Source organism: Periplaneta americana, chromosome 5, assembly GCF_040183065.1.
Source record: "Periplaneta americana isolate PAMFEO1 chromosome 5, P.americana_PAMFEO1_priV1, whole genome shotgun sequence".
NCBI classification, from domain to species: domain Eukaryota; kingdom Metazoa; phylum Arthropoda; class Insecta; order Blattodea; family Blattidae; genus Periplaneta; species Periplaneta americana.
This window is the reverse complement of record NC_091121.1, coordinates 146,076,499-146,148,587: the sequence shown is the minus strand read 5'-3', so window position 1 is coordinate 146,148,587 and position 72,089 is coordinate 146,076,499. Positions and strand designations below refer to the sequence as shown.

The 72,089-nt window shown below is 34.8% G+C and overlaps 1 protein-coding gene across 1 annotated transcript; it reads left to right on the top strand.

The window, feature by feature from the left end:
* Positions 1 to 19,772: 19,772 nt before the first annotated feature.
* On the top strand, positions 19,773 to 44,521 carry LOC138700206 (alpha-tocopherol transfer protein-like). The gene is made up of 6 exons (XM_069826648.1): positions 19,773 to 19,908; positions 24,761 to 24,917; positions 32,848 to 33,100; positions 34,577 to 34,687; positions 35,914 to 36,016; positions 43,348 to 44,521. The coding sequence occupies exons 1-6, from the start codon at positions 19,791 to 19,793 to the stop codon at positions 43,497 to 43,499; spliced, it is 894 nt and encodes a 297-aa protein (XP_069682749.1). The 5' UTR covers positions 19,773 to 19,790; the 3' UTR covers positions 43,500 to 44,521.
* Positions 44,522 to 72,089: the final 27,568 nt, after the last annotated feature.

Here is a 72,089-nt window from a genome sequence, read left to right as displayed (position 1 = left end):
CAATACAGCGAAATAAGAATTGTGTCAATAAAAGGGGTCGCAAAATAAGTCAATCAACTTAAATTTAAAATATGGAGATCGACGTTTAATAGTCTATCATTTTTTTCTTTCTCTAGCAAAATATTTACGCTAGCAGTAGTAGCCTAAGTAAGATTGGTACATTCATATCCGATTTGACCGACTTTGTGTTATTTTCGTAAACCATCTTAATTTCACTTGGAAAATTTTCAAATAAACAACAGAATTTTTGTTGAGAGTTAAACCACTGTTGTACTGACCCCTTCAATTTTAAAATGTTCCTGAATTTATTAAAGTATCTACATGATTCAACAATGTTATACAGAGTGTTTCAAAAATACGGGGCATAATTTCAGGTATGTATTTCCCACATGTAGACAATCAAAATAGTCCATTACAACATGTGTCCGGAAATGCTTCATTTCCGAGTTATGGCCTTCACAACACTGAAATTCATCGGAACGTTTTTCTTTCAGCAGGTCGTTGTCATTACAGAAGACGTTCAAAATGTCCACCTCCTGCTTGAATACAGACCTCACATCGATGTCTCATTAACCTGCGAACACGATCCCAAACTCCAGGAGTATTGCGTATGTCCTCAGAACATGCCACAATTCGATTCCGAAGGGTTTCCAAATCAGGCACCGGAGACGAATAAACCAATGATTTTAAATGGCCCCGCAAGTAGAAATCGAGAGAGTTCAGATGAGGTGAGCGTGGAGGCCAAGCAATTGGGCCACCTCTACCTATCCATCGATCAGGAAACCTTCGATCCAAGTACCGGCGAGCAGTACGACTGTAGTGTGCAGGAGCGCCATCATGCAAGAAGTGAATGTGTTGACGATTGATCAGTGGAGTGTCTTCTAAAACACGAGGTATGGTTCCGGTGAATTTCAATGTTGTGAAGGCCATAACTCGGAAATAAAGCATTTCCGGACACATGTTATAAAGAACTATTTTGATTGTATACATGTGGGAAATATATACCTGAAATTATGCCCCGTATTTTTGAAACACCCTGTATATTGCTTCAATTTTTGACCCTATGATTATAATTTTTGTCTATGTTCAAAAATAAAGTTAAAAACACACGTATCTCTTATTTGGAATCTCTTTCCGAAACATAATTATTTCCTAGTTTTACTTCTTTTTATAATATAAAATAATAGTAAAAACTGACTAAAATTTGTACTGTCAATTCTAAAAATGGACGAAATGCTGTATGTATTCCACTCATTCAGATTAAAAATGTCTATTCCCATCCTCATTTATAAGCAGTTACAAAAAAGTGTCTCTTATTTGGGTACTTTACCTTACTTCCACCTCGCTCTCTGACAACAGCGGTGCAATATTTCGCAACATGTACTAGCTTGAAATTAGTGGTTCACATTAAATTTAGATGAAAACAGCCCATGCTATAGAAATACGCTAGAGGGATAAATTGATTCTTTATGCGATTTTCTATTGATATGGACAAAAATCCCGATCCTGCTCGAATAAGAGGGCGTTAAAGACTTGGATAAAACATTTTTTTTTTTCTGAAAAAACTTTGAATTTTCCACCAATATAACATTATACTTTTTTGTTATATACAACATGAGCTATTCGGTCTAAAATCTGCAGATTTATTTCACTTCCACTCCGTATTACATCTCAGACATGTAACTGTGAGAGGTTGACTAGCAATTTCATTTCATAACGCATTCAGCGCCATCCGGTGCCCCATTAATGCCTTTATTGTCCAGGTGTTCAATTCGAAATGTTCTTCATTCTGTTCTACAGTTTCGGTCAGTTGAACGCATTTTAATTTGAAGCTCTCTCTTTGAGCATTAACACGTTTTATCCGTGCACTCGCAGCCGTGCGTGTGGCTTTTCAATGCGTAGTTATTAGTAAGTTTTTTACTTGCCACTTGTCGCGTTGTCGGTGACAGCTGTGCGGCTCAGCTCTGTTCATTATTAAAAACTAGTCTGATTAAAAACCTGTATTCAGGTCATTACATGAAAACTCACACACACACAATACATTTCGTTCTTACACGAGTAAAAAAAAACTATAAGCTTTACAGTGAAGACGTCATGAAGACATTTAATTTTTTTTTTCTATTTCTGTAGTATTTACTTCCTGATATAGTGAATCAGAGGGAGATGACTATCGGGAGAACATGCTTATTTCTTTATGCTCGACCATGCCGAAATGTAGTAATTATACACCTGGTAGCAGCCCTTTAATGGACCTCATTAAAGTACACCTATTCATTAAAGTTCAGGTGTTCCACCAATCAGAAAACTGCATTGTAGCAATATGAAAGTGCAAGTATCGATTATTCTCGGATATGCAATCGAAAGACAACTAGCGAAACGTCACGGAGGCTGGAAATCCAATACTGTCCCAGAAGGTTATGTTCTGTTACTATAATAATTAGCGTTAATTGTAAATAATATTCAAATTTATTCAATTTGTCATCTCGTTTTTCAATGTCTAAATCAATTTCAACGTTATATCAAGATTAATGTTCATTTCACTCTCTAGATTATATCAAGGTCAATGACATTTGTTTCTCGGAAAAAATCAATACTTTCGCGTCTGCGCACATCTCACAATTTACGAGATATTGCACAAGGTCAGTTCCGCTCCCCAGTCAGATAAGAATAACATGAATACTTATGAATAATTTCAAGTTAGAAATATGGTCCAGCATAAAAAGTCGTATGAAACTTGCCTATAATGGTAATTAAGACGCGAGTATGTTTATGAAACGAGCGCAAGCTACCATTATAGGCTCGTTGCATAATGTACTATTGTAGTTTCACATTCTTCCAAGAGAGAACACCACGCGCATGTCTTCATGATCACTGAGGCAGTTGAATGTCTGTAGAGTGGAAGCTAACTCATTATGCCACGTGTTCTTGTTGTGAAAAGAAGAAGAGCAAGAAGACAGCTCATTTTTCAGCTATAAAATAATTGCAAAGGTATGTTACAATTTTAATACATCCTTGAATTCGTAATAACTGCCAAACATTTGTAATGGATATTGTTGTAAAGGTTCTAAAGTTTGTATTGTTAACAACCAACGACTTTGTTCCGCCATCTTAGGTTGCGTCACAGCACTAGGTATCTTACCCCGATACTTAGAGAAGATGCTCAATTTTCTTCGGGGTAAGATGGAAAATTTTTGCAAGAGCTTTTTTTTTCCTTTCTTGCAGGGAATACGTAAACATTACGTAAGGTCCTCTGATAGAAGTCAGTGGATTGAGGACAGTCTTCAACTTGCGATGGAACATGGTAGAACAGGGGATATGAACTCTTTTAGAGCATCGCAACAAACGGGATTCTTTACCATATCTTTCAACGCCGCCTAAAAAGAATGATGACAAAAAATGTACTAGACTGAATTCATTGCGTACAAGAAGTGATTTCAAGGGATCTTGCACACGACAATAAAATATGTGCAATGACTGTGTTGCTAAGTAGTGATAAACGAGTGGGAGAGTGTCAATGAGTTTCAGATTAGGTCATTTTTGTTATATACATGTATCAAACCAAGTTCAGGTAAAATGCATTTATGAGCATCTGTATTAATAAGTATTTGCCATCTTACCCGACTATCGGGGGAAGATGCCTACAGTGCAGGTATGAAGAAAAATTGCATCTATAAACAAGGTAATTAATGTTTTCTGTTTTGTACCAAAAATATAATTTCAAAATACCTTCCAGTCTTTGATATTTCAATATGAAATTCAAAACTAAATGAATAGTATCTAAAATTTTCAATCAAAGAAAAAGTCAGGCATCTTCCCCCGATCCACTCTATAGGCCCTACATATGCTAAAATAAATCCAAACTTCATGAAACTTTGAATATACACAATGCAATACGCATTGGAAAGTTATCAAAGAAGAATTCTGATTTTAGTGCCTGGATCATTGCGGTGATTTCATGGAAATTTAAATTATATTACGGTATCAACTACTAGGTTATTTACCGTCGATGGTATTAGTGATAGCGAAATGGTATTTTGGCAAGATGAGGCCGAGGATTCGCCATAGATCAACTGACATTCGACTTACGGTTTGGGGAAAACCTCGCAAAAACCCAATCAAGGTAATCAGCTCAAGCGGGAATCGAACACGCACCCAAGCGCAACTTCGGTTCGGCAGGCAACCTCTTTAGCCGACTGAGCTACGCCAGTGGCGCTATGATTGTGGATAACTGGCGTAAAATGAAATTACTGACATGGGTTTCCGGCAATGACCAGATTTTTTGCTGCTACTGCCACTGTCGCCGTCGCCGCCGCTGCCATCGCCACTACCACCACTATTATTTTTATTGTTATTATTATTATTATTATTATTATTATTATTATTATTATTATTATTACCTAAGCAATAGAACTTGTCATATGCAGAGTGGAAGTGAATTAACCTTGCGCATTTAAAGGGATGTTAGGGTACACGTAAATGAATAGTAAACCTATATTATCTTTTGTGATTAAATGCGCGGTTAATTAGAAAATTAAATTTGAAGTTTCAACAGTACGGCAACATCGTCGCTAACACACTCTACTGGTGATACAGATGTAAGAGGTCAAAGAATTCAGTCTCCGTACGTAAGCTGCTACCTACGAAGATTTTGCCACTCGCTCTCTTCGTGCAATGGCTTGAATTTAGGGGTTTTTAGAATTAAAAATGGCACAAAAATCGTGCACGTCATTGAAATACGCCAGAAGAATAAATTATTCTATATTAGATTTCCTATCGATATGGACAAAGAACACGATCCAACTCGCAATAGTTACCGAATAAAAGATTGTTAAACATTTGGGGGAAAAAAAAAAAACTTATTTTGTCAAAAAACTACGAGTATGAACTTTCCACCATTATGATTATTAAGTTTTTTGTTACATACAACATGAGCTATTCGCTCTGGAAATCTGCAAGGCTATTTCATTTCCACCCTGTATATCAGCAATAAAAAGGATCATGTGAGTTAGTGTAAGGCTAATCTTCAATAGATTGTTGGAGAAGATAATGAAGCAACAATTATAAGCAGAAATAAGATACTTTATTTCTGAAGATCCGACTGGTTTTACGTTGGGAAGCTCGTATTTTTGCAGTACTGTAGATAATGGAAAATATGGTGGCCAAAGAGAAAGAACTCTAGTATTTGTGGATTTAGAGAAAGCTTACGATCTGTTTCCATATTAGAAAATTGTCATATTTGGAAAGACTGGGAGTTGACGAAGCAATATTATCGTTGACCCAGCGTCTATAAGTAAACATTCCAGCGTGTATAAATATGGATAAGGGAATACCCAAAGAGTTGGTCACAACCAAAGATTTACGACAAGTATGTAGCATGTCGCTTATTTTATTCAAAATATAGTTGGATTAGGCACTGGAAAATGTTGAATAGGTAATAAAGAATGAAGTGTGTAGAAATATGTGACGAACTAATGCACTTTTTGTCATTTCATGATGATCAAGTAGTAATTGAGGGGTCAGCGCAACAGTGGTCTAAGCCACTTTTTAAAAAGTAGAAAATGCAATTTAAAATTATATATATTTATAAGTGAAATTTTTAGGGGAAAAAATTACATTCTTCCTAACAAGCTATATAATGGTGGATTGGTCCATTCCACTCCGTAGGTAGATAGTTCACGTCAAAATCAACAGAAGGCTCAATATTTAATTTTTTGCAGTGATTAGGGTTAGATCACTGTTGCGCCGACCCCCTCAATTGGTCACGACTTCAAAAATGTTAAAAATATTATAAATATTATGAATAATTGAGGACGTAGCTGCAGTAAGGGCTCATAGTTTTTATTTATAGTCCTAGGTTTATTGCATTTATTTATTTAGAAATAAATTTAGGTTTATTTTATTTTATTTTATTTTTATTTTTCTTTTATTGCTGTAATTATTGTATAGCCTAATTGTAATGGTATTATTGTATATCATATATCACTGCCACCGGGAGTATAATACCCAATTATAGTGTTAATAAATACATACATACATACATACATACATACATACATACATACATACTCCAAAATGCTGTTCTGAGATATATAGAGTTGAAATTTTTAAAGCAGTGCACTAAATACACTAACCAATGAGTCTGAAACTGCTGGATAAGTAGTATTGTGTTTTTTACATTATATAACAGAAATGCTAAAATCATTTTAATGCAATGTTCTATACTTAAGAAATAATGTATAAAAGGAATGCATATCATGGGCCCCTTTCCTGGAGAACGTACTTTCAATTCAAAAATAAATATAAGCTGTGTGTATTCTTTACAAAACATTATTATTTATATTTTTATATAAAATACAGCAATATTATTAATAATATCCATTAACATTTTTAGAACTTGAGATATTTTCCACATAACATAGCAAATAACGAACATTTCGAAAAGTTAGAAATGTTTTCAAAAGAAAATAACGAATCATGAATATTTAGAACTTATGATATTTTTTCCACACAAAATAACAAATTTCGAACATTTTGAAAAGTTCAAAATGTTTTCAAAACAAAATAAGGAATAGAAGTTTATCAAACAACAATGGATACAACACTATGAAGAGCTATGGTACGATGAAAATTCTGTTCCTTTAGAAAATGGTGAAGATCTTATGTTTTGAAATGTTGATCCTATCACTCTAGAAGAGTTGGAATCATCACTGAAAGAAATGAAAAATCGGAAGGCTACAGGTAATGATGGAATAAACGCAGAACCTTTAAAATATGGTGGACCAGTCTTAAATCAAAGACTTTTAAATTTTCTAAATATGTGTTGGAATGCATGTCAAGCACCAAGGCCATGGTCACAAGATCGAGTAATATATATTTTTAAAACAGGTGCCAGGAACAAATGTGAAAATTATAGGGGGATTAGTCTTCTAAATACAGACTACAAATTATATGCAAGGATTTTACATAAACGATTAAGAAATATTTCAGATGTCTTATTGCTAGAAGAACAAAATGGATTTAGGAAGGGACGCTCTTGTACAGATGCTACTTTCACAGTTAAACAGTTGACAGAAAAGAGAAGAGAATACAATCTAGAAACTCATATGGCATTTATTGATTGTGAGAAGGCCTTTGATCGTGTAAATAGGGAAACACTTTAGGAAATTATGATTCGAAGAGGTTATCCTAACCATTTAATTAAAGTACTGAAAGATATATATATATATATATATATATATATATATATATATATATATATATATATAAAGGTACAACAATTAGTATCAATATTGGAAATGAAAAATATAGTGAAAAATTTTCAGTATATCAAGGTGTAAGACAAGGTTGTAGTTTGTCCCCTACGTTGTTTTTAATTTATATAAATGATTTAGTGAGAGAGTGGAATTTTAGAATTAATGGAGGAATTCATATAGCACGTAATTTTACATTTAAGATGATGCTGTTCGCTGATGACGAAATCGTTGTAAGTAGAACTGAAAGTGAACTACAGAGAGCAGTGTATGAACTATAGAAAGTGTGTGAGAAATATAATTTTAAAATGTCCATAAATAAAACCAAAACAATGGCTTTTCAAGGGAAATACAGCGTAAGGACAAAAATTGTTTTAAATGACACTCCTCTAGAACAAGTAACAAGTTTTTAAATACCTAGGTACTCAGCTCACGTATAAACATAAAAGTGAGCGCGAAAATAAAATCCCCATATTTCAGCAGCTATGTGGTACAATAAACAGAAATTTGAAAAATAAAACAAGAAAAGAAACACAAATTAAATTTTATAAAGTAATGAACTTGTTGAATAGTAAAAAATGTTTTTCAAACAAGGTAGGACATTAGTTTTGTTCATTCCACATCCATATTTTCCACAGGATTTCCCTGCTCAGAAGATTGGAAAAGAGACTCATAAAATGAGCGGCTTTCCTCTTTTACATATGGAAATAAGTCTCTGACATCCTTAACTTTACTTTTCTTCAGTGGAACTCCAGACGCTGATTGAAGATCCAGGCTTGAAGGGCAGTTTTTCATGTATGAACATGTTCCATAGATAAAGAGCCACTAACATATAGTAAAATAAACAGGTTTACTAGCATTGTTGTTCAAAATTTCTCAACAAAACTTTGTGGGTATAACAAAGAAATTATGGAGAATCGATTTATGCATTCTCCAGAAAAAGGGCCCATGGGCCGTTATTGCAGCTACATCCTCAATTATGAACAGTGAGGACTACGGCTAATCTGCAGAAACTTATTATATAACACTGGGAGAAAAGAGTCAAGAGCTTAATCTAGAATACAATTTTTTTAGAAATATAATTTTTATTTATTTAATCTGACAAGATGAAGGTCATATCTTGTTATCATATCTGCAGAGGAGTTTAAGTATATGCACTTCTGCATCTGGCATTTCAAATACAGTAATGCAGGCAAGAGTCTTATCGCGAGATAAACGGATTTTTTTTTTGGATTAGAGATTACTCCAAAGAAACTAAGAAAAGTACCATTAACATTGCTATAAAACGCACTGCCATATTATAGGCATATAACTGTAAGATGTGGGCTGTTCTAGAGAGAATATACATCGAATAAACGTTGTAGAAATAGATGCATTGCGTAGAAGCATACGAATAACCATCTCGAATAATGTATGTATATATGTATGTGTGTATGTATGTATGTATGTATGTATTCACACTGCAAATGGATATATACCCGGTGGCAGTGGTAACTAATTACAATGAATAATGACAATCAAAAATAAACCCAGCTAATAAAAAAATACAATTAATAATAAATTAATACTACTACTACTACTGCTACTATTACTAATAATAATAATAATAATAATAATAATAATAATAATAATAACAGGGACCATTCTAAATTAAATGAAGCACGATCACTGAAAATAACATTTAAAGTAAATTTAATTTGTATCTTAACCCTAAGTTCGAACTAAAACCCACGAGTATATGATATGTTCATACCTGCACAAGTACCTTTCAGCACTACACTCATTTCGCTGATAACTCACTCACTGCACTGGAGCTGCGACACATTTCACTGATTCTACCCTGATTTCACTAACACTTCAAAAACATTTCACTGTTCAAATACTTTGCACTGCTACTATAGACTATAAAACTTCACTGACATAACACACTTCTTCACTGATACAATCCTTCAAATAAAATATCAATTACACCCTTTAAAAAGTGTTTATAATATACTACCGTCTTTTTTGGTTATTGGTGAAGCCTTTAGTAAGTCTGCACGTAAAGCATTTCAGTCCCAGATAGTACGATTGAGAAAAGAAAACTTTCCAGTGTCCGTCCTCTGTCTCCTTTCCCTCAATTCATATGAGTGGTCGTTTCTTGAAGAGTAATTTGGCGGCTGCAACCTATTCTTTATTTCTCTCCAGGCAGCTCACCTCTGTATGTTTTAACATTGCGTATAATCGAATTCGCGTTCTCCTGTCCGTGAGTGTGTCTCATTTTAATAGTGAATTATTACGACAACGCTTGAGAGCCCGTTTTTTTAATATTGTCTAGTGTCTCGATATGTTTTAATCTGTAAGGATCCCAACATGCAACGCCACATTCCATTATTGGACGAACTAGTGTTTTATATGCAAGCTCTTTGGATTTATCAGAGCCTTTTCTTAGTACCCTCATCACAAAGTATAACGTTCTCCATGCTTTTCTCGCTGTGTCAGTAACGTGTTCCCCCAGCTGAGATCGCTGCTAAATGTTATTCCTAGGTTTACATTTGTTAACTTCCGGAATGGTTTCACCTCCTAACGTATATACGATGCGATTATTTTATTTATTTTTCTTGTAAAGCTGATGGCTTTGCACTTTAAAGAATTTATTTTCATGTATCTTTTACGTTGTTATTTAACGACGCTGCATCAACTACCGTGTTATTTAGAGTCGATAGAATTGGTAATAACGATTGTATTTGGCGAAATGAGGCTGAGGAATCGCCATAGCTCACCTGACATTCACCTTACGGTTGGGTAAATTCTCGGAAAAACCCAAAAATATAATGAGCCCGAGCAGGAATGGAAGTCCGCTCGAGCGCAACTCCGATCAGCAGGCAAATGGATCAGTAGAGACCGGAATCTTAGTCACTACTGTTCGAAGAGTTTGTGCAGTGACCCAAATGACTTGAAGATAATAGCGCGTGGTGTTGTACGATGAAAACAGACGATTCCCGCATCAAGGAAAACTTACAAACACATAAACAATTAATTTAAAGAGTAAAGTTGTGTTGTAGTTTACAAAAGAATAAACATAGTTTTGCTGTAAACATTTAACATAGTCTTTACTGTAAACATTTAACATAAAATATTGTTCACATTGGTTGGTTTTTAGCATTAAATCCACATCAACAAGCATTTTGTTTTTAATCCTGCCTCCATTTAAAATAATCTTAAAAGAATATTAGTAAGGTGAGCTACAGAGACGTTTACAAATTAATGGAAAGCATAATACGAGATTTACAATGTAAATGAATATGGTTGCCTTACATCAGCGGTGACCAAAGCGAAGAAGGAGAACATCCTGTAATCACAGACATTCAAACGAGTACAAGGAGTTTCCTCTACATTGCTGTGTGTTTCATTCACGTACTGAAAGAGAGCAGTGACGGTATCATGTCGCTCTACAAACTCTGTCTCTACAAGCAGTAAGAGGTGGTTTCGTAAAGCATGAGAAGGAGAACTTTTTTGTTGTTCTGTCGGACAAAAAGTAATATGTTTACTTTGCTCAACGGTTCAATTAGGAGTAAATAGAAACATTAATTGCCACGCTGAATAATGCATTATTATTATTATTATTATTATTATTATTATTATTGACCACTAAGTATGTGTTTCTATAATTCTTCTGTACGTGCATGAATATTGATATTTTTAGATCTTCTCTATAAAAGGATAAAATTATTAGGTTTTATCTAAATTTTAATCTTCCTAATCTTTAGATGAGAGTAACTATTTAGTAGTTATTCAGTTAATAATAATAATAATAATAATAATAATAATAATAATAATAATAATAATAATAATAATAATGTAGAAAAACTGATTCAATATTATGTACCAACGAACTGTTAAACGCCAGGAATTGACATGCCTTAAATCATAGCCAGGAAGAGAAAGATGACATAAATAAAAGTAAGGAAGTCGGCTACCTAATGGAGTTTGAAATATCTCGTGCTCTAAAGCCTTTTAATAGAAGAGAATTTCTCAAAAGAGTAATGATTAAAATAATTTATATAACTTGTCCATAAGAAGTTTTTAATTTTGCAAAGCACTAAATTCTCGACCAAGTATCGAGAGAAGAATTTAGAAAATTGCTGATTATATTCAAGAGGAAGGTTAGAAAAAGAAGCTACAAAAATCGTATATTATTCACTGGCTCTCGATGACAGCAGTGACATTACTGATACAGCAAAGCTTGAGATTTTTATCCGCGGAATTGATCATGATGCTAGTACAGGAACCACCACTGGTTGTAGTTTTCATGCCAAGTTCCTAAACTCCGTCTCCATACTTCATAGGCTGTCTGCACAGTCTAGTATATACAGTCACAAAGCTTGTGTTGTGAGGGTGCTAGGAACAATAGACTGAGCCGGTACTATTTCGATTTGTCTGCAATGAGGCGTTAGTAGCGATCCTAGTGGTTAGCAACTATCTATGAATGCACATTTACTATGTATTGAGTTTCGTGACTAGGCTGTGCTGCCTGTCGCATGTAATTACTGCAGTTCGAGCTTTGGTCACCGCTGCCTTTACATGTTTACTTGCATTCGAGGAAGCGATTCACATTATAATGATCAAACGTTACGCAGATTCCTTAACCCGCAAAATTATATACTTCATTTTAGTTTAAATCAATACACGCTATGACGTCTTTAAACTCAACAGTTTCGTTTTATAAAACACCGATTACATAAACAAGTTGAAACACAATATTTTCTGTAGACTAAACATTACGCTGACGAATCGTTTAAATAAGCAATATAGGGTTAGAATGAACTAGCTGTGCAGATTTTCAGAGCGAATTTCAAGCTTTTTCAGAAGGAAAATGTTTTTCCCAAATGTTTAACACCCTCTTATTCGGTAACTATTGCGAGTAGGATAGTGATTTTTTCCCATATCGATAGGAAATCTAATAAAGAATAAATTATCCCTTTGACGTAGTTCAATAGCGTCGATAGTTCTCGTGTACATTTAATTTTAAAAACCACTAATCTCAAGCCACTGCACAATGCAAGTAGACTGCAACGTCGAGTCAGAGAGCAGTTCGCCTACCGAGACAGATCAAATTAGTTGACTTCTTTACATCTGTATTACGAGAACAGTATGTTAGCGGAGATGTTGTCGGATTGCTGAAACTACAAACTTAATTTCCTGATTGGAAGTGCATTTAATCGGAATACGTAATATAGGTTTTCTATCCATTTAAGTGTACCCTATCATCCCTTTTAATCCGGAAGATTTTTTCACTTGCACTCTGTACACACAAAGCCAGTAAAGCCATAGGCTTAGAGTTTTAGTGTAAGAAACAAATTGATGGTCAGCTTAGTAATCCAATTATTCATACGAACATATTTTTTTCTATTAGCATGTTCAATGTTTCGAAGATCATAATGTTTCAATAAATCAATTTATGTTAATATTAAAATGTTCAAACGTAGTGAACATAGGTACAACGTGGGCATAATTTCTCTTGTATTTTGGTAAAATTCATACATTACCTGAGAAATTCGAAATATTTGTCACATATCTCATTATTGCCCAGTTTCTGAAAAGACCTGTACATACAGAGTTATCTATGATGTAAAGTGCTTATATATTTAAAATGAGTTTTCGAAATAGCAGTTATCGTCATTTTTACAGTTATCTGTGCTTCAACTGGTAACTATGCTTCGGCCTGTAGTTACCTGGCTGTACTGATTCGAACAAATGCCGACATGCGACGCTACTGCATTATTGTTTTGTAAATTATAATAACCGATATTAAGTAATAATACCCCAGTGTGTGACAGGGGTGTATGGAGGAAAAGGTATAACCAAGAATTGTATTCTCTTTATGAAGATGTGGAAGTCTCTAAATATATAATGTTATTCAGGCTAAGATGGGCAGGACACCTTATAAGGAAGAAAGAGGCAGAGATCCCAAAGACAGTAATGCTAACACAGCCGGATGGGACAAGAAGGAAAGGAAGGCCGAGATCGAAATGGACTGATGGAGTGGATGATGATGCGAGAGCTCTTGGGGTGAGAAATTGGAGGATGGAAGCTTTGGATCGCGATGGCTGGAGACGAGTCCTTGAGGAAGCCAAGACTCTGCAACGAGTTGTAGAGATACTGATGATGAAATAATAATACAGATCACAATAAATTGATTTACTATATTATCTGTATAGTTTTAAGAATTTGACGTTTTATTTACGTAACTTACGGTAAATGTTTTACTTTCTATGACATATTAGGATAATAATACGGTATGTGTTTGTATACACAATTTTGACCATCTCGGGTGGTATTCATAGACATTTCGCAGTACGCGCTACGAGCGTACTAAGCTAGCCCCGGCTATCCACTGATTACTAGTACAGAATTCAAATCATATCCTATCGCTAACACTGATTTATGAATACGAAAAACGCTGATAATCCACCGAAAGCCCGCGTTAAAAATGTCTATGAATACGGCCCCTCAAATTTAATTTTCGTCATCAACCAAAGATTCTGTCGTCAATTGAGGAATATTTTATTCTTGGGTGTTCTACCGATGCCAATGGTATTTCGGACTCTGAAAAGTCGATTTGAATACATGAAAGCATTCATATGGACGAATGTAAAATATTTTGACATGTTTATCAGTATGGCTGCTATAGCCACCACAGCTGAATATGGTTGCAGTTTTGAAGCAGAAGTTACATCTAGCCCTCTCTTCACTAGTATTATTTACCTCGATGAACACGTCAAATACTAAAAATTATTGCTTTTTTAAATCATATTACGATTGAGATTGAAGTGTACATGTACACTATCGTTCATCATATGTACTTTAATTGAAAAGCCTTGCACCTACTAGTACAGTGCTCACTGTGTAGGCCCTACCTATTAGCCATATTACTGCTGAAAACTTTTGCAAACAAAAGTAACTATAAATAACTAAAAAATCACTAACAAAATACTAGTGGAGACATCTATGGACGACAATACATACTGAACTTGAAGTTACCTCAACTGTTAGTTACAAGATCTGATAAATCTACATTTAACTTTTCGGAAACTCATGAAAGTTATCAGTGCAGTTAAATTTATAAGAGCAGTTAAGTAACTGAGAGTTAACTGAAGTGTACCAGAAACCGGGAATATATGTATAAATATAAAAGTAACATAATTTGTGTACATTCTATTGTCTAAAATTAATAACAGAATCTGGTTATTATGTAATACACCAATATTTTATTCTACTGTGCATGCAAAGTTGATATTCTCTGAAAAAAAAATATGAAATGCTAACGAATTACCTGGTACAGTAGCTGTCGTGGTACACATATTAACGCCTAATCTTACCTGCGAAATAAAAACAATGCTTTTAGAAACACTGAAATAAATTTACATTTATATATGATAAGCTAATACAAAATATAATGCAAGATTCTACTATTATAATACTTATACAACTATCATACTGCAGAAAATTGTCCTTATACAACTTAAGTATACTAATTTTATTCAAAGGATTTAATTTTGGAAATAGTGTCTTAATAAATACAAATAAATAGTTTTCAAATATATTTAATAACTTAAAAATATAACAATTAATTAATTACTGTAATAATTAATTCATTCGCCGATTCATTCATTCATTCATTCATTCATTCATTCATTCATTCATTCATTCATTCATTCATTCATTCATTCATTCATTCATTCGATAGAATAAAAAGACCGAGACGTATCGTAGGCTACACACTGAAAGAAAAAAAATATGGTTTATTTAACGACGCTCGCAACTGCCGAGGTTATATCAGCGTCGCCGGTGTGCCGGAATTTTGTCCGCCAGGAGTTCTTTTACATGTCAGTAAATCTATTGACATGAGCCTGTCGCATTTAAGCAAACTTAAATACCATCGACCTGTGCCGGGATTGAACCCGCAACCTCGAGCACAGAAGGCCAGCGCTATACCAACTACGCTACCCAGGCCGACATACTGAAAGATAAAAGAACGCAACGAAGATAACAAAGAGAATTTGAACATTTTAAAATTGTTAAGTAATATAAAAGTGTCAGATAAAATGATAAATTCACGTGTGATACATTATATTTGAGAAAATGGACATTATATTACAGCAAGTTTGAAAAATTCGCTTTTGTTGAATTGTTTACTGAGGATTTGACAAAACATGTATGGAACCCATAAAGAAAAATTAAAGAATAGTAAAAACAAAAAACCTCAGTGAGCGATTGCTAATACTGGCTACCCCCTGCGAGCGCCCTTGAGGACCAGTAGGGCCTATCTTGTCTAAGAGAATTTGTTGTTTACAGTTGAGTTAATGAATCTTAACGACCTGTTTTTATGTTCCATTCACTTTCAAGTAACTTCGTTGGTAACATAATAGTACATTATGCAACGAGCCTATAATGATAGTAATTAAGACGCGAGTATGTTTATGAAACGAGCGCAAGCGAGTTTCATAATTTTCATACGAGCGTCTTAATTACCATTACAGGCAAGTTTCATACGTCTTTTTATGCTCGACCATATTTCTAACTCGAAATTATTCAGAAGTATTCATTTTATTTGTATCTGACTGAAGATCGGAAGTGACCTTGTGCGTAACTCCTGAATTGTGGGATATGCGCAGACGCGTAAGTATAGATTTTTTCCGAGGAACAATAATGTCATTGACCTTGATGTAGAGAATAACATGAACTAATTTTGGTATAACCTGGAAAATGATTTAGAATTGAAAAAAAAACGAGATGACAAATTGAATTTATTTGAATATTATTTACAATTAACGCTAATTATTATAGTAATAGAACATAACCTTCTGCGACAGTATTGAATTTCCAGCCTTCGTGACGTTTCCCTCGTTGTCTTTCGATTGCATATACGAGAATAATCGAAAACCTGAACTTTAATGAATATGTGTACTTTAATGACATGCATTAAAGGACTGCTAGCAGGTGTATAATTACTACATTTCGGCATGGTCGAACATAAATTAACTTAGAAACCTATGTTTTCTCCATACACATGTGTTTCAGAATAGAGTGTCAATTATTTCTTCTTACATTCTCCTCCGAGAACGTCACTCACGTACAGTCTCTGATTTAACGTTTATAAATTGAATGATAAGTTTCTCGGTTCATTCATTTTTTATCTAACTTATATAAAAATGAAATTATTGTTAGAAACCTATTTATACATTGTTTGAAATTATACTGCTATTGAAGTCTGGTATGTAACTTCTGTTCCTACAAAACGAACACAGATAGTGGGAATGGGGCTCCTGTCTATAACCGCATCTTCTATGTAGTGCTATGCAATCGAAACTAGTGGGTGAAATTAAGTTACAATGTTGAGAATTTTTTCGCTGGAAAATATAGGCCTGCACAGAGCGTGATCGGAAATAATCAGCGGGAAACTGAGCCAAAAACCAAAGAATAGGCTGAAACGAATGCAAGAATGCAGTCTGAAGTTCAGTTACGAAGTGTCAACGACTTAGTGAATTTTCCTACACCGCCAACAATCAAATAACAATCAACGAGTGCAATATTATGATCCATCTGGTGTGAGTGATTCATAATTCAATCGTAGTTCACCAGATGAAGACTTAGGGTCGATTTATAAAACAGGGACGAAATCGTGGTTCCAAACCTCGACTTTTATACCGCGATCGAGGTTTGAATCCTTATGCGATTTCTAAAACGAAGTCGAGACTCGAACTTGAGAACAAACCGAGGTTCGTTGGTTTTATATATGGCAACGCAGATTAGAATCGATTTTTATTCCTGTAAACAGTCGATATTAGAAAGAAATTAACATCGGGATTAATATTTTTATTGAATTGCAGTAAGTCACATTATTTTGTTCTCAGCTAAGGTATTGTTATAGTTACTAATTGACAGAACAATTTATGTGCGTTTAAAATATTAGCATTACTCAAAATTTAATAGGGAACGGAGTTTTAGGTACCAGAATGATATTTCCCAAATAATTAGCACAAATCGGGCGTTTATTTATTCATTACTACTACCAACATTAACTACCTGAAAACCAGGTCCTAAGGAATTAATAATCTAAATATTAACTGAATTAAAATTTAAATTTAAACAAATGTAGTATGGTTGTATTTTCACATATAATAGATCAACTACGTTAAATGTCCTAGTAGCACAAAACTTAAAATAAGAAAACAAATTCACGTTTGCTTCATATTCTTGTAGGCCCACGTCATTTTCGAGTATTAAGGGGAGAGGATGGTATTTTTTTGGTGAAAAATGAGTAAATTTTCAAAAAAATAAAAAATTTTCTTAAATACTGTGATATGTGTGGAATGCATAGCATAACATTTTGTGGGTATTTGTGCCCTTATCGGATGTTGAGTCGCCATTTTTAAACTTCCTGCGTTATGGATTTTTAAATCACTCGCCTACATTTATTGTTGTTTCCGGTAAATTAAATTTAAAAAAAATTCTTTAAAATACTCTTTGATATGTGTGGAATGTATTCAATAACATTTTGTGGGTATTTGTGCTCTTATCGGATGTTGAGACGTCATTTTTAAACTTCCTGCACTATGGATTTTTAAATCACATGCCCACTTTTATCGGTTTCCAGTAACTTCATTTTTCTTGCTACATTGCCAGACAAAATGGATATAATTTCTGAACTATTAAAGATACGTGCATGAAATTTAGAACACACATTCTTTAGACTATTAGGAAACGTTTCTCTGTAACAGAATTTTGTTAATTGATTTCATTTTAAAAATACGTCCGTTTGTTTGCAAGAAAGGAAATCAGAAAATTGTTATTATATTTTAATTGTTTATTTTACAAACGTAGGGACCAATATTAAAATTCTGTTACAGACAGTTTGTAGAACATGCTGTTGCAAATACATTGCAAAAAAGTTTGAATCTATCTTTAAAAACGGTGTAGATATATCGGTTTTAGTACAATCCTGCATTGGGTATATATTTTTTTAAATTTGGGGCCCCAAATAATTTTTTTCAAAATGTTTATAATTGGTTGAGTTCCTACAGCTATGACCTTTCTACATACAAAAAAATTAATATTTTACACCAAATAGGAAAAAAGTTTTAAAAAATACCATACTCTCCCCTTAAATAAAATATGCAAAACTACTGTAAATACTAAGAATTAAGTTATATCGTGTTATAGACATAAATTAAAATTAATATAAAATATTATATCTTACTTCCCTCAAAGCAACAAGAAGGTTGCATTTCGTTGCAGATTATTATTTAGCAGTCTTGCTAAATTTTGCATTGATTCTTTCGAAAATCGAAATATTCGCCTGAAATTGAGGGGTTTGCCGGAAAAAGGGCGTATACGTGAATATCGCGAATTAAGATACATGCAATCTAAGGTTTTAAAACGCACCTGAATAAAATGTTATACACGCACGCAGCCCTGTCCTGCAGGTATGTACAGTACAATCAAAACAAAATTTCGCTACTATAATTAGCGAATTATTCGCTACATTTTACACCGTTTTCCCGAAGAAGGGCGTATAGGTCTATCCGCCTTTCTTCCGGCAAAGCCCTCAATTATTGTAGCTATATGGTTACAAATAATTATTCCTGTCTCTCATCACTCTAATCCGGCGATTTAATACTCGTAGAAACACATTTTCCTTGATAATCATCCAGGTGATCGTCTACCTCTATCTTCTAGACATGAAGCGTGGTTTTAAACCTGCCCCAGCCGTGGTATCCGCTTCAGACCATGGTTTTGAGCCATGGCTCAGAGAAATTAAAAAGTCCAAACGCGGTTTAAAACCAGGACCATGGTCTAGACTTCGTTTTAGAAATCGACTGTCTGGGTCAAATGAAAATGCATTATAACAATTGTAAAGAATTTTCTTTTGTGTACTTCAATTTTCATATCTTATTTTAGCTGTCATAAACCTATTCAATTATTTTTTAATTCTAAAGAATATTGCAGAAAAGAGTGTTAATTTTAATCCTAATTCATTTTCCTCTAATTGCACGAATATTTGAAAAGACTACTACATGATTTCAGCCTAAGAATTTTATCATCTATTCAGCAGCACACAGAGGCTACGCAATCAAGTCTCTTTTAATAGTCTCCAGATGGATTAAAATATTCTGTTCATGATCAACGAGTAATGACGATTATAACGGTTTATTTTTATATTCAGTCTTATTTACAGTAAGGAATTGTTATTAGAATATAATTAATTGATTTGAAAGCGTAAACGACTGCGTCACCGAATATGAATCCTACCACTTTCCAAGTTGTAAGTACGGCTACATTTTTCAATCAAAACCATAAGAACGTGTTCTCCGATATAACCCGAGACAAGTATAGCCGTCATTCATATGTACGGGACATCGCACATGTGTCACTATTGAATAATGATAAACCGATAAATGCAATAAAAAATCAATATCTAATCTCGCTCAAGCTATGCACTCTGATACCCAAAGTGATAATTTATGAATACTTCTTGTTAGTTCAACAGGTGACACAATGCCGCCCATATCTGCCCAAGAAGAGCTGTCTAGAAACAGCAACTTGAAGAAAGAAAATATTGACTATCTGAGAGAATGGATGTCCAAACAACCGCATCTACCCAGTGGAGTAACAGGTAAAATATTTATATTGACAAGCTGGTTAAATAATTTAATCGTGTTCGTGGTCTTATTGGGCACAAAGTGTATATTACAATACAAGTTTGGGAAATGCTTTTCATAAAATCGAGCAAAACGTTGAAAAACGACCAGAGCGAGTTTTTCAATTTCCGAGATTCTGTAATATACTTCACAAACGTGTGTTGCAGAGTATTTTCAGATGCTAGTATATTTTGAAAATAATATTTAAAAAAAATCGTAATATACAGTAAGTACTGTACGTTGCACTATGAACAGCTCACTGATGTTAGCAGTCTGGCCAATGTAAATACGGTAAATACTGAAAGTGAATTAGTTCACATTCTAGGAGGCCATGGAAACAATTAAGTATAAGATGGCGGCAAATATGAATGATGATATTGGAATCGATGAAACTCAAGAAGCGTCAGAAGTCGGGTATGTTTCTAGTACCACAAAAATCTAAAAGCACATATGAAAAAGCATAATATATTTCGTTCAGAATGTGGCCGGAGGAGAAGAATTCAACTTTAAGTGAAATAACTATGGTTCGTTATTTCGTGCTCAGGAGTAAAAGATTAGAAACTCCAATGATTTTGTGGACATTATATTCAATGCCGAAGACGAGATAAATTTGAAATAAGGTAAAAATTTTGCAGATTTTGTTAGCTTTCTGAAAAAGAAGGATATCGGACATATGTATACCAAAAAAGTTCAAAGTTTTCAGTAGAGAAGAGAAGAATAGATTTTTAATTGAAGGATGAAAGTAGTGTGGCAACCGTGCTAGAAGATTCTCATTGCCTCGGGAGTATACGCGCGCGTCCGGCAGAGAGGGAGGCGCGGGAGACGAGGCTCGAGCTCCGATGGGCGCTGGGCGCAGCGCGGCGAGGGGAAAGAATACTGCGGCCCGCGCAGAGCGGAGGGGACGGACGTAAGGGAAACGTCTGGAGTCCGAGTGTTGGGGAGGCCCAGAAAGTTTGCAAGCCACGCCAACCGATTGTTGTAGAAGCTACGCGACGCAGTATATTCGAGAAAGTGTGATTAAATAAATATAAAGCGCAAGCAGCCTTCAAAGACTCAGTTTAGTTCAGTCAGCCAGTCAGCTGCGAGAGGGCTAGTTAGCGTAGATGTATCCAGTGGAACTGAGTTCGAAGTGCAGTGAACTTGAGTAACTGTGGCAGCGTCCAGGCGAAGGCAACGCGTCCGGAAATCTTGGGTTCGAAGTACAGTGAACTGTACCTTGAAGGCCTGGGTTCGATGTACCGTCGACTTGACTGAGTGAGATAGAAGAACTAGCTATGCCAACGAACTGAGAACTGGCAGTTTGTTTTGTAAATAGTGTTTTGTGAACAGTAGTTGAAATTAGGAGTACATTGTGTTCTTCTCAGTAATGCACTTGAATTGTCATTGTCGTCCTATGGAGTGCAATAACGACTACTGTGTTGAAGTGTTGAGTGGAATACCCGTTGTTGACGGGTGTGTGATTAAACTTAGAAATAAAAGTCACACATTATTGTTGAATTAAATGTTACAGAAGCTATGATAATAGGGATCGCTGGTGCCTGTTGTACACATGAGCTTCTTAATTTAACAGGTGATGACATTGAAGATATAGTTTCTGTCATCGTTAGTAATATAACGAATACAAAGACGTACACTCGTCGACATATTATAATTATTGATGAGCCTGATGTAAAAGTTCACCTGAAGGAAATATTCAGAAAGTGTGCAAGACTGGGACCAAAAAACTGTACTTTTCAGAGATTTTTCCTTCGTTACTGCAGTGGAAGATATGTAAATCAAGTTATAGATATCAACACTAAGGGACAGGTACCTTCAAATATTGTTAAGTTTTTAAATATCGAAGATACACATTTCTATACTGGACATGCCTTTAGAAGGATATCAGCCACACTATTAGAAGATACCGGAGCCATTATTCTTGCTATAAAACGTGACGCTGGTTGGAAGTCGTCTACTGTAGCAGAAGGGTACGTGGAAGATCTTGTACGAGAGCAGCAGTACTGGTACCAGCATCCACAAAAACTTTCATTTTCCACCAAAACTTTCATTCTATCAATTTCGTCCGAAACTGCTGTACCGTCAACTTCCTGAGAGGTTCAAAGTTCAATTAATTTTGAAGAATCTATAAGTCTGGGAAAAAGTATGATTCCAATAACATTCAATAACTGAACAAACTTCACCATCAATTTAAATGAGAAGGAGTAAAAATGATTCAGGTACTAGTAATATTTCGTGTGCAATTGGAATAGTTTATATTTCTGTTTGTTAAGTGAAGTTTGAATTGTATAAATACAGTTCAGTTACTGTCAAATAAAGTGATTTGTTTTGTATAATGCAGCGGTCATCAGCACAGTGCATCCTCGAGCTAACGTCCCTTACCCGCGGATAAAAATCACGATCCTGCTCGCAATAGTTATTGAATAAGAGGGTGTTAAACTCTGACGAAAAAACATTTTGTTCTCAGAAAACTATGAATTATATATTTATGTAGGCCTAACTAAAAATGAGGTTGTTTATTCAGAAAGAGAGTTCAGAAAATATACCTGTACACTTCATAAACAAGCAATAATTAGCTATAGAATGAGAAATGCATGGAAGAAGCCAAGGGATAATATAACTAATGCTGCAACAGAAGCAATAGGAAAAAGAAGAATTAATATAAATAATAAAAAAAGATTTACAAAATCATGGTTTAATGAGGAAGTAAAAGAATTAGCAGCAGAAAAAAGAGAAGCATGTGGAACACAAGAATATAACAAAAACTTGGGATGAATATAAGACAGTAAGAAATGAAGTGAATTATAAAATAAAGCAGAGAAAACAAAATCACTGGGAGAAGTTCTCTAAAGATATGGAACATGATTTGTATGCGGGGAAAAAGAAAATGTGGACCTTTTTAAGAAACAGAAAGAAATCAATCAACGAATATATGCATATAGCATCGATAAACCTACAAGAGTGGACAACATACTTGAGGAAATTGTATGATAACAAAGGTTATGATTTGGACAATGAACCAATGGTAGATACAAAAGAGGAAATTACAGTAATATCTATTTAGGAAATTGCATGATAACAAAGATAATGATTTGGACAATGCACCAATGGTAGATACAAAAGAGGAAATTAGAGTAATACCTATTGAAGCCATCCAAGATGCAATTACAAAACTAAAAAACAGGAAAGCACTAGGAACAGATAATACAAGCAACGAAATGATTAAATACGGGGAGGCAAATTAACTGAAAGAATTTTCCAATTGTTGAGGAGAATAGATTTAGATATAAAAATACCAGAACATTGGAGAGAAAGCATAACGATACCAATATTTAAGAAGGTAGTGAAAACAGATCCAGAGAATTACAGAGGTATCTGTCTATTGAATTCTATCCAAAAATTATTAACAAAAATAATAACTAAAGAAATAACCCAACTAGGAATAACTGAAGAACAACAAGGATTCCGGCAGAATAGATCTACGATAGATGCCATATTCACATTGAGACAGATAGTCGAGAAAGCTGTCGAATTCAATCAGTCGGCTTATCTATGTTTTATAGACTTAACAAAGGCTTTTGATAGAATTAAAATAAAAGATGTCATGGAAATACTAAAGAAAAAAGGAATCAAATATAACATTATAAAACTCATAAAAGATCTCAATGTTAATAACTACACAAGAATAAAGGTAGATAACCACCTAACTGATAAGGTACTTATAGCAACAGAAGTGAGACAGGGTGACAACCTTAGCCCTATTCTGTTCAGTGTGATCATGGACGAAATAATAAAGGAAACTAGAGCAGGGACTAGGGGCTGCAGATTAGGGAATAAAGACATTAAATTAATATGTTATGCTGAAGATGTGATCCTTTTAGTTAGCATATAACGAAGATATCCGACAGAGATTGCTACATACTCGTAAATTTCAAATAACAGCAGAAAGATTTAACATGGTGATATCAGAAAATAAAACAAAATCACAGACTATCTCAAGGCAGCCAATCAGATGTAAACTTGCAGTATACGATAAACCCATAGAACAAGTAATGAGTTTCAGTTACTTAGGAACAAAAATAACAAGCAATAAAAATTAGGTGGAAGAAGTAAGATAAGAGAATACTAAAGCAAATATAATATCAGGATATCTAAGAGATGTAAATTGGAAAAATAAATACATGAACATGGAAAGCAAGATCAGAATATATAAAACGTTTATAAGGCCAGAATTTACATATGCAACGGAAACTCGAGCAGAAACAAAAAACTGCAAAAATGATGACAACAGAAATGAGGCATTATGAAATATTGCTGGCGTTACGTTATATGACAGAGTGACGAATGATGAGATTAGGGAAAAATGTGGAGTGCAGGACGTGACAAAATGGATCAAGACCAGAAGAAAAGGATGGCGGGATCATGTATTAAGGATTACGGAAGATCGACCCCCAAAAATCGCAATGAAAGGGAAGTCGAACACCCCAAGACTTTTGGGATGACCCCCTAAACGGTGAAATGAAAGCTGGACACAACATCGGATTAAGACAGCAAAGTTGGAAAATACAGGATTTATCCAAAAACATGAGGAAGAAGAAGAAGAAGAAGGAGAACAAACACACAGAGCATTCAACTGACAACTGGTTACTCTACTAACATACAAAGAGGCCTGCAGTCACCTTACACAAATACATTATGAAATAAACTATTCCATCGCTTAAATAGGAACAGCTGTGTGATAGCCACTATATCAACATTATTTCATGTGTCAATGGATGAATGGACGTAGGAATCGAACTTAAGACTACTGTGGGTGACATGTGTTGATAGACGAACAGCTCATCCTGTTCCTGAACTGCTGTCAGCACAGCCTGGAGGCCTGCAAGCAAACTATCGAGGCGTACTACACCATCCGCACGCATGCACCGGAATTGTTTGGGAACAGGGACCCTCAGAGCCGTGAGATCCAGCAGGCGTTGTCCATCTTGTGAGTATTATTCTAACCCAATTACATTAATCTTAATCATATTCGCCATTGGCTCTCTGATGTAAGTATATCTGTTATCTTACAGAAAATAACTTCATTTGTGTTAATGGCAGAATTTACTTTGTTTCAGGCCACATCAATCACAATTCTCTCCTTATAGCTACCTAAAAGATAGATTATGAGTGTACAGAACAGAGCTATACAGATATATCGATATTCTATAGTCGAGAAGACTGTATCAAGTAAAGAAAACTTCCTTCACTTCGTGCATACTCCTACAGTTGCTTTCGTTTTAATAACATTTACCTCCACAAACCCACAACGATTACTACTTGACGGTATACGAAATTTGCTCATTCTGTAGTAGGAATAGTTCTCTAGTTCACATTACCTGACTTCGTTTTTCGCGTTTTATACAGAAGGATTCAAAAGGAACAGTAAAAATGTTCAGATAGACACATCCATGGGTTGGCAACTCGTGCTGTCACACTGTCAACACAAACTCAGTACAGATATAACGGACTCTGTACTAGCTGTAGTGTCTGTTAGCGGTTGTTGCAAGACGCAAGTTCACTCGCGTTTGCAGTAAGTGGCGGCTCGTTTTAAGTGAAAAACAATAAAATCCGATCAGATCATTCCCCCTTCAGTGATGAGTGTAAAGAGAAATATTTTATTATTAAGAAGGGAAGTAAAGCTTGTATTATGTTCTATTACACTTTTTTACGCATCACATTTTATGTTACAAATAAACAAAGTGAAGGTTTTAGTAAAGAAACACTGTCTAGATCTGCTTTAGAAGAGCTGAAGGTAAAAATGGGATATCAACAAGTTGAGACTGGTAGCAAATATCGTTAGAACGTTGTGCGTGCGAATTACAGAATTGAATGACTTATTATCAACTAGCTAAGAGGATTTATGATTAAATTTGAAATATGGTAGTATCATGTAGAACATAGACAACTTCACTTTCATTGACTATAAAATATCTTGAAGAGTGATAAGAAAATCTTCTTATCAATTATAAGACCCTACTTCAAGACCTCCAACAGAATTCACTAGTAAGTTTGGAGAAACAGTGACAAGAGACAATGAATCGAGATTTTTCTGAAATCCTTTTTGGCTTGCAGCTGATAGAAGATCGTGAAACTTTGTAGCTTGAATTGATAAATGTACAGAACAGCAAATCATTTAGATTCGAGCGAAATCAGGAATCGAACTGTTTGTAATGCTGCCTAAATCAGAATTTCCAAATATACTCTTTGCTTCTAAATATATGTGATTGGGGCACAGTTTAATACAAAAGGGCGTTTTCATAGACATTTTAGCGCGGGCTTACGGTGGATTATCAGCGTCTTTCGTATTCATAAACCAGTGTTAGCGATAGGATATGAATAGAATTCTGTACTAGTAACCAGTGGATTGCCGGGGCTAGCTTAGTATGCCCGTAGCGCGTGCTGCGAAATGTCTATGAATACCACCCAAGAAGTTTAAATGCTCTCAATGTACAGAAAGAGCTAAGAAGTAAGTTTATTTCATTTGCCGTGTCATGTAAAAAATGACTTCCTTGAATTTTTTATTGTTTGCGAATACAGACTATTACTTTTATGAGAACAGAGGAATACTCTTTAATGTATAAAGACTTTTAAATCCTCACTTTCTATGTTTAAAACAAGACATATAATAAGAAATATTAACAAATAGTGTAATAATAATGAAGTGTTGCAACTATGTTTGTTTATCTTGAAAAAGTTGTATTCAATTTGTGTTTCCAGTACTAAACTAAATGACAAATCTAGGAAATAATATAATTTTGTTGTGTGTGCTTAGGTACAGTATGTCTGAAATCACTATAATTATTGTACCGTGCGTCATTCTGAAATTCGAATCATGGAGTAGATATCATGACCACCTATATGAGCCGCCAGAGCGCACCTGGCAGTGAACTGCTTTTGCAGCGAAACTACAAACATCTTGTAACTGTTGCGGCTGGCTCCGTCTGTCTTTCTTTCAAAGATTATTTAGCACTTCATGAGCACGAGTTGCCCATCCATGGATATGTCCAATTTCCAATGCGTATGGAGATAGCCGTTGGTATGTTACGCATAACAAGTCTCAGAAGTGGCAAGAAGTAAAAATAAAAAATTACCATGATTACATTTATCGCTAATTTATATGCTATCATTATATTACAAGACATCAGATCATCAAAACCAGGACGAAGGTAATTCCCGGAGAGATGCCCCATGGGGAGAGATGCCCCAACCTCCTTTTCTCTTTATCTCAAAACCTCCAAGGATGAGATCTTGGGACCTTTAGTTTAGTTCGTGTATGACCCTCCAAAGGCAAACAGTGCAATCTTTGTGACGGTTTTTTTTTGTGTGTGTGAAAAGTGAATAGAAAAAGTAAATGCTGTTTTTCTTAGGCTTTGTTATAATATTTATAATTTTTCAAAATTCATAATTTGTATAATGGCTATGTACTGTATATGTCGCTTAATCCGAGATATTTGACAAGTACATGCATTGTACTCTATCCTAAAAAAAATAAAATAATTGTTCATTACATAAATACATAAGCCATAATGGTCATGCTAAAGGGAGAGATGCCCCACCTGTTTGTGTGAGACACGCCCCATGTATTTAAGAATTGTATTATCGATCATAACTAATTATTATTAGTGTCCTTCCTGTATTTATTGGAATTTTGAACTATTATAATTATTAGAATACAATTATTATATATTAGAGGCCAATAAATTTTAAAGGGCGACAAAACTTGCTAGAGGATCACATATTTTCAAGAGGTGTCCAAAGTTGAATTCCATGAACATTCTAAGGAATACCGGTATCCTAAATTTGTTGCAGCGATATTTTTAATAGGTGCTCAAAGTTGAGGGCCTTCAAAAGTTTAAGAGATCTCCATAGTTGTGTTTGAAGGACACAATTCACGACCAGACGTTAGTCAACCCAATCTCAGAGATTCCTTCAATCTCATTGTAACTTTTTGGAGAATTGGGAATTAATGAAGCATCGCGTTGTTATGGAATTCTTTAGAGAAGAATCCACCGACTGAAATCTAGTGGAGTCTTCCCAATGGCTATAATTCTACCTAGAGCGAAACCTTGAGTTACTTGTCAGGCAGTCAGAAGGATCATTCATCTCTCTGAAGAGGTCAAGGTATGTCAAGACAAGAAGTTAAGCAGTATTTTGACCTACTGGAAACAACGCTATGTGAACACAATTTGTAGAAAAGCCACATAACATCTATAAAATGGAGGAAAGTAGCATCCAACTAAACAAATTTACCAGGAAAAGTGGTTGCGAAAAAGGGATCCAAAGACGTTCAAGTCCAAACTTCAAGCGAGAAAGATGGAAGTGATTCTGTCATAACATGTTGCATTTCGGAGGGAACATTTTATTCCACCGGAAACGTTTGAGAGGAAAATGGAAGTTTTTCGACGGATTCCCAGCAGAAATGGGGGTTTATATGAAACCAAAGTCGTATTATGTTCCATCAGAATTATTTATGAAGCGATTGAAAGAAAATTTTACTCCAAGAAAGAATCCCGGCAAGATTTTCTTAATTTTAGATGAACATTCATCACACTCAGATGACATAAAATGGTATAATAAGAAGAATGAATTACAATTGTTTGCCTACCAACCTATGCAACTCAGACACTTCAATTTCTTGATCGCTCACATTTTAAGTTTTTCAAGCATTATTTCAAAAGCAGAATCACGGCAATGGATGGCTTATAAAAATATCGAAATAAACCCGTCTGCAAATCTGACTATCCATTGAGAAAGTATGGGCAAATGCTACGTTGGTAGTAATAGAGAGGTGCATTTGGATTTCGAGTCAGAGGTTTGTATTCTTTCAATCCAGATGCAGTTCCTGAGCATCTCTTTAGTATTTATGATGCATCAATCAACAGCACAGTTGTAAGAATTCCTTTTTGTGCCTTTTCAGAAAATCTCAAAGAAAAGAAAACTTTATCGGCTACAAGTTCTAATGATAACGGGATAATAAGTTGTAATTTCAGCTCAAGTGCCACAATGGAAAATTCAGCGACTCCTTTCAAATCCCTCAATGAAATTAGTTCCGTGCCAGCAATAGAACTCGTTACAGGTGGAGGTAAATATGGAAATACCATCTTTGAAAGCCTCCCAGTTCCAAGAAACTCGAAGTCAAATTCTTCAAAATCTAGTAGACGTAGAAGACACTTTTGGAGAAAATATGAAGAGAGTGTCGTCAAATCAAACAAAGTAGATAGTGTCCACTTTGTTGAGTGCCTTGAAAATTATTATCAAATGAAGAAAGTAGTTGATTGGATTCAGTGACTTTCCTGCAAGAAGTTGCACAACAGATGGGCTAAGTGTCATATGTGTGGTCGCACTGAAAAACAAACTCAGTAAATGAATTTATTGAAAAAAATAAAATAAGCAACATTATTTAGAGTGTCATTTATCAAATTAATAGTTTAATTTGGCAATTACCACAGCGGGGCATCTCTCCCCTATATGCATGTATAATACAGTGATATCGTATCTGATTAATTTTTATTTTACCACTCATTGTGTATGAATCATCGACTATTTCATATTTTACATAAAACTTTAAGTCGGCCTCGGTAGTGTAGTCGGTATAGCGCTGGCCTTCTGTGCTCGAGGTTGCGGGTTCGGCCCAGGTTGATGGCATTTAAGTGTGCTTAAATGCGACAGTCTCATGTCAGTAGATTTACTAGCATGTGAAAGAACTCCTGCGGGACAAAATTCCGGCACACCGGCGACGCTGATATAACCTCTGCAGTTGCGAGCGTCGTTAAATAAAAACCATAATTTAAATTTAAAACTTTAATGTATCTCACTTGCTATAACACATGTATTAAATATGAGCTTTTCCTTGTTTAATTTTTAAACGATAAAAACTTTAAGTGGGGAAACTCTCCCTGAATTACCTTAGTTAATATCCGTAACCAATTACTTTCTAGAAAATTTCGATTGTCTCCTAAATGATAAATAACGGATCTGTAGTATTATAACTTTAGAATAATGATACACCCTTAAAAAAGTAAAGCCAATCAATAGTAAAACAAAAACAAAAAATTACAACTTATGATTTTAGTATGCTTACTACGACAAGAGATTAGCAACATAACTTCGACCAATCGAAATCTCAGCTGAGCTGTCAATAATATGGCCACTGTAGGAAAGACGAACCACGGCTATGACAAATGCCATCTACGGCACACTTTGACATGTGTGACCTAGGGAAACAGACCTGACTTCGTTGATCTCTTACATCTGTAGTACGGAAAGAAAGAATTGGGGTGTGTTAGCGGCGATGTTACCAGACTGTTAAAACTCCCAACTTTATTTTCTAATTAACAGTGCATTTAATCACAAAACGTAATATAGGTTGAAGAATGGCTACAACGGAGAAAAATTCTCTCCGGTACCGGGATTCGAACCCGAGTTTTCAGCTCTATGTGCTGACGCTTAATCTACTGTGATTTAGTGAATAAAGTGTCAGCACGTATAGCTGAAAACCCGGTTTCCAATCCCGGTGCCGGTGAGAAATTTTCTTACTTTTACCCATTCTTCACCATATGAAAATGCAGAATTCCTGCACGGATATATATGTACTTTGTTACATCATAGTAAATCTGATAAGCGTACGTAATCACTTCATGATTCAAGACGGCTCCATGTTCCGTAGGATCCCGGCCACTTAGTCACTCGTAATGAGTGCACCTCTGTACAAAGTGTTGGATATTGTGTCACTGTCACATATTATGTGACACAGTACATGAGGGTAGGCCACCAAAGGGGAACAGAAAAGTAGAACTTATGAGAAGGATTCAATCCGGCATCCGAATTTGAATGCGGTGTGGCTTAGTGGATAAAGCGTCAGAACGTAGAGCTGAAAACCCGGAGAGAAATTTCCTCTGTTCCACACGTTCTTCACCGTATGGTAATGTAGAATATTATTCCTGCATGGAAATATCATATGTACGTCGGTGCATCATAGTAACAATGTAAATAGAAATTGTCTATTCATTTAAGTGTACCCTATAGTCCCTTTCAATCTGCAAGGTTATTTCACTTCCACTTTGTAGATATGATATGATAAGATATGATGATGATGATGATGATGATGATGATAATAATAATAATAATAATAATAATAAATTATTATTATAATTTATTTATTTATTTATTTATTTAATTAATCTGGCAGAGCTAAGGCCAGTAGGCCTTCTCTTGCGCCCAGCCAGACTCTAATTCTAATTGAATACAATTGCTCACATAGTTATTACATTAATATCTAGACCATAAAACAACATGAAAGTAAATAATGAAAGTTGGATAAGTAATGTTAGTGTGACAACAATAAACATAGGTAAGAAATAGTTATAATAATAATAATAATAATAATAATAATAATAATAATAATAATAATGAGATAATTTAGATATTTATCTGTGATATATATAACCATTAAACATTGAGAAACCTGAAACAGCTATTATTGTTAACAAGAATTGTTGGAAAAATATCTAGTTAGCCTATTCTTAAATTGGTTTGATGTCTGACAGTTCCTGACATTACTCTGTACGGAATTCCAAAGCCGAGGAACAGCCACAGTGAAAGAAGATGAATATGAGGATGTTCGGTGGGAGGGAATGGATAATATTGAGGAGTGTTGTGATCGTGTGTCTAGGTTATGATGGGTGGATAAATTTTGAAAACGAGACGTAAGATAGACAGGAGTGGAGAAATGCAATATGTGAAAGAGAAGGGAAAGATAGTGGATTTTCCTACGATCTTCTAGACTAGTAGTGTCAGAGTTGTAAGCTCCAATACCGGTTGTGGAGCTAGATCGGAGCTTGAACTTGCTTATGTCTGTGGAAACACCGGAGCACGCAACCAGTCTAGTGGAGCGCTCCGCTCCGTTTAGTCCCTGTCTGACATCGCTGTTCTAGACGGAGCCGGGACAACACTTCGAGGGATGGTGTTACGTAATCAGCCCGGGGAATATTGCATACGAAACGGACGCACATATTATGAACACGTTGTAGTCTCTGCGCCCAAGTAACGCTTAGGTCAGTAAGCAGAATATCACAATAATCGAAGTGGGGCATCACGAGTGTTTGCACTAATGGGGCATCACGAGTGTTGGCATGACATAATATGAAATGATGTGTAGAGAAAACGTAGATTTTGTTACCATTTTTAATTATTACTGAAAGCGTTTTCAATATTGCTCAGAGTTTATAATTACTCGTCATTCGAAGGCCTTGTCGTTCAGTGCAACCGGAAAATTGTTGTTCTGTTAGTTTCCGCTCACGTTAATCATTCCGTAGAAAAGCTTACGTGTTCCAATGCTAGTAACTGCATGATTATGAAGTGTATGGATCCGCTGAAGGTTTCCTAGTAGGCCTAACCTTGGAAAATAGTTACATAATCTCATCTATCTCAAAATAACATGTGAATTCAATCAATTAACCACATATATAACTCCCCCCCTTGGTAGATCAGTGCAGTTTCTTGTTTTAGGGAACTCAGGATCGATTTCCGGCTTTGAGTGCAGTGACAAAATCAGAGGATAGATGTTCATTTTTCTTATGGTTCTCAACTTTTAAAATATGGTATATTTTTGGTATTTTACAATTACCAGGGTTTTACTGTTTGGTTTTCAAGCAATGTTACTTTGTACATTAGACAAGGAAGTGTGTCATATGAGGTCATCACAACGCCGAGCTTGCACCTACATGAGGCATCTCCTGCAGAACTACAGCCAACACCCAACCATTTCTTTCTCGCTGTGTTTCGTACACCACGGCCGTCTGACGTAATCACACTATTACATAATTTATCTTTAACGTGGAACAGTTCTATAACATAAATATTTTCCTTATTTGCAGTGAGATAGGTTTAATGCCGAAGACGGACAAACATGGAAATCTGATCTTATTCGTACGCCTGTCAGATTTCGATGCGAACAAATACTACTGTGATGATTTCCTGAAGATATTTTTCATGGTGCAAGATCTTATACTGCTGGAAAAAGGAGCTGTGCATGGATTAATATTTGTTGTGGATATGAAAGGAATTTCTATCGGCCATCTTACCAGAGTGAAACTGTCCTCTCTCAAGAAGTACTACATGTATATACAGGTAACGTCTGTTTTGTTTGAGGCATGTCTAATCCCGTGATAGTACGAAAAGTGATGACAAAGTTTGATCAATTTATATCAAAAGTAAATATAGTTGTCACGTATTTTAAAGCAACATAATCATATGCCTTTTCTGTACCTGTCTGTCTCCACAAACACCACTGCGATAGTTACCTTTACCACTATCCTTGTCTAAATTATTGTAGTTAACGTTATCACCACATTAATTATCATTACAATCATCATGGCTATCGTTATCACAATCATCATTATCTATACCAAAATTGCTATCGATTTCGTAATTATCAACGTCAGCATGGCTACAGTCATCATCTTTATCAATACCAAAATGGCTTTCGTTTTCATAAATGAGGACCGTTTTTGCAAAACTTAACTGCAAAATTTGCAAAGTTGAGATTTTGGTGGCTTCGTTAACATAAAGCAGTCCTCTACACAATGTTAAATTTATCTTAGTAAAATTGAATTATTTCTCTTCATTATAGTGTGTCAAAGTGTGATGGTTGCACCTATAAGCTATTTGTCTTCATTGAGTTTTTTGTCTCTCCTGTAAAATTTAGTTTTTCCAGTTAGCATGTTTTGCAAAAACGGTCCTCAATTATGAACGTCACCATGGTAAAGCCATCATCTTTATCAATACCAAAATGGCTAACGTTTTGGCTATAATTATCAACGTCACCTATTTCCATAATCTTTATCAATACAAAAATGGTTTTCGTTTTCATAATTATCAATGTCACCATGGCTATAGTCACCATCACTATCAGTACCAAAATAGCTATCGTTCTTATTATGATAAACATCTCCATGGTTATAGTCATCACCATCATCATCATAATCAATACCAAAATGGCTATGGTTTTCAGAATTATCAACGTCACATGGCTATAGTCATCATCACTATCCATACCAAAATGGCTATTGTTTTCATAATTATCATCGTCACCTATAGCCATCATTTTTATCAATACCAAAATGGCTACCGATTTCATAATTATCAACGTCTCCATGGCTTTAGTCATCATTTTTATTAATATCAAAATGACTATCGTTTTCATAGGGAGAGAGTGTGGTGATGACCACATCATTTTCTTCTTAGACCGAGACTAAAGAAGCAGGAGATCTTTATCATTCTCCTGCTTGTAGGTCGCCTCTATTACGTATATGCGTAAACGCAAACCTTTTTTATTACATGATCATCATAATTATCGTGAACATAACATTTGTAATTTTCCACTTTCCATTTCACTGAGAATATTCTACCAACACTACAAAATTGTGACACTCTTGGCACAAAATCTTCATTATATGAAATATCATTAACACTCTCGCTTTGGATAGTATCAGCACATCTATTTTATTTTCCAGAAATCGGATCTGAGAGAAATATAGTTCATCATCAGTCCTTGTATTTCTGGTACTATCTGGCTTGAAATAAATTGTTTCATGTTAATTGCAGGATGCTTTTCCAGGTAAAGTGCTCTGCACTCACTTGATTAATGCCAGTTCCGTCACAGAAACCTTTATGAACATGAGCAAACCATTCCTGACGAAGGATTTAGTGGAAAAGGTAAGTGATATAACATAATTATGCTTTGCGTTTCGTACTTTATTTCATTTGAAATGTCAGTCATGCTAAAAATTCGACACGTGCAATGCTTTACATAGAAGGTGATGCGAGATATTAAACAAGAAGAATATGCATTATATGTCTTTGTCGTGTTAAGTTCTATGATACCTGGTTAACATGTTTCGGTCTGTTATTGACCTTCTTCAAAACTGGCTGTTGCTGGTCTTTGCGCTTTTTTTGTTTCCTGTGGGGGTGTGTTTGTGTAGTGTGATGTGATGTGAAGTCAAAGAGTGTGTGTGTTCTGAAATTGAGTTGTGTGTTGAGAATTTCATTTGGATGTGTTTTTTCATGACTGTATATTTCGTATTGTTTTAATGTGTTTAGTTTCTGACTTTTTGGTTTGATGTGTAGAATTTCCATGTCTGTGTTGATGTCTCTGTAGGTGTGGTTAGTCAGAAACTAAACACACTAGAACATTGCGAAATATACAGACATGCAAAAACACATACAAATGAAATTTTCAACACACAACTCAATTTCAGAACATACACACACACACACACACACACACTTTGACTCAAGGGTAACAAGGGAAACTTAAAGAGAACAAAGTAACGGGTCTAATGGGGAAAAAAGAGGTAGTTTTGGACAAACATGACAAACTCAGTCATGTGCAAGATTACAAAATATAATATTGATACCTGGCAAGTAATGTTTGGATGCCAACCATGGAGCACTGACTGAATTTTTAAGGCAACTTTTATAAAAGATTCCCAAATATCCACTGAATAACAAATATGATATAAATATTTTCTCCATAAAGAGTAGAAGTTCTTTTATCAAAACCTTACTGTGGTAGTTGCAGAGGAAACATGCCCAAGTCTGTCGGAATGTTTTGAAAGTGTGTTTGCACCACATTTTGGTAATGATTGACGATATATAAGAGCAATTTCGTCATATTGGTTGTTGTTTAATCAACTGTCCGAAGACAGGTCTGAACCTCACATGTAATACCAAGAAGGCACCACCTATGAGGCAAGTAGGCCAGGAGATAATGGGTTAGGGTGGCCAGTTCCTTACCCCCTCCGTTGCATACGTCGCCGACTACCTACACAAAGTCTTTCAGGAAGTGTAAAATATGATGTAAGAGCAAGGTTTTGCGATATTTCCTTTTTTTTCCGTGTTTTTGTTGAACAATACATATATATATTTTTTTTGTTTTACAGATGCTTGTACACACAACGATGGGGACCCTATACGAATATATACCGAAAGAGGCGCTGCCAAAAGAATATGGAGGGGAGCTGGAATCTGTGACTCATTATAATCGTAAGTACAGAATGAGTAAGTCAGGGCTAGACAGTTGTCAGGGAAAAGTCGTATGCGTAGTAACTACTGTTATTGCAAGTTATCTTGAACCTTACATCCCCTAAGTCTGTCTTTCGAACTGCTCTGTACGGCATGTACTCATCAACGTAACAGCACGGCAAGGATGCCCCTCCCTCGGGTAACGTGACTCTTTTCAGAAAACGTTGATTCTTTCACTTTACTGCTCTCTACTGTAAAAGAACTTGGTTCATTACAGACATCATTATCTCACGACACTCCGGTTTTCAGAGGAGAACATGGTTTCGTAGCAGGTTTTAATTAACCTGTAATGAGTAAGCATGTAAATATAATAGTGTGTACACTCCTCTCTCATCCGGGCTGAGGACCGGCAATGGCGGAGTTACTACAGCTATTTCTATACATTATATAGGCCTTCATAACTTACACCTAGAGCTGATATGTATATATTCTTATAACAATAGTTTACACGCTTATTATTTGAATTTACATTAATTTACAATTATACACATCCATTCGGAATTATCTTCTTAATCTTATTAAGTAGGTACTACTTTCTGAACAAGATAGAATTCTTCGATTGTATCCCGAATGATATGTTGATCGAAGTCATCCACTTCAACTTTACAGAAGTCCTAATTCTGGAATGAAGTAATATGTTATGTAGAACTATAACAAAATAATAACTTCCAACAGTCATTCATTATGTCGCTCTCAGTACACACACTATTGTACATAACTATTATAGCAATAATTTCTAAACATTACATACCTATTCTTTCTCGGAGTAGTGTGAGGTTCATTCGGTTGTAATGCAATAGTCGTCTTAATTCTCTTCACGGAACTAATACTTTTGCCAGAGTATTTAGCCGCTCTCTCACATTCCTTATCAAGAGTTTCCATCAAACATTTATTTAATTTTTCTTCCTCTCAACATTTAATTATATTTGCGATAATATCTCTTTCTCCGTTGTGGATAACTGCGTTACTTTTTCTCCGCGGTGCGGTGGTGTAATTTCACCATAATTACTACCCTGTGGTTGTGCTCCATGTTAACACTACTGGTACGCAGTGAAGGAAATAGCTCTATGTTCCTTGACAAGAGATTATGATGCGGAGCATGCGCAAACAACTCAGTTGGCTCCACTCACGTTACGCGCTTCCTTCTCTCTGCCCCTCTGGCCCCGCTCAGAAAGTTCAAGATAAGTTGCAATAACAGTACTGTGCCATCGCAGTGATCAGACCTCTTGCTCGCGTATGTTACGGAAACACGTTCACACAGTGAGGATGCAGCTGTATACCGTACATTTAGAATGCAGTACTGTGTCCATTATGAAATACAGCCTTGAACAACGAGTGTTTATTTAGGACAACTTTGTGAAATACGAATCTTGGAGAACATTTGTAATAAACTTCCGTCAGTTATTCCCAGATTCGCCAGAGCCCTCTAAAACAATGATTTACAAAATAGTGAAGAAATTTCGTACAATTGGATCAGTATTGGATAAGAAACGAACATGTGTGAAGCGTGTCCTGAGGAGATGTTAGATGAAATTGGCCATCGACTAGAGAGAAGTCCTACGACATCATCCCGCCGTGTAGCTCAGCAGGTAGGGGTGCCACATTCTTCAGTGAAAAAAAAGGTACGAAACGATTAAAATTAAAACCTTTAACAATTCGCCTAGTTCAGAGTTGACCGGAACCCTATTATCAGAGCAGACTTAGGTTTTGCAAGTGGTTCCAACAACCAGTGTATGATGGACTACTTGACCCCACCTAATTTTTTTATAGTGACGAAGAATGGTTACACCTCAGTGATTACGTGAACACTCAAAACAACCGTTACTGGAACAGTGAAAATCCACTCCGTTTTCACGAACAACCGCTACATGACATAAAATAAGTATATGTTGTGCAATGAGCGGACGAAGACTGTTTGGCCCCATTTACTTTCAGGAAACAGTCAAAGCACAAAGATATACACAGTTCATACTCCGTCCAGTTTTTAATGAGCTTAGTGAGGACGAAAAGTTGTACAGTTATTTAATGCAGGAGTAGGTTAGTAGGTTATTTTACGACGCTTTATCAACATCTAGGCTGTTTAGCGTATGAATGAGATGAAGGTGATAACCCCGGTGAAATGAGTCCGGGGTCAAACACCGAAAGTTACCTAGCATTTGCTCATATCGGGTTGAGGGAAAACTCGGAAAAAACCTCAACCAGGTAACTCGTCCCGACCGGGAATCGAACCCGGGCAACCTGGTTTCGCAACTAGACGCGCTAACTGTTACTCCACAGGTGTGGACTTTAATGCAGGATAATGGCACAGCTCACACTGCTCATGTGTCAATGACCGCCATTCAGTGTTTGATGGTACGGTGTCAAGTCGTGGATTATGGCCAGCTCGATAGCTAGATTTAAATCCTTGCGATTTTTATTTATGGGGCACACTGAAAAGTAAAGTTTACGCTAATTACTCACATTAACTTGAGGAACTCAAAGTATCCGGCACAAAATTCGAGCAATTTCGGAGAACGAACTATGGCGAGTTGCTGGACATGTCTTCAGGAGATGTGCAGCCTGCCATATATCACAAGGACGTCATTACGCAATACTAACCGCAAAAGCACGGAACGAATCCTCCCAATATGATAGCGTCGTTACGTATGAATCAGCCGCCGTGAATGCGGTTAGGAGTCTAGCCCTGACTGGTTCAACATGTAGGCCTACTTGTACAGTACGTTTCTAGAAAATAATTTTAATACTTTTTGGATAAGCATTGTAAAATACCTAATAGTAAGAACTATTTAAGTAAGTACAATTATAATTACTTCTTCATACTGGTTACTCAGATAGCACAGTCCTCACTTTAACAGAAACTCAGAACATAACCGCTAGGCGTACTGATACCACCTCATTTTACTATTTCCATAATTTACTATTATGCCCGAAGCCCTCATATTTCGACAATACTCTTTTATGTAATTAAATTTGTGACAAAGATATTCCGCTTACAGTCATCTTCATACATAATCCGTAGGAATTTAGACAGGCCTGAGATCTCCTTCGGTAAGCTTCATTTAGTGCTGGGTAAATTACTGGGGATTTTGTGATCTCGAATATTTCCCGAAAAATTCTCAGTCACCAAAATGGAAATATTGTTAAAATTATGAGTGTTATTGGATCATAGTGAAATTTGTGTCAAGTACTGACTCTTTACATTTGTAAAACACAGAAAAACATTACATATGGACACAGCTGTCTTATTTTGTTGTTATTAACTTTTTGATAACTTAAAAAAAATTCTTAAAATGATCATAAATATTATTCTCACTTCAAATTGAAGTTAAAATAGACACAGTAGTTCGAATTTGAAAGACGAGGAAACTAAGCAACATTATCAGGTCGAAATTTCAAATAGTTTTGCCGTTTGAGAAACTTCTGACGAAGTTGAGCAAGAGTTAGATCAGTGGTCGTCAGCACTCGCTGATATGTGTTAAGGGTACGCGGTGATGTCCCGTGTGCACTGTCGTGCAACAGGGAGAGATAGAGAGCATACCCGCTAGCAGCTACGGAATGCACCCTAGTGCACTGCGTTTTCCGCGGATAAGAGAGAGACTAGCCCCAGCGTGCTCTGTGCTGACGACCCCAGAGTTAGATGTTAAATAGCGTGTGAGAAAATATCAGAGATATTATCGAAATTGTAGCTGAGCGGAGCATACGTTACTATGAAAGTAAGAAAAAGAAACCGTGCTTTGATGAAGATTGTTCCATGACAGCAGAAAGAAGAAAACAGGCAAAATTGAAATTCTCACAGAAACCAGTCGGGGCGAACAGAGATAATTAATTTCAATGAAAGACTGAAGCAAATCATATACTTAGGAATAAAAAAGAGAGATGGCTTCAAGGGAAAACAGAATGAGGTAGAAATAATTAGTAAGAATAAAAACATTACAGATTTATGTAAGGGCATAAAGGAATTTAAGAACGGACATCAGGCAAAGATAAACGTGGTTAGGGGTGAGAATGGTGACTTGCTTGCAGACTCTCATTAAATGAAGAACAGAAAATTTATTTTGGGCAACTACTAAATATATATAAAGAGGGCAAATACAAATGATCGGGACTAAATTCAAATACAAACTATTGAGCCATTATACCCGAATCCACACTTTCTGAAGTCTAAATTACGATAGAGAATCTGAAAAATTACAAGTCTCCATGTGTCGATCAAATTCCAACAGAATTAATACAAAAGGGTGGAAGCGCATTTACTAGCGAAATTTATAAGATTTTACTTCCTATTTGAGAAAATAAAATTGTATTAGAACAATGAAAGCAGTCATTAATTGTACCTATCCTTAAGAAGGGGGACAATACTAACTGTGGTAACTTTCGAGTAATATCACTTTTGTTGACGTGGTACAAAATTTTATCCAATATTCTTTTGAGAAGATTAACTCCATAAAATGAAATTATTGGGCATCATCAGTGTGTTTATAGGCGTAAAAGATCGACTATCGATCAGATTTTTTTTTGTATTCGATAGATATTGGAGAAAATATGGGAGTATAAGGGTTCAGTACATCAGTAATTCATTGATTCCAAAAAGGCATATGACTCGGTTAAGAGTGAAGTTCTATATAATATTCTTATTGGATTAATTAAAAGTGTCTCAGTGAAACTTAAATCAGAGTCCGTATAGGCCAGTTTCTGTCAGATGCGTTTCCAATTCACTGTGGGCTAAAGCAAGGAGATGCACCATGAACTACACTTTTTAACTTGCTCTAGAGTATGCCATTAAGAAAGTCCAGGGTAACAGAGAGGGTTTGGAATTGAAAGGGTTACACGTCAGCTGCTTATCTATGTGCATGTGCATGTCAGGAGAAAATCCAGAAACTATTAGGGAAAATACTGAAATTTTATTTGAAGCACGTAAAGAGATAGCTTTGGAAGTAAATCCCAAAAAGACAAAAGTATATGATTACGTCTCATGACCAGAACATAGTACAAAAGGAAATATAAAAATTGTAAATTTATCCTTCGAAGAGGTGGAAAAATTAAAATATCTTGGAGTAACAGTAACAAATATAAATGACACATGGGAGGTAATTCAACGCAGAATAAATATGGGAAATGCTTGTTATTATTCGATTGAGAGTCTCTTGTCATTCAGGCTGCTCCTAAAAATCTGAAAGTTGAAATTTTTAAAAATTTTATCACCGGTAGATCTGTATGGTTGTGAAACTTGGATTTTCAATTTGAGAGATGAACCAAGGTTAAGGGTATTTGAGAATAAGATGCTTAGGAAAATATTCGGGGCTAAGAGGGACGAAGTTTCAGGAGAATGGAGAAAGTTACGCAAAACATAATTGCACGCATTATATTCTTCACCTGAAATAATTATTACCAACATTAAATCCAGACGTTTCAAATGGACAGGGCTTGTAGGAAATTGTTTCCATTCCTTGGGACTCGGTTTTTGACACCTATGTGGTGTCTCTGTAGCTTGCTAACGATACGTTCATGGTGGTCCGCCATGTAGAACAGTCAGTGTTGGTTTAAACACAGGCCAAAATATTTAGAGGATATTATATTACCCCACAAAAAACATATACTAAATGTATTAGCGAACACAATTCATTACACTCTCATATACGTCGACGTTTAGAAACAAACTTTCTGAAATAAATATACAAATAGGTACATTTGTGAATATTTAATTTATAATCATTCTCATCATCATAAACAGTAGCGATATCTCTATTAATATTCAACTTCAATTCCGATTGAAGCGTATCACTTCCAGGTCAATTAATATTGATTTTCGCAAATAGCGAGAGTTTCAAATCATAATTACACTCTGCAGGCAGCTAGTTCATCGAAGTAAAAAAGACTGAACTGAAGATAGGAAATACACATCAGTTCGTAACTAAAGAAGATGGCGTCTCCAAAATATCTGGTGTATATTGAATATATAGTTGACACTGTATTCTGAGTTACAACACAGAGTTAATGAATGAATAATAGCTGAATAATATTAAGTAAATTGTGGAATTAAACTGTGGATGACGAGTACGATAACCGTTATGATGATCATTATTATTTACTTTTTAACTTTGCTCTAGAGTATGCCATTAGGAAAGTCCAGGATAACGGACAGGGTTTGGAATCGAACGGGTTACATCAGCTGCTTGTCTATGCGGATGACGTGAATATGTTAGGAGAAAATCCACAAACGATTAGGGAAAACACGGGAATTTTACTGCAAACAAGTAAAGCGATATGTTTGGAAGTAAATCCCGAAAAGACAAAGCATAAGATTATGTCTCGTGACGAGAATATTGTACGAAATGATGTTGATACAAGAGCATATTTTACATCAGCTACTATAATTATTGCAGTACCAACAGGAATTAAAATTTTTAGTTGGTATTCTTCTCCATTATATTTATCTTGTTTAATTCTATAAATTATTTCTCATATATTCCAATTAAATCACTAACAGAATAAAAGAAATATAAAAACTGGAAATTTATCTTTTGAATAGGTGGAGAAGTTCAAATATCTTGGGACAACAGTAACAAATATAACTGATACTCGGGAGGAAATTAAACACAGAATAAATATGAGAAATTCCTGTTATTATTCGGTTGAGAAGCTTTTATCAACCAATCTGCAGTCAAAAAGCTGAAAGTTAGAATTTATGAAACAGTTATGTTACCGGTTGTTCTTTATGGTTGTGAAACTTGGACTCTCACTTTGAGAGAGGAACATAGGTTAACGGTGTTTGAGAATAAGGAAAATATTTGGGGCTAAGAGGGATGAAGTTACAGGAGAATGGAGAAAGTTACACAACACAGAACTGCACGATTGTATTCTTCACCTGACATAATTAGGAACATTAAATGCCAACGTTTGAGATGGGCAGGGCATGTAGCACGTATGGGGGAATCCAGAAATGCATATAGAGTGTTAGTTGGAAGGCCGGAGGGAAAAGACATTTGGAGAGACCGAGACGTAGATGGGAAGATAATATTGAAATGGATTTGAGGCAGGTGGGATATGATGATAGAGAATGGATTAATCTTGCTCAGGATAGGGACCAATGGCGGACTTATGTGAGGGGGGCAATGAACCTCCGGGTTCCTTAAAAGCCAGTAAGTAAGTATTATTATTATTATTATTATTATTATTATTATTATTATTATTGTTATTATTATTATTATTATTATTATTAAATATATAATTCATAAATATAATCTAAATTTTAAAGGGACTATAAATAAATAGTTTATTTTTATGTGTTGCAGAGGAAATGAGACCTCTGGTGGAAGAGTATAGGGACTGGTTCGAGAAAGAAGAAGTGTTTCGAGTGGACGAATCCAAGCGCCAAGGAAGGGCGAAGAACGCTGGGGACGTTTTCGGAGTCGAGGGCTCCTTTAAGAAGCTGGATATTGACTAACATGAGAAAAATGTATTTCGTCTGAAAATAACGAGGTCATGAGATATTTGCCAAAGATATATTATGCAAAGAATTATCAATTCTCTATTCATTTACGTAAATCCTATGTCCAAGATACTCATTAGAGTATAAATCAATATATTCATATCAAAGTGTGTATAAGAAATGTAATTCAACAATGTGATCCCAAAATGTGTTCAGTTCATTTTTATGAATGGACTGGGCTATTGTTTATCCACTGGTCCACGCACTGAGTCAGTTTTCACCTGACATGCATAATAAAACAAACTTTTAGACAATTATTGGCGTTGTTTTGGAAGAAAACAAGCTTAAAATATAACTAGATAAGATAAAAAATAAAGATAAAGACAGCCTATTGTGTCCCATGAAGGGCAAAGGCCTCCTTAAATAAGGGAAGCTCTACTTGCCTAACGTGTTGAGCTAATTCAAAAATCATTTGTATGTATAAATCATAATAATGGCCAAATGGACTGAACGAGTTTTGGGATATCACTCAATTGAATTGCACTTTACTCTGTATAAGAATGCAATTAAATAATACTTTGCTCATTTCGTATACACATACAAAATAATGACTGCAATACCAAGGAAATGTTACGATATAATAAGAAAATTTATACATTCCACTCCATACATTTATGATTGAAGGGTTCAGAACCATAGTGGGCCAAGCGCCGTAAATATAAAGGGAAGAGAACAAGGGTTAAAATTAAGTGATTATTATAATTTAATGAAGCATATAGCAAGTAATATAAAGAATGAATATTAAAACTATATGACATATCAATCTTCATTAAACTATGGTATTCACTACTTTAAACCTTGCTTTCTCCGTTTGTAATTAATGGCGCTTGGACCACTAAGGCTCTGAAAATTTCAATTGTATGCATTTCTTACTAATTATATATTTCAATATTGCACATTAATTGTATTATATTTGTCTTGTTGATATTGGTTGGAATGCAAGTTCAGGGAACTCAGTTACAAAAAAAAAAAAACAATACCTCAAAATATTGAAATGCTTGATATAAACTGGCTTTAATAAAATGAGGCATTAAGAAAATTGAATTAATCGCCTAAACCTGCAGTGTAAAATTGTCATGAATGATTTTAAAGGAAAACAATTTCAGGGCCGGTTATCGAAACCAGAAACTTTTGCTGAGCGCGCCAACGCTCTACCGACTGAGCTACTCAGACTCCGGCTCAATTATTCCGATTATACCCACATACCAGAAGTGGGTTGACAGAACGACAGAGTCTAGCATTGAGAGCACACTTTCAGAGTGACTTACATAACTCAAATTTCTGTTAACGGGTATTATAATAATTAAATCCACAGGAGTGACATTTTCAGTATTTATTTACAGTCAATGGACACGGTTTAACAGACCAGAAATGAGGCAGATTTAAATAGTTTTAGATTAAAAACTGAAATTAATAAAAATACTTAGTATGATTGTGTCAACACATAAGGATACAGAAAGAAAAGTGAGTACCGTAGAAGTGGGTAAAGTCAATCATTGGGTGTAAAATTGATCATTTGCGATTTTTATTGAAAATTATATATTTTTTTCAGTTACTTGTTAAAATGTTGTTATGCTGACTTCATTGCCTTACATTGTAAAATGTAAGCGAGAGGAACAACAAAAAGCCTGCGAATGCCAACAATGGCAACACTGTGTAATTACCGTTGAAGTGAAAATTGTTATTTTCAACTTTTTCTCTTAAATGAAAACAAAGTCTTACAAACTATAAATTATAGTCAGCAGTGAAAGGAGACAGGAAGTATACGTAAGTACTTTTCGTTGAGATTGTATCCTGAAATAATAGTTTTGCACTTCGTAAATGTTAGTATTCAAACTTATTATTTTAAGAAAACTTGTACCTTTGTAGGGTTGAGTCGATGATGCCATCGACCTACTCGAAACAGAGAGGACGAGCAGGAAGAATAAATTGTTCACCGAAATACATCTAACTAACACTTATAAACAGAAAAGTGTCATAGTATAGCTTATATTGATGGGATAGTAGGGAAAGAGGAAGACGAAATTATGGCGAATTTCTTGCGTAAGAGAAGCACTGCCTAAGGAGCATATTTTGTACATCCCTCTGTACCTGACTATGAGAACAACGTAGTTTCTAAAGTGACATGAAGAGAAGATTTCAAATAACATCTGATATAAACCTAAGCAATGTTAAATTGCATTTTAGATTATAATTGAAGGGTGGTATTTCATTGTAAATTTTGAATTCTTAAATCTTTGTTTGTTGGTATGTGAAGTATTAAAATGTGTTTTTATGTTTTATAAGTTGACAATCATAGTCACGATTGTACAGAGGAGACCTATAGGCCTAACTGTATCGAATAGTATGATCACAGTAACAAAAGATACACTATATAATGCTATAGGCATATATTGAAGATTATTATTGTTTTTTACACCCCTTATAACAAATAAAATATATGTAATACACTTAATTTGCTTTTTAAAAACATAAACAGTGATCGACTTTACTCTGCAATATTTTAAAATCGATCTTAAACTAAAAATTCAATGGTGATCGACTTTACCCTATTTAAGCAGGTAACTTCGATCACAAGTCAAAATAAAAAAAAAAGTTTTTTTTATAGATTGTAATTCAAGTATTGTAACGTGCCTTCATAAGTGAAGGATATGACGACAAAATGCTATTTTCTGAGGAACTTCGATCCATTAAGTAATCTCAATATCATAAAAAAAATTGCAAAATTTTGATCGACTTTGACCTCTTCTACGGTAGAGTACTGAACGCCAAAACAACAGGACTTCGAGATTTTTTAAGAACAAAAATTCTGTTCTAAACTTTTTCACTTTTCCCTTTAAAACTTTAATATAATAAAAATTGTGAGTTCACTGAACACTTTAATGCATGAATAGTGAAGTCCGTTTTTATTTCTAACACCTTAGACCTGGGTTTCTCAAACTATGGTCCGCGGACCACCTGTGGTCCTCGAGGTCTGCCCTTGTGGTCCTTCAAAAAAGACACAAGAAAAAATAAAATTCAAACGAAATGTGTATCACACTATGTGCTTTCGGTGAAACGAGTGTTGAGCGACTTCCGCCGATTTTGGAATAGACACCGACATACTTGAACTGCCAACATAGAAAACAAAAAATCACACTCAATCGCTTTCACCTTCATCTTGACGGGATAATAAAAGCCTAAACTAACCTAATCTAACCTAAGTGCGTCGGTGTCTATTCCAATATCGGCGTAAGTCGCTCAAAGCTCGTTTAACCGTGCTTTCAAACGAGTGTATGAAACAAGCGAAATGAATCGGCACTTAGACACGAAATACACAGGTGTAAAATGTAAACATATATAATTATTAATGTGAACACCAACATTCATTTATTTATTTTGTTAATTAATAAGTTAAAGATTATCCAAACTAACAGCCTTGAATTATTAAAAAAACGAAAATAAATTTTCTTCTATTAACATTAACTTAATTAGTTAATACTAATATAAAATTAATTGAAATAAATTAATTTTAACTAATTCTATTTTAAAATATGGGTATAGCTACTGGTATTAAAATATGCTACAAAATGATAAATTTGCATTGGAAGGGAACAAGAGTAAGGTGGTCTGGGGAGCTGTTCTGACTTAAAAAGGTTTGAGAAACGCTGCTTAGACTAAGAGAGGGCGGATGAAATTCCAATTTTTACCTTGTATTAAATGTTTCCATGTCTGATCGGTAGTAAATGAATCTTTGCATTCAACGCGCAATGTAAAAAATGAATCGGTCATTTGTAAAATAACATGGATCACAGAAAATAAGTTTCGAGAAAAATAAAAAAAAACTACCTGTAGTTAATGCATTTTCTGTTAGGTCTGTGAAATTTTTACAGGAAGACCATACATTAATATGTCAGATTACAAATGCATTGTATCTTAATTACCTGATTTCATATCACCTTAAAATATTTTTTAATTTCTTGGACTTGTGTTGTTTTAACAAGTACCAAAATAACAACTCCAATATCCTGACAAAATACGGAGTGTATTGTTTGTTGTAGTGTGAAATACATTATTATAAAAAGGTAAAGGTATCCCCGTAACATGCCATGAAGGCACTTGGGGGGCATGGAGGTAGAGCTCCATGCTTTCCATGACCTCAGCACTAGAATGAGGTGATGTGGTCGGCACCACGCTCTGACCACCTTTTACCCCCGGGAAAGACCCGGTACTCAATTTTATAGGAGGCTGACTGAACCTCGGGGCCGTTCTGAAAGTTTGGCAACGAGAAAAAATCCTGTCACCACCTGGGATCGAACCCCGGACCTTCCAGTCCGTAGCCAGCTGCGAAATACATTATTATTATTATTATTATTATTATTATTATTATACAGTTTTGAATATATTTATCGTTATTTTTATTTCATATTCAAAGTGATTCGTATCTTTCACAAATTAAGTTCAAAATATCATAGCCGACTAAAAAAAAGTTATTCCCGAATAATTAATTTTTATATCAATGTTTAATGGCAATATATGAGTACAGACATATTTTTACTTCACAATAAGAAAATAGCATAAATTTCATAGTATTTCTCCAATAAAGACGGTATTTCTTGCTTTGGGATTTTTCTTCGACGATTTTTTTTTCTATATATCATGGACTTCTGCAAGTCCTTGAAGATACACAGGTACACATCTTTCTCATTTTTGCTTTCAAATGACGTAGCTTTATTAAAATGTATATTCTATCCGGTACAGGTACTTTCATAGAATACTGTTGATTATTTTTTCTTCTACAGAACTCTTGGAACTAAACTCACTGTACAACACCTTGACAAAGAAGTGCATGATAGTAAATGCGTCATGGCTGCATCATGGCGTTAAGCGTTAAAGCCACATGAGTCCGGGACTGATGTGGTTTTGGAAGAAATCAATATTTTAAGGTTTTATAGAATGCTTAGTAATGATAGAACTCGTGTTGTTTTGACTGGAAATAATGCGTCTACCCATAATGCTTTCTATAGTATCGGTAACTCATTTTCGTAAAAATGTGGGCTCATGTGGTTTTACAAATGACCGATTCAAATATACTCACAAGGTATAAATTTTACATCAGCCAATCAGAAACAGTTACTTCCCACTTTAATATTTGAAGTATTGTCGGACCATCGGATCTGTGCCCCTTCAGCGCTATCGTCGTTCTTGGAAAAGTCAACGCCTGTACTCACTCCATTCCATCCGCTTTCCTCCCACCACGTTAAACAGCAGGCCACGAACCTTACCGAATAGGGATGTTGCCAAACTTCAGTCAAACGGTGTCATAAGCAACTGGTCCTCCATGCTACAATATCATTTCTTTCAATCAAAATACATCTTATATTTTTAAATTTTTAAACCTAAACCCCATGTCTCGAATCACTTTCCGTAGTGTTTTTCACCAACCTTGGAAATTATTGCTTCTCTCGCAACCTTCAGTAGATTAATTTCTTCAATGTTAGAACTTCTTTCTGCACGGTATAAAATTCTTGTATCTTTCTTCTTAAAATACATCGGTTCATATCATCTACAAGAATTAAAAGTTCCCTTGGTCTGTTCTTCCCTGGTGATTCTAGCTTTTCATCTCCTGCACAGACTCCCTCTCTCCTGATTTTCTTTATTAGGAGCTATGATCTGTCTATATAAATTACATAAAATGTTGTATTAATAGTATTAGTTAAGTAAGTAATTTTAATACGTAATCAATTGAAATGAAATAAGCCTCACCTGTGATAGCAGCTGCTCTTTTCGTTGCCTGATTTATAGGAAACAGATATTGACCTGTTTGTTTCTCTTCATCGCAAAATGCTATTACGTACTTCCTTAATATTTCTTTTGCCATTTCGTGCTACAGTATTCATGTTGAGTTGACAACACTGGACTGCAAGTGCAAATAAACTGTCCCGCAAGAAGGCCAAAATTGCGAGTAATGGGGGAGAGAAAGGGAGAGAGATAGAAAAGAGAGAGATAGGAATGCAGGGAGAGAAATGAATTACCGAGGCTGAGAAGGAATTAGGGTTCAGTTCGAATATCTTACGGGGGCACAGATCCGATGGTCCGAAAATAGTAATCGGTCTCGTTGTCTCATCCTTTCTTTACATACACGAGCTGAATCTGTCCAGGCAGCTTTATAATGTCACAGCGCATCAGGGTTTAAAATTCCTTTGCGGAACAAAAACTTCCATTGGTTTGAATCATATTTCTGCACATTTAAAGGACAAAACTAAAATTCTTTCAATCATTCATTATTACAATACACTCTTCTCTTAAACTGACTGAGCGTATTGGGAATTAATTCAATAGCTTTCCCAAAATACGCTATGAAATGTTCCATACAAAATAATTTTTGTGCGAGATCGTGCGTATTTGCTTGGTTTCCGCACAAAACCAATCCGCGGAAAGTCTAAAATTCCACATTCACTATTCCCAACCTAACACACATAATAATTTCCCTCTTCTTACCGCTTAAGTGACATATTGATTTTACTGCTTTAGGATTTTAACATATTATTTTTAGAGACGTTCATTATAGTAATAATTATAAATTGGAAACTTACCACTGCAATTTCACCTAAATTGCACTGTTAATTATTGTTTTCAAATATTTTCAAAAATTAAGTAAACTCTACAACTCCACTAAAGTTACTGCATTCGTGATGCAAGCAACATTAAAGTAGCCGTGAAAAATCAACAAGATTCCAGATTCATCATAGACTGGGGGGGGGAGACAGACGTATACGAGTAACACGGTCTGCCGGAGTATAGTAAACACAGAAAACATTTTAAAGCAACAATGTTGAAGATAGATATTTTTGTTTTGCAAATTTGCCGTCATTGAACAGAAACCAAGATGGAGATTTCATTGCAACTAATTAGAAATTCCTCTTCCAGGTATGTAATAAACGATCTTCGCACAAAATAATGTACGATACACGAGCGGTATGTTTTCTTTCAATTCTCGGAAATTAAAAAAGCTCAACTACGTTTCGCTTTTTCAAACTTTTCCTCGAACATGAAAACTTCAACATACCGCTCTTGTAACGCATATTACTATTTTTCTCATAAAGGAAGCACAAAGGAGCAAATTTGTATTAAACGTTTTTGTTTTAAATAACTCAAGGAATAATCCCTTGAAATTAATGACATTACCTTAGTCACGGTTCACCTTGTATCCCTCTATACGACGGATGCGTACAGCAATCTGTTCTCGTTGAGATGTTGTAATGTACTGGCTATTGAGTAAGCTAAATGCTAACGTCACAAATTTACTCAATAGCCAGTACATTACCACATCTCAACGAGAGCAGACTACCATACGCACCCATCGTATACATACAGGCAAGTTCTATTTTCCACATTATACAATTTCAATATAATATCACATGATAAACTTGAGCTAAAATTCATACATTCTTAATATCCTTTTTCAGACTAATTCTTTTTTTTTTCAAAACCAACAACTGAGGGGTTAGCTGGAAGAAGGGTGTAACTCAGAAAACAAAATTTTGAGATAATCAACAAAAACTATCTGTACCCCGCATCTCTTGCTGGAATATGATTATTCATATATATTGTAGGGTAATACATTCTCTTGTGATTACAATAAGTTCCATGGTTAATGTTAAAATATTGTACAAGAACGAAGCATTCAGTTTTTTTTAATTACGCTCTTCTTCCACAGAAGAGGGTTGAAAATACTGCAATACTGTTAACTTTTCTATATTTCTATAGGAACGGCTAGATATAGGTCTACACTACAATAATGAAGATAATTACCATGTATGTTCTACAAATAAATATAAATAACAAGTGGCTTGTGCAGCAAGTGCTGCAAACTGAGTCCATAAGAAGTTCAAATAAAAATTGTTCAGATTTATTCTCAATGAAGAATACCGGACATTTTGAAAGTTCTTTGCTTCCATAATAGTGAAACTTACTCCCTCTGAATGTTTTTTTATGCCAAATACTTTTCCTTGAATCTATCCGTCTTAAGTTCTTTAGTTTCAATGCGAAATCGCAAGTAACAATGTCAGGAGGATCAGCGATTTTTTCATGTGGGAGTAATGCAGTAGCTATTTCAGGTTATCGCGGAGTGTAGGTGAAAGTTAAGAAAATGTAAGGTTAGTCATGCTTTGAACAAAATACTTGGCATCTTGGTATAGCCCCTGCATGTTTCGTGAACTACCCTAAAATGTAGAGGGCAGAATCACTTTTTCCCACTAAGAGATCTTGCTGCTGTGATCAAGAGACTATAAAATCTTGTAGGCCTCTTATTTTATCAGTAAGTATTATCTTTTCATCTTTTCTTAGAAATTATAATTTTTGCGCTTCCTCCAGACAATACTGGTCTACTAAATACTGCTGGATTAATTTGTGTAACAATGAATGTTATCCCATATATTTTCTGTAATATAGGCTGTTGTGAGATGCGGAAAATGAGGCGAATGATATGTCAGAGTTGTAGAATCTTATAAGCGCCCTAAATAAAATTATTCATCGTAAATCGTTAGCAGTTTCAGTGTTTCATTCGTTGCTGGTTGCGGGAAATAAAATTACTCAAAACGGTAGCAAGAAGCGAAATAACATCCTATTTTCCCTACAACAAAATATGCTTGGCAGCGATCACAAATCTAATCGATTAAACCAAAGAAATATGAAATTAATTTTGATATAGTTTAAAGACGCAGCTAAAATAGGAAGCATGACTCAATTACTACCAAGGAAAATTAGAAAATCAGACATATAAATATCTATCTCACACTACCATTAAATATATGAAAAAGACCCACACTACTTGATTAATAACTATAAAAGTATTTTATTTTTAATAAGAATATTGTTAACTTACGTAAGTTTTATAGTTTTCAGTAACATATGTATATAGCCGTTACTCAGTAAATTACAGAAATGAAGATCTAATATAAAATATTCTTTCTCTGCGTCTACTTACTTAAAGCCCCAAAAGGTTTCACTTTCATATCATTAGTATCCATTATGTCTTGCATTAACTATAATAATATTTCATTTTAATGGTAATAATGTCATCAAACATTGTTAAGTTTTGTAGTTCTAATATCCAATACACAGCTGTACTTTGAAAAGTACAGACCAGAGAATCAGACCTGTACATAATTTTTTATACTTTATCAAAACATTACACAAATGAAGATCGACATATTAGCATTATGATGTGAAAGAATCTGAGCCATCTAAACTCTAACTATGTCAGCAATCCTGTAGGTCATGGCCTTCGTGTAATAGTCTATTGTTTATTGTAGTGTGTGTTTTGTTTTATTCTGAAATGCAATTAATTAGTTCTCAAAACTGACGAAAGATGGATTTTGGAAAATAGGACAATGACGTAGGAAAATTAACATTTCACTAAAAACTACAATTTTTCTGAAAAACTTTGGGTTCCAAGCTTCAAAATGAAGGGTCATTTATTAATATCCGTTCAGCCGTTTTCCCGTAATTTCCATTACCAGTTCAAATTTTATATATATATATATATATATATATATATATATATATATATGTTCGTTTACTAAATTGTTATCATAACATTAAAAATAATTAATCCCACTTATTTTACGTTATCATTTTAACTGAAAGTACCTAGAATGCAGGCTAACAAACACTATACTACTTTAAGTGATATAATAACCTAACATAAAAAACACCTAGAATCTTGTGAGGCCTATACAGAGGATTCCACGTTAAGAAAAAAGCATTGATCTTATGGGCCTTGCTTAGTACACTGTTGCCGCAATGTGACTCCGTTAGAAGAAAGAGTGAGGTATAGTATCTCTGTCTCACTCTCCTCCCAACACGTACAGTTTATCGCACATATAGGCATGTCGAGTCCAAATAATTGAAAGAACCTATTAATGCCAAAATTATTTCTGAAAAAAAAAACATGCATTATATTTTATATGCATTAAAATTAAATTTTGGACATTTTAGCCATTAACCAACTTTTGGATACCTGAACAAGGTTGTAAAACAATAAAAAATATACATTAAAACACATTTTAGGCACCTAAAAATACAATGTTAGGCAGCTGGAAATGCGACTTTAGGCACCTAAATATTTTTACCCACTCCAACTACAATAACTGTAACGATGCAAATAATTAGTGAATATTAAGTATTACGCTATACAGTGATAAAGACAGTAATATTATTGTGGTTGGGAACTTCATTTTATTATGTCTTAAATTATGAATAATCAACTTCTCATTAATGAATTCATCGGCCCCATTGCTCTGTATGGCTGCTGATACGTACGTCTCAATATTACAATTAAACTAATTAATTTCTTATTATTCATAAATTGGCTTTGCAGGACATAATGATCAATGATCATATTTTAAGTCTAAATTTTCTGTTGTAAGACTTTACATTTTGTTAGTTTTGCGCTTATAAAATGATTCTATCTTTCCCCGCGACTCTGTTCTTTTGTACTCCTACTGCCCTCTCAAGTGCTAAAAAAAAACCTGTTACTTTCCGGGAATTTGTTTATTCCTACAACCAAACTATTAAAATGTGTTTGAGCCAGAACTTTTTCTTTAAATGCTGCACTAAAAATGTCTCGCCCGTGTCGGACTGGTTAAGACTGGTTCACAATAACCCGGAAACGGAAACGACGAGAACGAGAACGGAAATAATATTAAATACATTATTTTAATAATATTTCCGTTCTCATTCTCGTTGTCGTTTCCGTTCCCAGTTTATTGTGGACCAGCCTTTAGCCTCCCTGCCTTCTAACGTGGCGACCCGGGTTCGATTCCATCTGAGCCAGGAAGAAATTTGTGTGGACAAAGCGGAGTTTTTCTCGGGGTTCTCTCGTTTCAATACACTTCAACACCCTCATTCTGAGAGTCCCGAATTAGTCCTCTAAATCAAATACTAAATGGCTGATAGTTGTACACATTTATTTTTAATAAAGGCTATTACTGCTACACGAAAAATTAAAGAAAACAAAAACATATTAACAAAACAGAAACAGGTATTTTTCTACTCTAAAACTTTCAAATAAAAAGTAAGTATTTTACGCATCATTAAGCCCATACCAAATATTAACATTTTGTGTAAAACTTGAACTTGAAGCTATTCCAGCAGTGTTAGTTTATTCCTGCAGAAAAAAATCTAAAATCCGAGATCTCATTATAGCATATTACATGCAGCATACACATATTTCTAAACATCGTAGACATTGTTATACTTATTTTAACAGTGTGAAATCTTGGGCTCAACTATACCGCCCCTACTTGTCTGTTGAAGTACACAGCGGATATATTTGAAGTACACAGCGGATATATTTGAGAAGAGAGCTGAAGGCTATTCTACTAATTTTTTTAACAGGCAGGCAGGCAGATGGATAGGATAGATAGATAAGGTAGATAGATAGATAGATAGATAGATAGATAGATAGATAGATAGATAGATAGATAGATAGATAGATAGATAGATAGATAGATAGATAGATAGATAGATAGATAGATAGATAGATAGATAGATAGATAGATAGATAGATAGATAGATAGATAGATAGATAGATAGATAGATAGATAGATAGATAGATAGATAGATAGATAGATAGATAGATAGATAGATAGATAGATAGATAGATAGATAGATAGATAGATAGATAGATAGATAGATAGATAGATAGATAGATAGATAGATAGATAGATAGATAGATAGATAGATAGATAGATAGATAGATAGATAGATAGATAGATAGACAGATAGACAGACAGACAGATAGATAGATAGATAGGATAGATTTATTGAGTAATATTATACATACAGATTTCATATTATCATAATTTTCTCTAAAATCCAATGCACGGGTCTTCTGACCGTACGTGCTTTGTACCCAAAACAAGTCCTCTTTTGTAGGTTCCCCCCACCTATGACTACAACCAACTACTCTCTGAAAGAACACACATATTAAAATGGAAATGGCACAATAAAACACATAAAATAATATATCCTACGTAAAAGACATAAAAGTGTACAGTTGGGTGGATACTATTATCCCTTCCTCAGTTCGCGTCACAAACTTCAACAGCTGAAGTTCTAATCTTTCTCGCCTTCAAGAGGAACAATCCAGTCTTTTATTCCCATTCTCTATTCCCCATGAGGTCAAGACATGCAAGCGAACTTCTATTCTGACTTAGCATCGAGGGTGGTAGATATTTTCTCCGTACATGTTCCAATTCTACACACTGTAATAAAATATGTTTATAGGAGTCCTTTTCTTTGCAAAGCTACTAATTTAGCTGTTACCCAGTTATTCGTAAATTAAATATATGGTAATTTAAGAAGTGTAACAATATTTTAGCACATGAAATCGCTCTAGTTCTCAATGAAATTGTGTTCGATTAATTAAAAGGAACTAATTAATTACTAATTCTCAAGAAAACATTTATAAATAGTTGATGACAACAGCCTCCATATATTCAATGCTTTTCCTTAACGTAAAATCCCCTATAGGAGTGTTTGCCTCTCGTATCTGTCATTACAGTATCACCTAGTTTCATACATTTCGTAGATATTTTAAACAATGATAGAATAAAGGACTTGCACAAAAATTCTTCTCAATCATGATACTATATGCCCAGAACATTCTCGGTGCTGTGGCGTTAGAGTTGTTTGACGTTGCTTAATGGTCCTCCTCTCCAAATGTTCCATACGAAATGTTTCCTGTTGATTTTTTATTCCAGTTTCCCAAAATCCTCAATGGAAAATGGCTTGTTCCTCTGTAGATCTTTTATTTCTTCTGGCAGGAACTGGCTTAAATGTTTTGCTGCTAACCTGTCAGAAATATGGTCATTCCTAAATGACTGACTTCTAGCCTGGATCTAACATTTTATAGCACTGCATACGCCTGTATTATTAGTACCTTACATTCATTCTCCATTGACAAAAATAAATAGTAATACTGTATTTCATTCACCATTTTTCCTGACCTATTTAAGTAAGCTTTGCCGTAATTTCGTCGACGCTTGCTAGATACTGCCATGTGGGTTTAGTCTCCATTCCTTGATAATAAAAGTCATGTATCTATATTATGAAAAGCAGAGGTGCAAAGTCACAACTTGGTCCGACTCCTTAATTTATGAACCTCCATTTCGAATGTTTGTTTTCAATGCTAATAGTTATCATTGTAAATAGAGTAATACAGTTTTTTATATAAATTATGGTTTATTTAAAGAGATTCGCAATTGCCGAGGTTATATCAGCGTCGCCGGTGTGCCGGAGTTTTGTCCCGCAGAAGCTCTTTTACATGCCAGTAAATCTATTCACATGAACATGTCGCATTTAAGCACACTTATATGCCATCGTCCTAGGTCGGGATCGAACCCGCAACCTCGAGCATAGAAGGCCAGCGCTATACCGACCAGCTACCCAGGCCGACTACTGCTTTTATTATTTGGATTAATAATAATAATAATAATAATAATAATAATAATAATAATAATAATAATAATAATAATCTCTATTAAAATTTGGTTCTTGTAATATTCGCCGCAACTTAACTCCACCTTTCACTAGGACTATATCCTGCTGACAACAGTTTTAAAACTAATTTGAAGAAACATAGCAGATATATAGTACAGTGAAATTGACTCAATTCACATAACCGAATTTGAAACTGAACTCAATTTGTGTAATGTGGAAATAAATATCAATAGGAAGGTTACGCAGTAGCGGTAGTAATAGTTATGTTAATAGTAGTGGTTGTAATAGTTATGTTAATGGTAGTGGTTGTAATAGTTATGTTAATGGTAGTGGTTGTAATAGTTATGTTAATAGCAGTGGTTGTAATACTTATGTTAATAGTAGTGGTTGTAATAGTTATGTTAATAGTAGTGGTTGTAATAGTTATGTTAATAGTAGTGGTTGTAATAGTTATGTTAATAGTAGTGGTTGTAACAGTTATGTTAATAGCAGTGGTTGTAATAGTTACGGTAACAGTAGTGGTTGTAATAGTTATGGTAACAGTAGTGGTTGTAATAGTTATGTTAATAGGAGTGGTTGTAATAGTTATGTTAATAGTAGTGGTTGTAATAGTTATGCTAATAGTAGTGGTTGTAATACTTATGGTAATAGTAGTGGTTGTAATAGTTATGGTAATAATAGTGGTTGTAATAGTTATGTTAATAGTAGTGGTAGTAATAGTTATGGTAATAGTAGTGGTTGGAATAGTTATGGTAATAGTAGTGGTAGTAATAGTTATGGTAATAGTAGTGGTAGTAATAGTTACGTTAATAGTAGTGGTTGTAATAGTTACGTTAATAGTAGTGGTTGTAATAGTTATGCTAATAGTAGTGGTTGTAATACTTATAGTAATAGTAGTGGTTGTAATAGTTATGTTAATAGTAGTGATTGTAATAGTTATGATACTAGTAGTGGTAGTAATAGTTATGGTAATAGTAGTGGTTGTAATAGTTATGGTAATAGTAGTGGTTATAAAAATTATGGTAATAGTAGTGGTAGTAATAGTTATGGTAATAGTAGTGGTAGTAATAGTTATGGTAATAGTAGTGGTAGTAATTGTTATGGTAATGGTAGTGGTAGTAATAGTTATGGTAATAGTAGTGGTAGTAATAGTTATGGTACTAGTAGTGGTAGTAACAGTTATGGTAATAGTAGTGGTAGTAATTGTTATGGTAATGGTAGTGGTAGTAATAGTTATGGTAATAGTAGTGGTAGTAATAGTTATGGTAATATTAGTAGTAGTAATAGTTATGGTAATAGTAGTGGTAGTAATAGTTATGGTAATAGTAGTGGTAGTAATAGTTATGGTAATAGTAGTGGTTGTAATAGTTATGGTAATAATAGTGGTTGTAATAGTTATGGTAATAGTAGCGGTAGTAATAGTTATGGTAATAGTAGTGGTTGTAATAGTTATGTTAATAGTAGTGGTTGTAATAGTTATGGTAATAGTAGTGGTAGTAATAGTTGTGCTAATAGTAGTGGTTGTAATAGTTATGGTAATAGTAGTGGTTGTAATAGTTATGATAATAGTAGTGGTAGTAATAGTTATGGTAGTAGTCGTGGTGGTAGTAGTGGTAGTGGTAGCAGCAGCAGTAGTAGTAGTAGTAGTAATAGTAGTAGTATTAGTAATAGTAGTAGCAATGGTAATAACAGTAATAGTAATAGCAGTAGTAGTAGCAGTAATAGTAGTGGTAGTAATAGCTATGGTAATAATATTGGTAGTAATAGTTATGGTAATACTAGTGGTGGTAATGGTAGTGGTAGTACTAGTAGTGGTGGTGGTAGTAGTGGTAGTGGTAGCAGCGGTAGCACAAGTAGTAGTAGTAGTAGTATTACTAATAGTAGTATTAGTAATATTAGTATTAGTAATAGTAGTAGTAATAGTAATAACAGTAATAGTAATAGCAGTAGTAGTAGCAGTAATAGTAGTGGTAGTAATAGTTATGATAATAATATTGGTAGTAATAGTTATGGTAATAGTGGTGGTAATGGTAGTGGTAGTGCTAGTAGTAGTGGTGGTGGTAGTAGTGTTAGTGGTAGCAGCTGTAGCGGCAGCAGCAGTAGTAGTAGTAGTAGTAGTAGTAGTAATAGTGGTAGTAATAGTAGTATAATTTTCATCCTCATTATTACAATCCCACATGGATTTTAAAAATTTAATGTTTGAAATGATATAGTCTAATACATAACACACGATATAAGCCCTGTTTGCATGCAAAAATAGAACAACTTATTATTGTTTCTGTGATAAGTCTAGAGCCCGGATGTTAGGCAAAATGCCTTTTCGAAACTAAGTGCATACACCTATGAAAGACTTATTAGAATAAACACGTTTCCACACATTTGGGGACGATATGCCCAAGTTTTATTTTGCCTTTTTTGCCTATTTTAGCTCCCGCTGCCTATTGTAAGGTTAAATACTTTTTTTTTAATATTTACATCGTTAGTGTACATTTTCTATATTTGTAATGCATTTAAAATAAATTGCACATAAATGGTATAAAAAAAAAAAACAAAAACAAACGGTTGTACAAATTAAAAATGTATATTCACCTCACACAAATATTTGCTGAGAATCTTATTCTCCAGCAATACATATGTTTCGAAGAAGTCGTAAACTTTTCTCCCCTACCGATTTCATCTTTTATGTCACTTAACAAAGGTTTTTGAACAGTATAACCCTCAGTCCACTTCTGGGTTTACCCGCGAAAGAAAGGGGATGAAGAAAGTATTAAAAGCAAGTCTCCAGGTCCCGTTACTGTTGTCGCTTGCACGCACAAGTCACGCGAACTTTGAAGTGTCTAGTCCTTTCTCACACCCCTCTTTTTGAGACAAAACACAGTCGGTTTTTCCCGGTCTCTGAAAGAAAGTAGAGACAGTCTTTCTGAAATGAGTTGTTTTAAGTTTACTCTAATCAATTCAGTAGAAGTAGAAAGATCTTTTTCCACCATGAAAAACGTTCTCTCTGACAGGCGGCTCACTATGATATTTGACAACTTAAAGAAGCATCTTGTGGCATGTAACTAAGGAAAGTGAGTACCGTATGGGATAGTTTATTAAGTATTTGTTTATTTTTTTGTCTGTTTTCATGAATAATAAATGCCTATTTTTACTATTTTTAGTGCCTATATGCCTGCCTATTTTAACCAAAATAAATGCCTAAACATCCGGGCTCTAGTGGTAACAATGCCAGGTAAATTGGAGAAAAAAAAAAGAAGATGACTAAAAGCGGCGTTTCCACTTATGCAACTACACAGGTTGAGGTTTGCCACAACGCATGCAGACAGATACTGTTGCGCATGACTCTTACAGATACAACATGCATGTTGCGTGTACCTCATTTACATTTGTGCATCTTATTATTGGCTACGTGCTTGGGGAGACTGTGGCGAAAATATCGAGTGAAGAGATTCCGCATTAATTATTGTAAATGACGACTAGAAACAGGTTTAGGCGTTTTCGTAACGATCAAATTCGTCACCTATATGTCTCTTCACGGTATGTTTTGAAAACATGTCATGTTTTGTCACAGAATATGTTTCGTCTCACGGTTTTTCCGTCACAGGCTCGATTTTCGGGTCTTCAAACAATAATATTAGCAGTGAAAAAGAAAACATAAAAACCAGTACATTTCAACCTTTCTATGTCCTGCGGTATATTAAAAGTTTCACTCTTGAGCGCCTGAAGAAGATGATACAGCGAAAGACTTTTGTTTTTTCATTTAATATGTTAAGACGTCTGTGCCATGACTGTCATGTGTTTGTAGGTCTCGAATGTCCTCCGATATCCGGGCATAACAGTTCTAAGTGCACGGAAGGGAGATGGGTATATATGTACCTGCCTTCCTCCATCACGTCTTCGTCCCTTAACATAAGTATTTTCGACGTACAGTGGAAGCTCTTAATTCAACATAAAACGAGTTCGACATCCCATAATTCGACTGCTTACTTAAGAGAATTAGACACGCCCCTATATGGGCACTAAGGAATGGGTTTGCCATTTGAATGGGAATTGGTTCTGAGTCTTGTAGTGATACTTTTGATAAAGGAAAATAGAATATTTGATTGATTAGTATAGCCATATTTAATCACTGATTTTAAATTAATGAACTCTTCTTCTATTTGAGAATTGCGCCTTTTGTGAGACGGAACTGTCGAAACCCACTGTGGTACTAGAAGCACATACACAAGTCTCGGGGCGGGCAGGAAAAGCAAGTACAGTACTATATTCGTTGATGGATAACCAATAAGAATTTATATTCATTTCACCTGCCACACCCACTACCCTTATTGGACTGAAATTTTCAATTCTGTTGAGTCGAACTTAGTAGAGTCCACTGTACTTGAAAACAGTAACGCGATCGTCTGTGATTGTATCCTGAAGCAGGTCATAAGTGTCGACCACGTCTTGCTCAGGAACGAAATCTAATGCTACTAGCGAGGGGAACTGGGCTCGTGAGTTAACATTGTCTTCCTGGTGCTACTGATCACACAACCCTTCGGAATGCAGTCGTCTCCAAAAATACTGTTCGAGATGAAACAAATAACCGGCGAGCTTTGTCTCTGGGAATATATTTGAAACAACCGTCATGACAATTGTTTCATAGTCATTCAATATGAAACTGTCAATTACCTCTTGTAATGTGTATAACAACTGATTTCATAGGCCCTCCTTGTTCTCCTCTTCGTAAGTGCAACGACAACTGGAAGCCATTGTTCATGGACGTTAATACGAATAGCGTATAATTGTTGAAATATTTGTGGTGCAACTTGAATGTTACGTCTATAAGATAGTAAACGCTTTTCTGTAATTGTTTCAATTGCCGATCAATTGCGAATGTAAGAACTTTTTCTGCAAGTGCAGTATCAAAGTGTAAATTCCATCGGTCTCCGTCAATTGGTTTTTTTTAATACAATGTTCAACCACATGTACAGAGGTGCACTCATTACAAGTGACTAAGTGACCGGGATCCGTTCTACCCATTGTTCACCGTATGGAAACGCAGAATTACTGCACTGAAACTACATATGTAATTCAGTACATCACAGTAATGTGAATAAATAAAGTTTAGTGAAAATATCTTATAAACATAGTATAATTCCCATGTTGCAATTTCCTACACTTTAACACTGCTTCACATATATTATCTGCTTACATCATTACCACTATTCACTGTTAATCTTGAAATTTTATTCATGTTCTTCTTCTTGAGTCCACTTGTTTATCATACTACCCTACTTACAGCTATTTGCTTAATTTTACCACTTACGGTTCCTCTGTCTCTTTGCATTCACTTTCTTCCTCCTCACTTCACTGACTCCACATACTTTATCTATCACCCTTCATAATAATGAGTTCCCCAAGTCGTCAACCTTCGCCATAAATTCACCAAAACTAGTCCTTACTTCAGATCGCTACAGCACTTCGTCAGACATGATGAATGTTTTCATATTGCTATTGCAATTTGTCAGGCACAGTGCATGCTTTTACTAGGACTGCTCTTTTCTTTCCGTCAGAAAACGGATTTCTATCAGGTAAGACTAGAGTCCATCTAATTAATTTCTATGTTGTATAACAATCATTATGATATTCACACGACAGATAAGTGACAGTAAATTTATCCAATGTTTGGGAAATGACATGGTTCACTCACGTATATTGTTGAAGTTTAGTATCATATGACGCAAAAAACATTATTAAAATTGATAGTAAAGGCAGAAGTATCTTCTCTATTTCATAACAAACGAATAGAGGTGAAACAAGTCGCCTTATTTATGCTATATAATTTTTGGCTTCAATGTTCAGTTATAAATAAATAAATAAATAAATAAATAAATAAATAAACGAACGAAGGAATGAATGAATGAATAAATGAATAATAAATATATAAATAAATAAATAAATATAAGCCCACTACATCCCATTAGGGCAAGAGCCTCCTGCCACAGCAGGGTGAGCTCTTCTTATACTCGCCTGGGGAGCTATTCCTGACGAGTCTATTGTACTGGTTAAAAAGTTATTACCCTCATGCTTAACGATTGTTCATTTAGTGTCTCTAATGTTGTCCATTTTCAGCCACTAGAGGTTATGCACTGATAATAGTTTGATGTTTGATGTCAGTCTACTTTCCGTCACTTAGGGTCTGTCCATCTTCTTCCGAGTATCTGCCATGTTGTTCTGCATGTCGCCGTTCCTGTCCACTGCCTACCAGCTTCCCTCCTGAAGAAGTCGCTCCATCGGGCCCTCGGTCTTCCCGCTGTCCTCTTCCCCGTTCTTGGATCCCACATGGTTGTCACATACGCCCATCTCGACGTGTTAAATCAGCTCACGTGGCCTCCCCACTTCCACTTCAGTCGCTGAGCTGCCATCACGACGTCTTGTAGGCCTGTCATCTTCCTTATTGTTGTGGCTGGCACTTTATCTGTGAGAGATATTTTGATGATCCTACGTTCCATTTTTCGCTGCTGACATCTTTGTAATTTTAGTTTTTCTCTTTCTGTGAGCGACCATGATTGGTACCCATAAAGTAGCGTGGGTATTATAGAGTGCTCGAGTGCTTGTTTCTTGATGTTAAAGTTTTGGGATTTGTCTTCAAAAATAAATTTCATACTCCAGTACTTTCTCCAAGCTAAGGCTATTCTCCTGTTGATTTCAATAGGGCATGCGTTCTCAAATGACATCATCTGCCCACGATAGATGCAATCTTTCACGAATTCTAGGGTTTTCCCGTCACTTGTACTTGTCTTCCATTCCGTTCATCATCAATTTTGTCTTGTTTGGGTGCATGAGTAGCCGTTAGCTGTTGTTAATTACAGCATACAGAGCTCGTATCTCAACAATATCAGTGATAGTTTCTCTAGAAATAAGCCAACAATAAATGAACTATCTTTGTCTATGTCGAAATCTAATATGTGCCAGAAAATGGTCGTTACGAATTTGTATACTGTGATAAAATGTAAAGTGTGATGAAACATAATATTTTTTAGTATTAGTATTTATTTATTTAACCTGGTAGAGATAAGGCCGTCAGGCCTTCTCTGCCCCTCTACCAGGGGATTACAACTATATATGAACAATAAAATTACAATTAACATTAAATTTACAATTAAAATTACAATAAAATTAAAGTACGACAAGATTACCTGATTAATGAAAGCTAGACATTTTATCATAGAAGTTAAGAACAAAGAATATTTTTGTATTTACTGAATTACAAATTAAACATACAATAACAAAAATCTATAGTAATGAAATTACCGGATATTGAAATATTTTGTGATAGATTAAGAGAACTATTTACAAGAAACCATGTCTGAACGAGTCTCAATTACTGGCCAAGTGCCTAGTAAGTTTGCGTTTGAATTCAATTTTATTTCGACAGTCCCTGATGCTAGCAGGTAAACGAATTCCAGAGTCTTGGCAGGGCTACTGTGAAAGAGGATGAGTATGAGGAGGTGCGATGGGATGGTATTGTTAGTATTGTTTCATGGCGAGAGCGTGTGTTCAGATTGTGGTGGGAAGAAAGGTAAGTGAAGCGAGACGACAGGTACGAAGGAATAGAAGAGTTCAAGATTTCGAAGAGAAGGAGAGGTGAATGTAAATCTCTTTTCTTATATGGTTTAAGCCAACCTATTGTTTCCAGGGATGGGGTAATATGATCATATTTACGAACATTGCTCAGAAAACGTACACACAAGTTATGACGAAAAAAGTTTGGCAAAAAGGCAGGATCCCACCAGGAACATAAAGGAAAAAAAAAAAACATTTGCGCTGCGCGAAGAGTCAGTTTTGGTAGTATAGAGGAAAGCAGGTTGGCCCAAGGAGCCATGTTTAAAAAGCTAAAACGAATATTGTTGACAGACTTCCAAATGTTATTGCAAATGGTCAGTGCTATAATTTGTAATTAATATATTTTTATCATCAAGCTTTTATTTTATTATTCTTGATTTTTCTAGTGTCATGACCACACTCCTCTACTTAACACTGTTCGATCACTTTATATGTTGATCAGATGACATCCAAAGAGATGAGAAGCTCTTTCTATAATATAGATTAAGTTATAATTTAATTCAATTGTTTTTTTTTATTTGACCACTCCATATTCGCAACTAGTAGTTACAATCCTACTAAAAGAATGCACCATTAACTAGAACAGTCCTGCCAATTGATGCCCATATGAGCAAGCGCGCGCTTTAGAGCTCAGGAGAGCCTGAGCGCTTTACAGCGGAAAAGAAAGAGACAGACGAAAGAGGTAGTTTATGCCGCTTGGTCGAGCTATATACAGGGATGGCCAGCACTGATTCAATAGGTAAAGGGAAGAGAACTTATTAAAACTGTATCCATGATAATTTTTAGATTTGTCTGAGAAGTATAAGTGCATTATAAGAATGTAAGTTTTAATTTTAATGCTCATTTTTCACAAGTTTGACTTTTTTATTCAAAAGAAATATTTTCTCAACTTTTCGTATAGAAAAGTGAAATTTTCAGGTATACGCCTATTTATTTAGTAGCCTTACAGAATGTCTTCGTAAGTCTAAAATACCATAATTACGTATTAATGAAGATAGTGTATTGAAAATATTCGCATGGAAATTGTTTGTAAGGAAATGAATTAACAAAGCAACTACAGTTGCATCATAAGTAAAGGAACGTGCCCATGTGTTGTAAAAATGTCAGCTCTATAGCTTCAGCACATTTCGAGAAATAATTTAATATTCTGATGATAGGAAGTTGCTCACCAATAGCATCTTAAAAGCATAATGCGATAAGAGTTTTGATATGTAATATTACTTACAATTAAAACATACACAGCACCTAGGTAACTTTGTTTTATACTGTAATATTGTTTTGATTAGTTTATTGATTACTTTTATAAGGCTAAAGGTACTATCAATATCAATTCCAACTTATGTCATACTCAATCTCCTTTTTTGGGATATCACTTTCTTTATGAATGATGTGTTTCATCCATTTAGTACAGTATAGTTGTACTACTATGGAATTTAACTGAATATTCCTTCTTAACTCTTTATTATGTTATTAACATTTAAAATACAACTGCAATATTAAGAAATTGGGATTCGTACTTCTGTTTTAAAGACAATATAGATAATATCAAACGAAAGAAGCCATATATGTTGTCGGAAAAATTCACCATTAAAATGGGACACACTCACGGACAGGAGAACGCGAATTTGATTATGAGCACTGATCAAAACATACAGAGGTGAGCCTGCCTGGAGAGAAATAAAAAATAGGTTGCAGCCGCCAAATTACTCTTCAAGGAACGACCACTCATATAAATTGAGGGAAAGAAGACAGAGGACGGACACTGGAAAGTTTTATTTTCTCAATCGTAATATCAGGGACTGGGATGCTTTACCTGCAGACTTACTAAAGACTTTACCAACAACCAAAAACGTATTTAAAAATAAGCTTAAGGACTTTACTAATAGACGGTAATTATACATAGTATTTAAAGGGTGTAAATGAATTTTGTTATTGAAGTGTTGTATCAGTGAAGAATTATGTTGTGTCAGTGAAGTGTGTTGTGTAAGTGAAACGTGTTCCTGTCAGTGAAGCTTTATAGTTTATAGTGACTGTGCAAAGTATTTGAACAGTGAAATGTTTTTGAAGTGTTAGTGAAATCAGGATAGAATCAGTGAAATGTGTCGTAGTTCCAGTGCAGTGAGTGAGTTGACAACGAAATGAGTGTAGTGTTGAAAGGTACTTGTGCAGATATGAACATATCATACTCGTGGGTTTTAGTTCGAACTTAGGGTTAAGATACAAATTAGATTTACTTTATATGTTATTTTAAGTGATCTTGCTTCATTTAATTTCGGATGTTCCCTGTTGTTATTATTATTATTATTATTATTATTATAAATATTGTTAGTATTAATTATTAGTATTATTATTATTAATTGTATTATTAATTAATAAGTATATTATTGTCATTATTTAGTGTAATTAGTTACCACTGCCACAGGATATATACCCATTGCAGTGTGAATGAATACATAGATATAAAAATAATGACATAAAATTTCACGTTCCGTTTCAAGTTTTTGCACCACTGTTTTCTTAATCCAATAGGCTGCTTATTCATACACACAACCTTTCCTCTTTCCATACTTAGTGCTTGATGCCCGCGCACGACGTCAAGGTCAGAAAAATGCGCTTGCTTTGACATCACTGAACTAGAGTGTTGCACACACATCAACTTGTGTCCCGTCTGATAGCGTTAACTTGCGTCTATCCCTCGTGCACCTGTCTTACGCAAAACTCTCTTCTTGCATACTATTTTATAGCCTGTACTTCCCACTATACAAGCAACCAACACGGGTAAAATTTTACATGCACAGTTGCATAACTGAAAACGGCGCTTATGAATGTAGTAGAAAAAAATGAAGGTTATTTTATTCATTACTATAAAAAGTCAAGTCCTGAACGCGTGTGGAAACCGGTTCTCCTGAACGTCGGAAATAAAGTTTTAAAATGGTGTTATAAATAACAAGCCCCAGTAACTTGTCGAAGAGAATTCGTCGTTTACAGTCAGTTAATTAATCTTAACGATCTGTTTTGATGTTTTTATCAATTTCAAGTAACTTCGTTAGTAACATAAATTAACTCAGAAATCTATGTTTTCGTCCTACACATGTGTTTCAGAGTACAATAGCAATTATTTCTTGTTACATTCTCCTTCGACAACGTCACACACGTACAGCCTCCGATTTAACATTTATAAATTGAAGGTTAAATTTAATTCATATTTTATCTAACCTATACTTATATTGTTAGGAACCCATTTATATATTAAGTTTAAAATTATATTGCTATTGAAGTGTGATAGGTATGTAATTTCAGTCCCTACTATTTAGAAAATAGCCAGAGGAAGAAGAATTTGTTAATTTTCGGAATAAATGAGGACGAAAGAGAGTATGGAGAGGAAACTTAGACTGTAGTCCGGAGAGTGTGTTGGGAGCTTTTGGAAGTAGATATAGATGGCCATATAGGAGAAGTTTATAGAGTGGGGAAGGGAAAATTTCGGCCAATTTTGCTGAAATTTCAAAATTTAAGGACAAAAAAATTATTATGAACAGAGTGAAAAATGCGAGGGGAACAAAATTGCGCTTTGCAAATGATCTTAGTTACGAAGTAAGAAGAAGAAGAAAATTATTGTTACCATATCTGAAAACAGCGAGAAGTAAAGGACATTTTGCGATCATGATCGATGATAAATTGAAAATCAATGATAAAGTGTACGTTCTCGAATACTGTGAAAAGAATTGTGACAAACCAGAGTTTTGGACTGAAATCGAGCAAAGCCAGGTGAATCAAGGCGCAGTGAAACGGAGGTTCAATAAACGTGAAAATATGCGTACGTCAAGGCAGCACGCTACGAAGAATGAAAAAATGCAAACGACACAAAACTTCAATATCAATGAAACGAGAGATGTACAATGTCTGACGCCTACTTCGAGTACGAAACAGCTGACCAGAATAAACCAAGGAGGAAAACAAAACGTGAGGCAGATACAAAATACTGCAGACGAAAAATTAGGGAAACAGCTGGAAGTATCTGAGGTCAGGAGCATAGACAAGACTAAAGGAGGAAATGCAAGAGAAGACATGATAAGAACGAGTGAAGGAAAGAAGTGACTACCAGATATTAGTGATTGTGAGGATAGAATATATAGGGCTTTGGAGAGGTTATTAGCGAAGAAAAAGAGTGCTAAAAAGTGAGTGCAAGAAAGTTAGGGGTGGCAAAAGTGTAAGAAAAAGAACAGAAAAAAGTGTTAAGTGTAAGAAGATAGTGTAAGAGTGTAATAAGATAGACTGTCAAACAATGAATACAAGAGAATTAAAGTGAGAAAAAAAACATCTGAACAAATGTGAAGTGGATTGAGAGAGAAATTGCAAGTGTAAATTAAGTGAATTAGATATTTGATGTTTTTCAATGTTATGGGTTGAGAGTAGTATGAGGGGTACTATAACTGTAGGAGTATTATAGAAACAAATATATGGAAAGATGAATCAAATAGGAAATTTAGGAGTGAAGCGAAGAGAAAGGGATCAATACGTAAATAAACAGAGGGTAGGAAAAAAAGTGATGTAAGTGTTGTAAAATAGAGTAAACGAAAAAGTCAGCAAGTAATGTAGGAGAAAATAGCTGGAAAACAATGATTAAGAGTAGGTAGGATTTGAGGGTAGAGAATAAAATAAATAAATAACGCAAATTTTAAGGAAGGAATATGCAATATTTAATAGGTGAGCGAGAAATGGAAGGGAGATAGACTAGGTAGGAGGGAGAGAATAGAAGAGGATAGAGGGGGAAGCACATATAGGAATTCAGTCTTAACAGAACATTAGGAAGTAACCAAGAAATTCTCGGCAAAGAATACACTAATAGAAAAGAGTTGTATGTATTAAAGGGATGGTGGATCGAAAAACAGAAACGTGAAGGTCCACCATAACTGTGAATTGTAAAGTTGACTGAGAAATAAATATCATATCAATTTCAGTCCCTACTAACCCATCATAGTTAGTGGAAATGGGGCTCTTCCCAATCAGCGCGTCTTCTATTATTTTAATGTTGTGAGGTTCTACAATCGAAACCAATGTATGAAATTACTATGTTGAGAATTTTTTCGCCGGAAAATATGCAGAGATCGTGACCGGAAATAAAGCGGGAAGTTGGGTAAAAAAACCAAAGAATATGCTGAAACGAATGAAAGAATGCATTCTACAGTTCAAGTACAAAGTGTAAACGACTTAGTGAATGTTCCTACACAGCTAACAATCAAAGAACAATCAACGAGTGCAATATCTGATCCATTTGGTGTCAGTGATTCAGAATTAAATAGTAGTTCAACATAGAAAGGCTTTAAATCAAATGATAATGCATATAAAATATACGAAACATTTGATTTTGTGTACTTCAGTTTCCATATCTCAGTTTAGTTGTCATAAATCAATTCTTTCATTTTTAAATTCTTATGAGTATTGCGTAAAAGAGTGATAAATTTAAGTCTAATTTATCGCCTCTAATTTCACAAATATTTGAAAAGAATACTATACGTTTTCAGCATAATAATTTTATTTTCAATTCAGCAGGAAATAGAGGCTGCACAATCGATTGAAGGGTTGATAGCAAAAACCGGACAAGTCCAAAATATTAATTTTTCAGAAAACGAAAAATACTGTCCTCACGTTTCCCATACAATAAAATAATCTCACGTATCTTATATAGGTATATCATATATCTACCAACTTCGGTGAATCGTTTCACTGTTCGTTTTTATATGGTTTATTGGAGATAAAAAACATTAGGACATATCCACTTTTTGCAGAAAAAATTATACATTAATTGATGCATTTGGGCGAATAACGGTCTATGTTACAATTAAAAAAAATCGGATTTTTAATGGATTAAAGCTCTGTATATTCGTACACAGTTGCCACAAAAATTGTTTCTCTTTATCCGTATCAAAGGCGCTTCTACAAGAGTTATAACCATGAATTTCTTGGTTGGAACAACGGTATATGTCACTAGTCACTTCTAGCGTATCCAGTTGTTTACATCGTATCGGGAGTTATTGCACGGAAGTTTGTTCTCTTTACGAGTACTGAACTCTGTGTATCAGGTTTCGGTTGATCTATTACGTAAAATGGACAACTGCAAGACAATGACGATTTCTACGGTAGGTATTGACCGGCTAAATAAATCTAAAAAAGGATCAAGACAAATTAATATTAATAAGTGGAAAGATGTGCCATAAAAGTCGCTGAGAGATAGTGTCTTGAGTATACAACAAAGAAGACGAAGTCGCAAGTTTGTGCGAAAGATCCCCAAGTAGTGTAAGTCCCTGTCTGTTATTTTTGCAGTATTTTATTAGTTGTATTTTAATTTACACTTTACCTAGTGTTAGTTTGTCTATGTTGTGTTTTGTCACTAGGCATATAGTTAATCTTAGAATTTTATCTAGGTTTTTCGTTTCAGGAAATTCTTGTAAGGAGATGTACTCGCAGCTTCCTCCTGATGTCAGGAAGGAGCTATTGCTCTCTTATAGTCAGCATTTAAAAACTGTAATTGTTATTGTCTTCATTATTAATCAAATTTATACTTAAAAGATGTCATCTGTTAGGATGGATACTGAATATTCGGGACAGAGGTTAAAATTCTATCCCCCAACAATTTCTCAACTGCAATATTTAATTGTCTTTACTTATTTCTTATTATTCATTAATTTAATGGTGTCCTACATCTCAATACAGCAGTTATTTTCTAATAATTGTCTTATTATTTGATCAATATTGTATGTTTATTCATAATATAACATTGACTGTAACTTTAATAAAATACATGGTGTTAATTCATATTAGTATACAGCATTTACAAATAAATGTCATAATTATTTTCTTCATAATTTAACCTTTTTTTGATTTTGTACATTTCATAACATTCTGATTGCATAAACTGTTTATTGTCTATATTCCCCAGTAGTATTTCTCCGGAGTTAAAATGTTATAAACTTCTATTACTTGTATTTTGACTTTCAATAACATACAATCGTATACTTCGCTTAGTGTACAAAACATATTGATGGAATAACGGTCTATGTTGCCCGTCCGATAGTAAATTTATGAGCGGAATTACGATGTAACATTTTTGTTCCTCCTGCACAGTTAGCAGATTGTAACATAGATCGTTATTCCGCCCAACGCTTCTATTGAGAAAAAGTATATGAAATTATATTTCATTCATATTGTCAACTGTATCTAAATACAAATAAATACCTTAAAACTGTTTCATTAAATTAAAAACTTAATGTTGGAATGATATCCTGTACAAGAAAAACACTATTTTTGTTATGTTTACATTTTTCTCTTTCTAATTTGTTTCCTTCAGCCTTTGAATTTTTTTATTTTAGTAGGTTATTTTACGACGCTTTATCAACATCTTAGGTTATTTAGCGTCTGAATGAGATGAAGGTGATAATGCCGGTGAAATGAGTC

Coding starts and splice junctions, on each gene's coding strand:
- LOC138700206 (XM_069826648.1), top strand. CDS start 19,791: ATGCCGCCCATATCTGCCCAAGAAGAGCTGTCTAGAAACAGCAACTTG. Junction 19,909..24,760: donor TCTACCCAGTGGAGTAACAG/GTAAAATATTTA, acceptor ATGTGTTGATAG/ACGAACAGCTCATCCTGTTC. Junction 34,688..35,913: donor CGAAGGATTTAGTGGAAAAG/GTAAGTGATATA, acceptor TTTGTTTTACAG/ATGCTTGTACACACAACGAT.